Source organism: Tiliqua scincoides, chromosome 7, assembly GCF_035046505.1.
Source record: "Tiliqua scincoides isolate rTilSci1 chromosome 7, rTilSci1.hap2, whole genome shotgun sequence".
Taxonomy (NCBI): Eukaryota; Metazoa; Chordata; class Lepidosauria; order Squamata; family Scincidae; genus Tiliqua; species Tiliqua scincoides.
In genome coordinates, this window is record NC_089827.1 from 64315424 (window position 1) to 64387512 (window position 72089).

Genomic DNA, 72089 nt, shown 5'->3' on the forward strand with positions numbered 1-72089 from the left:
ATTTTTACTATTTCAAAAGCCTGGGCATGACGTCACTTCCGGTTATATCACTTCCGGGGCAACATTTTGAGCTTGGCACTGGGCTACATGATCATTAGCTACGCCAGTAGCTACGCCACTGTGCAGTCAAATTAGGCTGCAGCTTTTCAGTGCAGAAAATGTATGAAATTTCACATTTGTGATATTCCATCTTACTGTACCACTGTACCAATGGTGTTCCCAGGTGGAGAGGTGAACCAGAGGTGGGAACAGTGGCACTGATATAGTGCGCCTATATACTAGAGAGAGAGAGTGCCGTGTGCAGAGCCAGTACAAGCATGAGATCAGTTGAAAACTTCACCTCAAGTGGTGAATTGGGCCAGCAGCAAGCTGATGAGGTGCGTACAGTACCCTGTGCCTGCCTTTCACCTGCCGCAGCCAGGCACCTACCTGCTGGCAAGCCCCATTCTCTGCTTGTCCCCTAACACATGAGAGGAGGATGTCCATCCATCCTTCCAATTAGGGCAGCTTCATCCATCCATCCAGTTAGGGCATCCAGCTTTGCTTTCACTTCTTCTCTAGCAGACCATTGGTACTAGATGAAGCAGTGATGGAGCTGAGCATCCTCATCAGAGGAGGCACATGGTGATCAAGTAAGAGTGGTGGCAGCGGCTTACCTCAGACAATGACAAATAATTCAGACAATGACAATGTTCAGCTCTGCCACTGCCACCACTACATCTAGTGGCCAGCTGTGGCAATGGATGTTATTGTCATTGAAGGTAAGTTCTGCTGCCGCCAGCATCCCCACCTGATATTCTCTTCTCTGGCCACTGCTAAAAGAAGTAGTGGTAGATGTAGACTCTCATCATGGATGGTGTGTCAGGCATGCATGCACAAACCCACCCACCCTTCCCAGGGTGCACCATTAATGGTGTGCACTTGAAAGGGATATGCTGTGAGATTTGCCATGCACTTGGGGGCTGCGCATGCACACTAGTGCATGTGTGTATGTGTGCATGCTTGCAGGATTGAGGGATGAGTGAGAGAATTGGAGGGGCAGCAAAATGGGGGAGTGGGTTCAGGCAGTGGCTGCGCAGGAAGAAGAGCTGTGGTTGAGTGATGATCAGTGCCTATGGGAAGCGAACATAAAAACATAAGAAGAGCCCTGCTGGATCAGATCAAAGGCCCATCTAGTCCAGCTTCCTGTATCTCCCAGCGGCCCACCAGATACCTTAGGGAGCACACAAGACAACAAGAGACCTGCATCCTGGTGCCCTCCCTTGCATCTGGGATTTTGAGGTAGCCTACTTCTAAAATCAGATTGCACATACCCATTGTGACTTGTAACCTATGATGAACTTTTCCACCAGAAATCTGTCCAATCCCCTTTGAAAGGCATCCAGGCCAGATGCCATCACCACATCCTGTGGCAGGGTCTTCTACTGACTAATCACATGCTGGGTCAAGAAGTATTTTCTTTTGTCTGTCCTAACTCTCTGAACACTCAGTTTCAGCAGATGCCCCCCTGGTTCTGGTGCTGTGTGAGAGAAAAAAGAACATCCCTCTATCAACTCTCTTCATCCCCTACATAATTTTGTATGTCTCAGGGCCCAATCCTATCCAACTTTCCAGCTCTGGTACAGCCCGGAGGTAATGGAACAAATGTTCCCATACCTTGAGGAGACATATGTGATTGCCCCCCTCCCCACTGCAGGATGCAGCGCATGCCCCATTGCTACAGCTACACCGGCCCTGGAAAATTGGATAGAATTTGGGCCTCAATCATACCCTCCCCTTTCTAGACTGAAGAGCCCCAAGGGCATCTTTATTGTGCTTTGACCCCCGTCATATATGCGGTCCGTCGTTCAGCGCCCATACATCCTTTTAGAGGTGCGGCCACCCAGAGCAGACGCAATGCTCCAGGCTGGGCTGAGATGGAAGAAAGGACGCTGGAGAGGGCTGGAAAGGGAGAGGGGGAGGCCGGCCAGCCCAGGTGTGCTCAGTGCTGGGCCACCTGGCTGGAGGGGCGGAGAGGGGTGGGTCACCTGGGGACCCAGGAGGGCTCTGCAGGCTGAAGGGGGTGCGGGCCATCCTGCCAGCGTCTCAGCGCCCGCCTGTCAGGCCGAGGCCCCTTGCAGCGCTGTGGTAGCAGGGAGAAGGCCGCGGTTCCCAGGAGTGCTGCGAGGTGGGGCTGCTCCTCCCCCGCCCGCCGGGCTCTCCAGCCTCCTCCCCCCTCCCGCGGGGCTCCTCCCCGCCTCCGCCACGCCCCTCGCAGGGCTGTCAGCGCGGGGACGAGACACGCGCGCCGCGCACTGCACCTGGCCGGCCCCTGCAGGAGGAGGAGATGCCCGCAGCAGCAGCAGCAGCTCGGCTGGTTTCGGAGGCGCCCCGGGCAGCGCCGCCCCAGGGGATGGAGCCTCCCCGCCGCCCTTAGCGCAGCCCCATCCATGCCCTGCGCCCGGGCGCTCCACCATGGGGAGCCCCTCCCGGCCCCTGGCGCCGCTGCTGCTGGTGGGCTGCGCCGTCCTGGCTGCAGGTGGGTCCGGCGGAGGCGGGGGTGCGGGGGGGTCCTTGGCCTCGCTCCCCTTCTCCGGTGGGCAGCGAAGGGGGGAGTTTGGGTTCCTCCCCCTCCCCAGGCCTGCCCACACTTACCTGGGAGTAAGCCCCACTGGCTCTAATGGGACTAACTTCTGAGTAGACATGCATAGGATGGGGCTGTAAGGTTGCAGTCCTGTCCACACTTACCTGGGAGTAAGCCCCACTGACTAAGGGAACTTACTTCTGAGTAGACATGCATAGGATGGGGCTGTAAGGTTGCAGTCCTGTCCACACTTACTTGGGAGTAAGCCCCACTGACTAAGGGAACTTACTTCTGAATAGACATGTATAGGATGGGGCTGTAAGGCAGCAATCCTATCCACGCTTTCGGGGAGTTGTCTCTAATGGGCTTACTTCTGAGTAGACATGCCTAAGCTTGGGCTCTAAAGGCTGCAATCCTATCTACACTTACTGGGGAGTAAGCCCCATTGGCTCTAATGGGACTTACTTCTGAGTAAACACGCATAGGATTGGGCTCAACGCTGCCGGGATGGTCCTGGCTGGTCCTGTGCGAGGAAGCCTGGCTGATCCAGCGCGGTGCCTCCTTCCTTCCCAAGGCAGCTCAGGAGCGCGCCTCCCTCTCCCTCACATGCCTCCCAGGCGCAGGAGATAATAACATTCGCTTTCCAAGCAGTTGCAGGCTCTCCATGCGGTGGGTGGGGAGGCAGGTGAGGCAGAGCCTCCCTACCGGAGCACTTCAAAAAGCAGCGCCACCCTACAGGCACTTGCAACCCATGTGGGTTGCGTCTGCGTTGTTTTCCAAGGACTCCCGTAGGGAGGCTCTGCCTCAACTGCCTCCCCACCCAGCACAAGTCCCTGCTCAACCTGGACTTCAGGAGAAAGTGGTCTAAAAAGTCAAGGGCAGCACAAGGGAGACAAAGACACACATCCAAATGGTGCAGGGAGGGATGAAGAGGCAGCAGCTGCAGCTGCCTCCTTGTCCCATTTGGAGCTAAGCAGGCACCCCACCAAAACCCTTTCTGCATGTGACTCAATACCCAATGCTATGCATGTCTACTCAGAAGTAAGTTCCATTATAACTGGTGGGGCTTACTCCCATGGAAGTGTTGATTGGATTGTGCTCTCAAAGCGAAGAATCTCTGGAGAAAAGGGAAATTTAAAAGCATCAAACTTCAGGGTGACCTGTAAGGTCCTTGACCATGCACTATTTCCCACCTTGAGGGATATTCTTTTCCCTCTCACACAACACCAGAATCAGGAGTCGTCCACTAAAATTGGGAGAGTTAGGACAGACTAAAGGAAATATTTCTTGACCCTGTGTGTAATTGGTCTGTGGAACTCCTTGCCACAGGATGTGGTGATGGTGTCTGGCCTAGAAGCCTTTAAAAGGGGACTAGACAAATTTCTGTAGGAAAAGTCCATCACAGTTTACAAGCCGTGATGGGTATGTGCAACCTCCTGGTTTTTGGAAGTAGGTTACCTTAGAATGCCAGATGCAAGGGAGGGCACCAGGACGCAGGTCTCTTGTTGTCTTGTGTGCTCCCTGGGGCATCTGGTGGACCACTGTGAGATACAGGAAGCTGGACTAGATGGGCCTTTGATCTGCTCCAGCAGGGCTATTCTTATGTCCTTCCCCACTGGCAAAATGGTGAACTCTGGCTATTCACCTTATACAGGACCTTATTGGCGCAATCTCATGTCACCCAAGTTATGAGTGGGGTGGTATGAGCACCACCTACTTGCTGATATCTTTGTGAAACTATTACTCAGACTGAAATCCTATGTACACTTAGATGGGATTGTAAGGGCGCAATCCTATCCAACTTTCCAGCAGCCCTGAGGTAACAACCCCTTACCTTAAGGAGGCCTTCCTGTCTGCTTCCCCACCACAGGATGCAGCACACACCTTGTTGGCACAACTGCATTGGCACTGGAAAGTTGGATAGGATTGAGCCCTAAGTCCCACTGAAGGACTTACTTCTAAGTCCTTCTCAGTAGGACTTCTGAGTATTGCACTGTCTGTTTAGTATAATCAGCTGCCCAAGGTAAGCATCTACTGTACAGTAAACTTTCAATGGGTATGGGCTTACTGGCAGTTTTAAAAAGAACTAAATAAAGAACTAAAGAACTGTCTTAAAAATGTAGAGACGGGGCAATTTACCGACTGCAAGCAGTCTGAGCAGGCAGACTCTTAATTATTCCGCAGAAGGAAGCTGCTTGTGGCCAGTTCACAGTCTGTGTTACCTTGAGGTGGAATGTTTGCAACTCTTGCAAATGATTTCTGTGAATGGGTCAGAGAAATCTGATCTTCTGTCTTGTGAATCAGAACACAATATCGACAGACACCTTGTGATGTACCTCTGTTCCTTTCACATGCAGGGAGTTTGCCCTTAAAAATTGGGTGAATCTTAGAAGTTTGGGGAATTAAACAACTATAACAAGCAATTTCCATGCAGTCACATTTTTTTGAACTGTTCCCCCCCCCCCCTTCTGTGAGAACTAGACAGCACAAGGAGCAGATAACATGCGTAGAGAAGAATTATGTCCTGGCATGGAGTGAAGTAATTTCCACCTGCATTTCATAAATTATCATGTTATCAGTCTTGCTCAGAGGGAAAATTAGACACCTACATTATTTTTGAATTGACTGCTAGTATTGTTTATGCAAAGGAAAAGAGTTGCTAGAACTGTAATGAGTGAGTTTGACACCTGGGCTGGACTGACCCTTACAATCCCTAATCCTGTAGTGTCTCCATCATAGTCCTTCAAAAGATAGTAGAAAAAGAAAATATTCCCTAGTGTAAATTGACCTAAAGCAAAGAATAGATGAGATCTGAGCTAGCAAGATAACATTTATTTATACTGTCATGGTGACTTGTTAGCCTCTAGGTAGCCTAGTGTGCAACAGCACTATCCATTCAGCTGTATTACCCATTAGCAGTGCAATCCTATGCATGTCTCCTCCAAAGTAAGTCCCATTATACTCAATGCGGCTTACTCCCAGGAAAGTGTGTATAGGATTGCAGCCTCAATCATTCAGTTTTAGCGATTGTCAGTGCAATGTGAGGCTAATACTGGTGAAAGGATAGGGATGATAATTGTACTGTGTATTGGTGAGTAGAATTTTCGTTGTCTGGTAAAACAACTTAATTAATACTAGTAAGTGAGGGGAAAAGGAGTCTCATCACTGAGACATTTTAAAACACTTTGGTGGTGTTTAGATATGTCTGCCTAGTTTTTATTTTTTTAAAACCCTGTTAATAGAAACAGTGAAATTGTATAGTGTGACCTTCGTGTACTTTCAGTGACTAACTTTTTTCCTTTTAAAACAAATATAATTATTAGTTTTTAATATAAATGTCATACAGGCAATTTGTAAAATGATTAATGAAATATTGCAAAGGCAGTCATATTTTGGCTGCAAACTGCTTCTACAGGAAGCATATGATTTACCCTGAGTGTTTTACAGGTGAGTCATGCTGTACCTTGTGCGCTCTTGCCCATTCCTACAAATTTCTGTTCAGTGGCATGCATACAAGCTAGAAGCTAGTGTGCAGTTAACCATAAATATTAAGGGAGGGGGGAAGAGCACCTCTCCAAGAACAGAAAATGCCTTTTGTGTTTGCTGATCCTGTGGTTGACAGTGTAAAAAATACTTATTTTCCAAGCTTTGTGGCATTCTTATAGTAGATAATATAGTGCTAGAAAAAAAGCCATATCGTATAAATGGGAGCTGTCTACTCTGTTTTCCCCATTTGTATTTCTTTCTAAAAACAACTTTGCACTGTCAGTTTGCATCGCTGAGCAGATGGAGACTATCCCTATTGAAGTGCATTTACCTGGGAATGCATGAAAGTGAAACCTACCACTAGCTAAGAAGAGAGATAGAAAAGCCTAATCTAACATAAAGTCCACTGAAGTAAGTGAGAAAACACTACAAGATCAAAATAAGAAAAACACTAAACTGTCCTGATTCTGTAAGAAGATGATTCTGTATCTTTTGGGAGATTTCAGTATCTTAAAAGTAGAGTTCAAGATCAACCACTCATTTTCCAGCTTTGATTTGCTACCCTAATTAAATGAGTTCTTTGCATCTGTCTTCACAGCAGAAGACCTCGGGCAAATACCACTGCCCGAACAGCCGCTCCTGACCAAGGAATTAACTCAGACAGAGGTTGAAAGACAAGATGTTTCAGACCTCATTGATAAATTAAAGATCAATAAGTCACCGGGCCCTGATGGCATCCACCCAAGAGTTATTAAGGAATTGAAGAATGAAGTTGCTGATCTCTTGACTAAAATATGCAACTTGTCCCTCAAAACGGCCACAGTGCCAGAGGATTAGAGGATAGCAAATGTCATGCCTATCTTTAAAAAGGGAAAGACGGGGGACCCGGGAAACTATAGGCTGGTCAGCCTAACATCTATACTGGGTAAGATGGTGGAATGCCTCATCAAAGATAGAATCTTAGAGCATTCATGCTCACGAGATTTAATATCTTCCCCATAGCTGTTCACTCTGGTAGATTCTCCAATATCCTGTGCGATTGTAGATTATGTCCTTTCTGTACCCTAGAACCGGGCACAGTGGGCCATATATTACTCTGTTGCCCGGTCCACCAATCTCTTCAAGATACTCACTTGAAACCTTTGCTGTCCTCCTTCTCTGGTACTTTTTCCCATCTCTTATTGTTCCGCCTGAGTGATAACTTGGTGGCCACTACTAATGCAGTAGCAGAATTTCTTTCCGCGGTTCTTAAGCTAAAACCCCATCCTGATTCTATATCCCCCTTTTGTTTCCCTCTCTTCCTCCCTCTCCAGTCCCCTCTTGCGATTTTCTCCCTCAGCAATACAGCCAATTATCTACTAATTTTCAATTATTGTTTTAATGCCAATAAAGGTCTATGGTATGGTATGGTATGGATAGAATCTCAAAACACATAGACGAACAAGCCTTACTGAGGGAGAATCAGCATGAGTGGGTGTCAGTGGGCAATTTTCACAATGGAGAGAGGTGAAAAGCGGTGTGCCCCAAGGATCTGTCCTGGGATCCTTTTCAACCTCTTCATAAATGACCTTGAGACAGGGATGAGCAGTGAGGTGGCTAAGTTTGCAGATGACAGCAAACTTTTCCAAGTGGTGAAGACCAGAAGTGATTGTGAGGAGCTCCAGAAGGATCTCTCCAGACTGGCAGAATGGGCAGCAAAATGGCAGATGCATTTCAATGTAAAAAAGTGTAAAGTAATGCACATTGGGGCAAAAAATCAAAACTTTATATATAGGCTAATGGGTTCTGAGCTGTCTGTGACAGATCAGGAGAGAGATCTTGGGGTGGTGGTGGTGGACAGGTCGATGAAAGTGTCGACCCAATGTGTGGCGACAGTGAAGAAGGCCAATTCTATGCTTGGGATCATTAGAAAAGGTATTGAGAACAAAACGGCTAATATTATAATGCCGTTGTACAAATCTATGGTAAGGCTACACCTGGAGTATTGTGTCCAGTTCTGGTCGCCGCATCTCAAAAAGGACATAGTGGAAATGGAAAAGGTGCAAAAGAGAGCGACTAAGATGATTATGGGGCTGGGGCACCTTCCTTATGAGGGAAGGCTACGGCGTTTGGACCTCTTCAGCCTAGAAAAGAGATACCTGAGGGGGGACATGATTGAGACATACAAAATTATGCATGGGAAGGATAAAGTGGATAGAGAGATGCTCTTTACGCTCTCACATAACACCAGAACCAGGGGACATCAACTAAAATTGAGTGTTGGGAGGGTTAGGATAGACAAAAGAAAATATTTATTTACTCAGTGTGTGGTTGGTCTGTGGAACTCCTTGCCACAGGATGTGGTGACAGCATCTGGCCTGGACGCCTTTAAAAGGGGATTGGACAAGTTTCTGGAGGAAAAATCCATTACGGGTTACAAGCCATAATGTGTATGTGCAACCTCCTGATTTTAGAAATGGGCTATGTCAGAATGCCATATGCAAGGGAGGGCACCAGGATGAGGTCTCTTGTTATCTGGTGCGCTCCCTGGGGCATTTGGTGGGCCGCTGTGAGATACAGGAAGCTGGACTAGATGGGCCTATGACCTGATCCAGTGGGGCTGTTCTTATGTTCTTATGCGTTTTTAAGAAGGCAGTTTTTTCCTTCCTTAGATTTTTGTTTTAAAAGTATTCCGTGAAACATCATGGAGAAAGCTACTGAGGTAAATATTCAGCTGTTTATTTAGCAGTTAGCTTGACTACTTGGCATAATGCAAGTGAAGAATCTCAGATTGCCACCAGCATGTAAATTAAGCCAATCCACAGCAAGCCTTGCTGATAAGACATGTGATACTAACACTGACTTCCTTATGTCTCAGGAGGGTTGTGCAGATTAGTAAATGTTTGTATAGCACTTTGAAAGGGCTGAACACTATGTGACTTTTACAGTTGTATTTATTTACTTTTGGTGACATAATATGATAATGTTATACTGATACAATACTGGCCTACACAACACAGCCCGCTCCTAGGCTGCCCTACTGCCCTACAGTCCCAGTGCCAGTGGTGGATGTTGCAAACGTGCCATACATTTGCTACAACTGGAGAGGAAGCAGTGCCAGTGGGGAGGTCTACACCACTCCACAGATTGACCCCCGGCTGCTGGTGGCAAGAGAGTGTGCGGAGGGAGGGATCAGCTTGGGAGGGGGGTGGGACCAACTGAGGCCTCCTCCGCTGACTCCTATTCCCTGTGTTGGGCTCAAAAGCCCCACATGGTTCTTTAGAATCTGTGCCAGCTATTTATTTATTTATTTATTTATTTATTTATTTATTTATTTATTTATTTATACCCTGCCTTTCTAACCCACAAAGGGCACTCAAGGTGGCGTACAAATAAAACAATACTAAAAACATTGATATATATTATAAACCATTTAAAACAAGAAAACACAATGTTTAGCTATTGGAGCTTGATACTTTAAGGCTGAATACCACTATCCCACACCAGACTATTTAAATGTGAAAAGATTTAAAATTAGGTTATTTCCCACCATTATGTAGCATCACGAATGCGGTTACAGTCACTTTTCTTTAGATAAGTGTTTTTAATTTTCATATTTCAGTTTACACTCTCACATAACACCAGAACCAGGGGACATCCACTAAAATTGAGTGTTGGGAGGGTTAGGACAGACAAAAGAAAATATTTCTTTACTCAGCGTGTGGTTGGTCTGCGAAACTCCTTGCCACAGGATGTGGTGATGGCGACTGGCCTGGATGCCTTTAAAAGGGGATTGGACAAGTTTTTGGAGGAAAAATCCATTACGGGGTACAAGCCATGATGTGCATGTACAACCTCCTGATTTTAGAAATGGGCTATGTCAGAATGCCAATGCAAGGGAGGGCACCAGGATGAGGTCTCTTGTTGGATCTGGATCTGGTGATGAGGATGAGGATCTGGTGCGCTCCCTGGGGCATTTGGTGGGCCGCTGTGAGATACAGGAAGCTGGACTAGATGGGCCTATGGCCTGATCCATGTTCTTATATCAGCCATATAAAATATTCCATGAGCCTGGTTACTAGGACATATGTCCATCTTTCATATAACAGGATTTTTGAAAAGCGTTCTCTTTCCAGGCATTCTTAGCTTATTTTTTAAACTCACATCCTATACTTTTGGGCACAGCATCCTGAACAGTGCATTTCAATCGAGAGGCAACCTGACATAAGGAGACCATCTCATTATTGTAACCATCCCACTGCCATCATTTTCTTTTCTGTGGTAAACAATAAGGGCTGCTGTTGAATACTGCAAAAAGAATGTCTAAAGCTCAGTTCTGCTTCATCAGTTCTGTGTACCTACAGAGTAACACTAGTGCATGAGGCCAACTTATACAATAAAGGGCCCAATCATATCCAGCTTTCCAGTGCTGATAGAGCTGTGCCAATGGGGCATGCACTGCATCCTGCAATGGGGGGGGGGCAGTCAGGGAGACCTCCTCAAGGAATTGTTTGCTCCCTTACCCACAGGGCTGCATTGCAGCTGTATTGGCACTGGAAAGTTGGATAGGATTGGGCCCAAAAGCCTTAAGGTGTATACAGTGGCATATACATTAAAAATAATGTATTCCGTTAAAAATTACAGAAAATAATGTGCATTTAAGTTTGCACCAGCCATGAACTCCTAAATATATATTCTTTATATATTTGATGTAATTCAAGTTGAAATTCAATTTTTCCTTATTTTCAAAGTCAGAATTTATATTATGGATTTTGTACAGTAAGTGGATAATAATGTACGCTAACTCAGTTTTAATTTTTCTTACTTAGGGGTGAACACGGATGGGTCTCATTGTGAGAAAGCATGTAATCCTCGAATGGGGAACCTCGGGTATGGACGTAAGTTGTGGACAGATACAACATGTGGGGGCAACTCCACAGAATTTTACTGTTCCTACAGTGAGAATGAAAACCTCATCTGCAGGTCACCCAAGTGTAGCAAATGTAATGCAATGCATTCCCACCTGGCTCACCTGCCCTCTGCCATGATTGACTCTTCGTTCCGATTGCCACACACGTGGTGGCAGTCAGCAGAAGGGGTGAACAGGGAGAAGATCCAACTGAACTTCGAAGCGGAGTTTTATTTCACTCACTTGATCATGGTGTTCAAGTCACCAAGACCTGTAGCCATGGTCTTGGAGCGATCTCAGGATTTTGGGAAAACATGGAAGCCTTACAAATACTTTTCCACTAACTGCTCAGCAACTTTTGGGCTGGATGATGATATATCCAAGAAAGGGGCAATTTGCACTTCTAGATACTCCAGTCATTTCCCCTGCACTGGAGGAGAGGTGAGTTAGAAAGCGCATACAAATATCTAAAAGGATGGTTCAGATCTATCTTGGCACTTGACTTTTCTTTTTTCACAATAACTGTAATGCTTTCTTCCTAAGTTTTAAGAAACATGTTTAAAGTAAGATCAGGTGCAACCGTTTTTATGTTTCTATAGTTTACCGTATTTTTCGCTCCATAAGACGCACCTGACCATAAGACGCACCTATTTTTTAGAGGAGGAAAACAGGAAAAAAAATATTCTGAACCAAATAGTGTAATAAAATATTTAATAAACTATAACAGAATAACATTTGTACCATCCCCCCCTTCTTAGGGTGAATGGGATCATAAACTGGCATGAAGATCCCTCCCTTTATTAGGGTGAATGGGATCATAAACTGGCATGAAGATCCCCCCTTCATTAAGGTCCCCAGCGTGCACTCTTTTTTGCAGTATTCGCTCCATAAGATGCACACACTTTTCCCCCCACTTTTGGGGAGGGGGGAAAAGTGCGTCTTATGGAGCAAAAAATACAGTAATTATTGTGTTTTCCTATATTTTGTTGTGTCCCTTGTCATAATTCAAAGAAAATGAATGGGTAAAGTTTCATTAACATGTTACATTTCAGGGTACAACACTTCTTTGTTTGGAATTCTTGGAGGCAATATTCCTGTTTGTTCTCAGTTTAAGTCTAGCTACTCAAGAAGGCATGGTTAGCTGTGCATTTTATTACAGGTCTTTGCTAAGGATACGCATTTGCCTTTTCTGAGGTTTCCCATTATATGAGGAGAATAATATAGATAAAGAGACTGTGTTGCCTGCTAAGATGTCATTGTTAGGTCAGGTCAGGTATGGTATGTGGGAGACAGGTGTGACGTTCTACTTACCACATCCATGATACCACAAGCTTTGCCTTGTCACTTCTGCTTATACTATTTTCCATTGTCAGAATGGTGGTATAAGTGCCTTTCTTGCAGCAGATAGAGGCAGCCATGCTGAGATCAGCAATCTGATTCAGCAACCACTAATCCATGCTGCCAGTCTGTCAGTGCTATGCCACTACTGCTATGTTGCCACAGTGTGGCAACTGTGGACTCTTTCAGTACAACGGACTTAGGAGCAATCCTGTCCTGCCCAGTGAGTATAAATCAGGGATAGAATCATTCCACGAACTTCTGCAAGAAATGTCGCCTTCAAACATGTCAACATTATTTCAAGTTTTCAACAAGTGTTGGATGTAGGGACTGAGAAATTAGGCAGATGGCATATTAAGGTTCACTGCATTTTAACACTACTTATATTTATTTGCAAAGTAATACCAGAAACTTTGTGGTGACCAGATGGCAGGACTGCAGGGCTTAGAAACATCCCATTTAATTTATTACAGCATGCTATACTCAAGCAATTACTCCTTACTGCCAATAGCAACATGCATCTCACATTAAGCAACACCAGAGGTTAGTGAGCTGTTTTGAATTATGGAGGCCTTACTCCTACTCACAGTAATACCTAATGTCAGACATCTGGAAACAGTCATTTTGGTTGAAACAGCAGTTTGAAATGCTCAGTTATCAAAGAGTATGGTCTTATGTACTAGTTACTATATTGTATTCTGTACTTCATTTAGGTCAGGATTGGCAGTAAAAAGCATTCAGCTATGGTAGCAGTAGGAACAACAATATCGTTTCATTGCATTGCATATTACTGTATTAACTGCTCACTGTTTTCTAAAAGTTTAATTTAAAAAAGTTTTCTACAGATTGAACATTGCTTTTAAAAAGACTCATTTCCTGCTTCTCCAGATGACTTTTGTGCATTTCGCTGTCTGTATTGCTACTTCGCTATATATTGATCATTGCATCCTGATAGCAATTAGGTTGTTTGGATACCAGCTTGTCAAGAACCATGCTTAATCTAATTTATGTCTTGTTAATTTCACTCCCTCCAGCAATTTCTCTTTAACAACTTTGGTTCCAGGCAACCAGCTTGTATGTGGCAGTTGTGACAAATGTAACTATTACACTGTTGTGATTGTAATTATTTCTGGAGGACTTCTTAGTGCAAAGAGTATTTGATTTACATCCCAATCCTAACTAGCACTGGCACAGCCAGGCCTCATGGGTTGTGCTGTATCCAGCTCTAGTTGGCAGCCAGCGGGAGGTCTCCTGCTCAGCTCTCTGCCAGGTATTTAGCAGGCAGAAGTCCAAGCAGCCCAGTGTAAGGCTGCCCGGTCTGGAAAGAGGTTAGGATACACTGGAGGCCTCAGCCGATCCTGCCCCCTCCTGGCCCAATCCATCCCTGTTTTGTCCTGGAATACCCCCTCCCCACCTTTTGACCACCCACCTGCCAACCTGTTCGAAGCCCTGCGCTGCTTGTATTTATCTCTGCCAGCAGCTGGGCCTTTGGATACAGTGCAGCAGGGCAACACAGACCTCTCCACCGGCACTGCTTGCTCGCATGGTGTCAAGAATGTGCTTTACAGCATGTTTGCGATACCTTAGGCTGGTGCGGCGGCTGCTGTGTTGACCAAAGGCACAGATAGGATTGCATTCTCAATCTGATGCCATTTATGTTCTCCTTTAAGAAACTAACAGCCCGATCCTATGGCACCTCTATGACAGCAGATCTTGCATTCCTGTATCATAAAGGCTGCCATGGCCCCATAAATGCTGTAGCTTATATGCATAAGAGCTGCTGATGCAAATGGCCAGCAACTCTATGTGCCCACCACTCATGGAACTGGCCCACACCAGAGCAGGTAAGGAAGTGGCAAGGAAAGGTCATGTTTGGTTTGGGAGGTTTGGGATGGGGAGGGATGGATCTCAGCGACAGCAGCATGTGCCAGAATCCTATTGCCATTTTTCCAGCCACACCTGCCACCTTCCTCTCCTCAGACTTATTTCAAGAAAATTATTCGAACTTCTATTATTGAGAAATAAAAAATAAAAATTAGAAAATTGGTGCCAGATCCTCCATGGGAGTTCACAATTCTTTTACCTTGCCTGCTTTGTAATTCTACTGTCTTGCGCTTTGATCATAAGCATTTTACTTAGAAATTCAAGTCTTATTGATTTAAGTGAAACTACATTCCATGGATGTTTGTTTAGAGTTCCAGTTTTATCTTACTAAGTATAAAGTTACACAGATTTTTTTTTTTTAAAGAGTAAGATACACTTCTAAATAAAAGTAAAGGGCTTGATTACTTGCCTGTGGGCAATGTCTAGTAGTCTGGGAGCAGAATATAGTAGCATGTTTGAAATAGAAATGTCATTTGATTAGGAGAAATATATGGAACAGACACTGGGATTGTGTCATCCTCTCTAGAATGCAGGTTGGATAATGTAAATTTGTGGTTTAATCCCCCCACTTTTGCTACTGTTAAATTGATCAAGCATTTGTTTGGTGAAGACTGTTCTGTGTTCTACAAAAATGAGGAGTCAAATGATCCTGTGACTGTTGTCGTCTGTTGAATTGATTGACTGATTGAGACCTGTGCAAAGCAATCCCAACTTCACATTAGGCTGCCACAAGTCCCTTGCGCCAGCCTAGGAGGGTTGCAAACGTGCCATAAAGCACGTTTGTGCCTCTTCAGGAGGAAGCTGCACTACGGAGGCTGCATCCAGCCTCCATGGCAGCTTCCCCCAGGTAAGTTGCATCGGCCAAGTTCAGCCAACACAGGGGTCTAGGGGAGCAGGCAGGGGGAGGGCGGGTGGTGGGCACTCCCAGGGGCTGGTGGGTGGGGAGCGGGAGGCAGGGCTGGGATCTGGCTGTTATGCCGGATCCCAACCCCCGTTCCCAAGCAGTGCGGAGTGGCTTCAAGCTGTTCCGCTCTCCTCGGACCTGCACCACCTCAAGAGGTGGTGCAAGTCCAAAGAGATCCATAGGGGCTGCAGTGGCTTGCCCAGAGGTAAGGGGAAGAGTTTCCCCTTCCCTTTGGCTGAGCCACTTTGGGCCCCTGTCCTGCACTGGATACAGCACAAGCCTCTTGGCCAGTCTGTTCCAGCACAAAATAGTATTGCATCCTCATTTGCATAAAACAAATTCCAGGAAATAGAGACAATGGACAATATAGAAGGCACACAATAAAAAACAAGCATGAGCAATATTAAAAAATAAAGTCAAAGAAGACAAGTAAAATAGCCTGTCTCAAAAGCCACTCAACATATAGGGGAGAAAAATTTATGCCTGGTCAACACAGAATATAAACATCTCATTACACCAGGGGTCTCCAAACCCCGTCCCGTGGCCAGCCTCTGATCCCCTGAGAGCCTCTGACCCAGTTGACCAAACACAACCAGAGTTCTGATTTTGGGGTGGGGAAATGGGGACCCATTTAAGTGTGTGCTTTATTTCTTGGGCTGTGTTGGTGCTTGGAGAAATCCTGGACATCTGAGCTCATTCATTCCATCTAAGATCTATCTCCAATGTATTTATATTTTAAATTTAATTTTTTTTCTGGCCTTCAACACTGTGTGAGATATTTGATGTGGCCCTTTGGCCAAAAGGTTTAGAGGCCCCTGCACTACACTAAGCAAGCAGGACTCATTTCTCCCATCCAGCAAATAATGAACAGTGTCAGTATCAGTTTTGTGAGAATGTTGCAGAAATGGGGTTAGAAATTAGTGACATAGATCAGTATAGTGAGGGCAGCAGGGTAGCATATGAGTCAAGGTTTCGATTGTGGCTAGATCACAAGAAAAGTCTGAGAGCTGTTATTGAATTTGGCGCTCAAAACATTCGTAGGCATGACATTGTTGAATTTAGCTTTGCACAGGTGTTGATAACATTTACCTGTATGGTTATATCTAAGGCATGGAAGGGCTCATGCACAGAGTTAAAGAATGAGAGGGTGTTTACGGTCTGAGGGAAATCACACATTAAGTGTAAGTGGCTTTTTTTCCAGTCAGGTTTGTAAAGAAAAACCTGGTCAGCAATACCCATTTGCATTACAAACACATCTCCTTTGTTTTCTCTTCAACATGAACAGTTATCAGATGTTGTCAAAAGTAGAGCCAGGCTAGCTCAAAAGAGATAGAAGCTTCATGAGTTAAAACAGTCTTAGCTATTACGCTACAACAGCTCTTTCCAGAGCTAGTATGGAGTCTGCCGCTCAGTGTTCACAGATTCTCTGGCACGTTTAGCTTTGTAGCAATCAGATCATAATCCTTTATTTTACTAACCACATTATAGACTCCCACTTAATTGAAAAGCAGTCCTTTCCAGACTATGGTGACTACATAAAACTTGTACGATGTTGCCGCATAGCTTAAAACCTCTAGAGAATAATGCTACATCCCAGTGAACAACTCAGGTGGGCAGAATTCAAGTCACCTCTGTGGGATTTCTGCCAAGTCATTGAGAATAATAGGTTTACTCTCGTGGAAATCGTCTTGGAATGTTTTATGGCCACAATAAATCTGGTACTTGGCTCAACATCTCATCACAAACACATTGCCTGGCAACTGGTCCAGTTCCTTGAAGAAGCATGCCATGCTTACTGACCTGCAAAGAAAAACTCCTGCAGTACCTTAATCTAGTTTTGGGAAGGCTTTTAGCCTGATCTTGCATAGGTTTGAAAGCTCTAATCCAGTAGTTCCCACTCGGACGTTGGAACCTTTGTGAATTGTTGTGGGGGGCAGAGTGGGAGCAGGGGGTGACCCCGAAGAGCGCCACAGCAATTGTGATGCTGCAGGGATCCAGGGACATTCCCCACATACTTGGGAGCATCCTGTAGCCTCCTGGGGTATGTGTGTGCGAAGGCTTTCAGCCCCCTCCACGACCCTCGTTGCGGCTCTGTTCTGCTCTCAGAGCTCACTTCCGGTTTGTGCAATCACAAACCACATGTGAGCTCTGAGGATGGTGGAGGTGGCTGCAAGCCTCTACAATCCCCCAGGAGGCTGCAGGATGCCCCCAGGTACTTGGGGATGTCCCCACAGCACCGCCATTGCTGCGATGCTGTTGTAAACCCATTTCTCGGTCACTCTCCTTAAGGGGGAATGGCCCAGTTTTCATTCCCAATACCCACACTTTCGGAGCCACTGCTCTAATCAATTTACGAATAGCCGAAACCGGCGGTTCTCAAACTGTGGGTCTGGGACCCACCGGTGGGTCATGATCCAATTTTTGGTGGTTCATGAAACTGACAGGACAGGACAGATTAGGCTATGTACATCAAGGGTTAGATAAACTACTACCTGCAGAGACCATGCAGTGCTGCCTGCCTCAGAATGGCCGAAAATACAATAAAAGCGACTTCTGGTTTTACGATAAGATCAGCAGTAACATTTATAAGGCAATTTAAAAAGGCATTATTGTAAAACCAGAAGTCACTTTTTTTGGGTATTTTTGGGCATTTTGAGGACTGTAGCGGCAGTAGTTAGTTGCATGCAGCCTCTGCAGGCCACAGGAAGCCCAGCTTCGATTGGGTTCGGAGGTTTTGGGGGATGAAAATTGCAGGCTTGAATACCTGTGGTTTTCCATATCTGCAGAGGTTCTGGGAATGGAACACCCATGGATAATGAGGGCCCCCTGTATAGCCACACTCCTTGGCATTTAAAATTAGGCAGCAGCCTCTACGTTCTCCCTACTCTGCTGACCTCCATAGCCCCCTTTCTTATGCAACCCCTGTCCATTGCGGCTCCTCTTCCCCTCCCTTGTCCAGGCAGAGCCAAAAAAAAAAACCCTTCCCATGTAGGACCCAGTCCTATCCAACTTTCCACCACTGGTGCAGGCACAGTGCAGCCCTGAGGTAAGGGAACAAATGGTCCCATACCTTGAGGAGGCCTCTGTGATTGCCTCCCCAACACAGGAAGCAGTGCATACTCCATTGGCACAGCAGCACCAGCAGTGGAAAACTGGATAGGATTGGGCCCTCAGTCAACGATCATTCCTTTATAGATGGACAAGAAAGCCCTCCCCCTCATGTCCTAGCAAGCACGAGAGTCTTGATGCATCCATCCCCAATTCAGATATTTATCAAAAATCCAAGGAAGAACAAAATTGGAAGAATTCTAATGCATAAGTGTGTGCATTCGTATATTTTTTAAAGGCAATCCCAACATCTTTCCAAACAGCAAAATAGGGACAACGTTTCAGCAGAGGCATATTATCAGAAAATAGGAACTGTCTCTGATAAGCAGGCGTAGTTGAAACACTTGAAATATTAGTTAGCAGTTCAAAATACGTTGAGACTTTGTAGGTTGTAGAAGATGAAAGCTCTTGCTACAACAAACGTATTAGCCTTTAGGGTGCCACTGAATATTTTTCTGTGGTTTGGGTTTGTTTGTTTGGCTGCTACTCTACATAACTTGCTATCTGAATACCCCCATTTTGCAGGTCTTTACTGTCATGCTCAGAGATAGGGGGCTGGCCTGCGGTTCTGGGGAGTCAGCCAGTTTTTTTCTACTGACTTTGCCTCTGAACAAGAAACCAAAGCAGTCACTCACTCTCCCTCTCCCTCACACTTTGGCTTAGTTTTGGGATGAAGTTCAAGCTTTGTTGATCTGACATACATCAACAGGTAGTGAAGGCATGCCAAATCCAAGGACATAAATCTTTGGGGAAGGGGGAAACTTGCCTGAGGGGAGAGTATTTAAATATCATCTTTCTTGCTGATGGACCAAAAGGCTTTTCCACAGTTCAGGCTAGAGTGTGTTTATTGTTTCCCCACCAGGACACAGTGCAGCTTCTTTGAAAAGAAAGGCAGAGCTAGTTGAAATTGAAAATTTTCCTTTTGCACATGGGTATTTTGTCTCTGTCTTCAGAGAACTGTGATCAGGAAACACTGATTGCATTTATATATGCCTGTCCTTGTATTCCCAAGAAAAGAGATTCAAAATACAGGTGGCAAGTTGGTATCCATGAGGGATCCTTTCTTGGATCTCCCCACAGGTACTGAAAACTGCAGATAACTAAATCTATGGTTTCAGTGCCTTTGAACCCTTCAGAGGTGACTTGAGCACACCAGGTTACCAGGACTGGCCTCATGTTTATTCCCTGGCATCTCCAGAAAGGGCAGAGAAAAATTTCTGTCTAAAATCTTGGTCAGTGTTGACAATATTGAGCTAGATTAGTGGTTCCCACCCTGTGGTCCATGGACTACAGGTGGTCTGTGAGACCCATAGAAGTGGTCTGCAAGATCTCAGGGGGGGAAAAGATCATCTTCCATCACTTCCAGTGCCTCTCAGAGCAAGTGCTCCCCCACAGACCACTAAAATGTTGGCTGTGGCTGTGGGTGGTCCACTAACCTCTCTGGTAGGGGAATGCTTGCTCAGGAGATGGTTACAGGTGGAGAATGGACCACCTGTAACCACAGCTGGCACTTGCAGTGTCTCACTGTGTTCTTCCCCCATGGAATGCCAAATTTAGGCTGCAATCCTAACCCACTTTCCAGCACCAACATAAGGATAATGCAGCTCCAAGGTAAGGGAACAAACATTCCCTTACTTTGAGGAGGCCTCCGTGGCTGCCACTCAACTGTAGGGTACAGCACACGTCTCATTGGCACAGCTATGCCAGTGCTGGAAAGTTGGTCAGGTTTTGGACCATAGAGCCCAATCCTATGCATGTCTACTCAGAAGTAAGTTCCATTATAGTCAGTGGGGCTTACTCCCAGGTAAGTGTGGATAGGATTGCAGCCTTGGTTGTATTTTTAATGTGCAGGGGGTGGTTCCACATGGTCCATGACATTTGCAATTTTTGGCTTAGTGGTCCATGGGCTCCTAAAGATTGGGAACCGCTGAGCTAGATGGACCACTGGTCTGACTTGATAAAAGTCTGCTTCCAATGTTTGCTGAGCGCTGGCTTCATGTATGAGCTGTTTTTGAATCCGTAAATAGCCTCACTGAACATGAAGCAATTGTGCCAACAGGCATGGAAAAGCAGGTGAACTCAGCAGAGGGAAGAGTCAGAGTTTGCGTGCGAACTCTGAACCACAATTATCACACACACACACACCCCGCATCCAGTTGGGTGGATGTCTCATAACTTCAAGCAGGTCCTTTTGCAGAGTGTCACTAATGGGCATAGGGCAGCATTCACTTTTGATGGGGCGTTCACTGCTTGGTTTCAGGTTAAGATTGCGTCATTCCCAACAGACTGGACTTGGCTGAAGTATGACCAATGGACCCCCCCCCCGCTACAGAAAAGCTACAGATTGTGAAACATTTAAAAACCTGTGCTGTGAACCATTTAAGCATTTCAGCATCCGAAGCCATTTCATTGCAAGCTTATGTGCCTGCCTGACAAACAGCAACATGTCATTCTAATGTGATTCCGATTTGCAAGCTACGCATCACGATGGACTGGCACTTGTTGCCTTGCAGGGGAAGGCAAGTGCATGTGCATGGGGATGCACAGCTGTGAGATCAGGGTGTGCAAAAAGAAGGAGCAGTTCATCTCCCATACATATGCTGAGCTTCTACGAAGAACAGTACTACCTAAAAATAATGAATTAGGGATTTTCAAATCAGGTGGCAGGAATAAAAGGCACGTCCTGAGCAAAGACAGGTCATCTGAAAAAGGTCCACTTCTCTTAATGTTTGCTTTATAAACATTACAAAAAGGCAGAGATGGCACTGGCAGAGCACAAGTCACTGATGTATGAATGGTCTCCTTTGCCCTGCTGTGCTGAGGAGAGATCTGTCATACAAAACATATAACCTAAAAGTCAGTTTTTCAACAAATTACACTTTCTGATTGGCATTACATTATTCATTGTTAGACTATGGTGTCCCTGACTTCTCTAAAAAATGTAATGTAAAATTTTATGTAAATTATAATTTATATAAAATTTTCATACAGATGTAAAAATATAATGTGGGTCTTGTGATTTTTATTCTGTACAGGTGGGGTCGGGGATCCATATCTGCAGATTCTGTGTCCTTGGATCTGACTTAGCCCAGCTTGAGCCCTCCAGGTCTCTGGCCGCCTCTGGAAGGTTTAAAGCAGGGGTGTCCAAAGTTTTTGGCAGGAGGGCCACATCGTCTCTCTGACACTGTGTCGGGGGGGGGGGGAAGAATTAATTTACATTTGAAATTTTACATAAGTTTACATAAATAAATATATTAAAGATGAACTTAGATGAATGCATGACGGTCTTGCAAAAGCTCTTGAGCCTATAAAGCCTATAAAAGGCCTTGCACAAAGCAAGGCCGGCCTTTCATTTGCTTCTGCTACGGCATCACAGACGTGAAACAGCAAGCAGTGGAGGAAGCCTTCATCCCACAGCTTACACAAGCGGTCAAACAGTCACCCTTACGCTGAGAGCAGTTGCATCGAGCCAGTGCAGGCTCCAACAAATCTCTGGAGGGTCAGAGGTTCATTGGAGACTGGGGGCTCCCTGAGGGCCGCATTGAGAGGCCTTGAGGGCCGCATGTGGCCCCAGGGCCGGGGTTTGGGTACCCCTGGTTTAAAGAAGCTGAAACCATGGATTTCATTATCTGCAGTTTTCAGTATCCACAGAGAACTCATCCCCCGTGGACAGCGAGGCCCCACCTGTCGTTTTAAAACTCATGCAAAATGAAAGCTGAACTGCACAATAAGGCTGTATAAACAAAGATGCCGGTGTCACTTTTTACTATAAAGGTTGACGCATGTGTCACCCAGAATCTACTTCATCTGATAGCCAGACAAATACTGTGTAGTGGAAGGGGTCTCTAAGCAATAGTGGTTCACTTAATGCTTAGTAAACTCTCTGTGTCTTGTTAATCATTTATAATTTCTGCCAAGTTTCTTTTTACAAATGGCATGCTATATATATGTTTATATTTTCACTTCATTTAAGATGTAAAGGGAAATGTGCCAAGTAACTCAGATAAATCTTTGATATTTGCAAAAAAAAAAAAAAAGTTAATTGCAGTGTGTGAAGGATTTACAGGTATTTCATTGCTAACTGTTTTACTTATGTTAGCAGAAATATTTAGAGTAGACTTTTGGTAAGTCACTGAAGTTGGAAAGGCCTCAATCAACATAAATTGCAGTTGCTGAAGTCCATGTAAACTTTAATTGTTTACATACACACGCACACAGTCTTTTGAGAGTGGCAGACTGGACACCCTTCTCTGTTCCCATGTTTGAAGAAAGGCACTTACTTTGTCCTTTAAGAATAGCGAGTGTTGTGACAGGTCCACATTTAGAGAGTTCCCTGCCAAAAAAGACCCACCTGGCCCATTTTGTGTATAAATTCAAGAAAGTACTTAAGGCTTGCTTTGTGTAGCATTTGGCAGCACCAGCAGAAATTGGCTTCTTGATGCCTAGAAAGGATGTAGTAGACTGCTGACTTTTTTTTTGTCTGTTTGACTTATATTTATGCTGTTGTAATGTTAATTTTAATGCTTTAAATCTTTTATTCGCTTCCTTGAACCCGTCTGAAAGGTTGGTATAAATCATACAAATGGTTTGGAGTACTTTGCATCCCAAAACAGTAATAAACTTAGGTCAAGGGTTCATCAGCTGTACTGTAAACATTTTTTTAATTGTGAAATTATATCCCACCCTTTCACAGGGCTCCCAGGGTGGCTCACAGACATCAAACAATATGCCACCCATAGAACAGTAAACATTCAACAAAGAGCCAAATTAAAGCACCAGAACCCAGATTTTGAAGACACAGATTAGTTCCAGCCAAAGGCCTAGGTGCTGGGGGTATGTTTCTCAAATTAAGAGAGATCAGGGCTCAAATATGTATGCAAGGTGAGATCTCAGATTTGAAAACTTTATCTCTAATCCCAGATGTGAAAGTGTTTCTCAGGGTTGAGGGCAATATAATTTGAATGTACTCAGAGGCACTCTTTATTGTTGTTTCTTATGCCCAGGGCTTAACACTGACATGGAAAGCACCTGGCCTTCTGTACATGGGGCAGGTTCACAGTCAGATGCCCGGACTTGCTTGCTTTTATGGTTACTGTGATTGTGTTTCTGTTCAACATACTCAACTTCTCTGTCTTGCAGAAAGTGTAAATATAACACTGAATCAGTAACCTGAGTGAATGGCAATATGTTTGTGTTACTATGGGATACTTGTGGTAAGCATAGACACTCTTGGTACTTAGAAATCATAGCATTGGGCAAGTGACTTTAAGGTGCATTCATAGGTTCCCTGATGAAGTGTAGAATTTATTATCTAATGAAGTCACCTTCTGTGAAACTGCATTCATTAACAAAACAAAACAAAAGGTAGTAGCTCTCTTGTGGTTTCTATTTACCCTATGATCATTTTTCCTAATGCACATATAACCACAAAGGAACTTATTTCCAACAAAGTGGAACTCACCAGAGAGGGTAGTCACCAGCCAACAGGTGTGGGCCTCTCCGCCGGCATTGGGTATTTCCCGCCAGCAGCAAAGTACCTTTCTGCACTTTTGTGACACCAGCACTGGGCACCATAGGATTGGGCCCTAATCAAAGTGCAAACTGGAATAAGTAACAAAAATAGCTGTAGTATCTAACAAGAAGCTAAACTAGAAGGTTAATATTTATTTATTTTACCGAAAAGGAGTTATGCCTTTCTTCAGATGACCCGGGGCAGCCTACGATAAAAATAACAGGTAACACAAAATAACAATAGTATCAACCCGAACCAATAAAAACACAATTGAACAGCAACCAAAATATAAGTAAGGAGGATAAAAACACAACAGAGAGTCTCAACATTAATGAATATGATCCAGTACCTGTACCAAAAACCTTCTGAAATAGCTACATCTTAGCCAAACACCTGAAGGTATATAGTGTTGCTGCCTGACTGACTTGTAATGAGAGGGCATTCTGCAAAAATGGTGCTGCTACTGAAAATGCCCTTCTTCTTGTGGGTGTCCACTGACAGCTTCTGACAGCCTGGGCACCCAAAGCAGGGTGTCAGATGGTTATCTGAGTATACAGGAAGGTATATAAGGGAGAAGGTGATCTTTCAAGTATCTTATCCTGAGCTGTTTGGGGCTTTAAAGGATAAAACTAGCACCTTGAATTGAGCTCAAAAGCACATAGGAAACCAGTGCAACCCATTCAGCACAGATGTTACATGATCCCACAAGCTGTCCCAGTCAACATACAGGCAGCCACATTTTGCATCAGTTGAAACTTCTGAGCGATATTCCAGGGCAGCCCCAAGTGTTACAGTAATCTAATCCAGAGGGGTCTAGAGCTGTGGTCAGATCAGTCTTTTCCAAAATTGGTTGCAGTAGGTGCAGCAGCTGAAGGCAGTGAAAGCACTTTTTGGCACTTCTGCCCCAGGTGTGAGTATGAACATATGACTGCAGGCCTCTTGTGTGTATGTACTGAGGTTTGGGGGAAGAATCTCCCTTTGATGTGGGACTGCTTGGCTTGGACAGGTCCCATGACATTTTCCTACTGCGGTGGCAAGATGTATATTTCACTTTCAAACATTTAACTAGGCTGGCTCTTATTTGTATAATATATTTTTTTATTGTTCCCAGTTCACTTTCTTGCATAAAAGTTGAAAGGCATAGCCACTGCTGGAGCTTTTACATTATGGAAATTCTCCCTTTGGGTGCTTTTACCTCCTCCCCAATTACAGTTCCACAAATCAATGCAGTTACCAGCTGCAGATTTCCATAACACTTACCCAGGGAGGGCTTGCTTTTAACTTTTACATCCCACTATAAATGGATCTTAGTTGGCCTAATAAAACTTCCTACTTTTGCTTTTCAAACAAGGATACTAAAGGTTAAAAACTCATCACCATTCTCAGTCTCGTCTGATCTCGGAAGCAAAGCAGGGTCAGGCCTGGTTAGTACTTGGATGGGAGACCGCCTGGGAATACTGGGCGCTGTAGGCTTATACCATAGTCTTTCGAGACTGAAGGTTGCCAACCACCATTCTCAGTACTCTCTGTAGGCAAATTGAGTCTTTGTGCAGGGTTTGGGTGCAGAGAACTGACATAATGTGTGTGTGTAGGGGGGGGGCATGGTCTTTTAGATGGAAGCAGCCCTGAAAACATTTTCTTGATTCTTCTGGATTACTCCGAGACAGCCAAGGTCGTAAGTAAAATGTGACGGTGGCAGGTTCAGGGTAGCTGTAAACTGGCTTGGGATCCCTTGCATCCCACCCCAGCCTGCCACCTTTCCCCGCCTGATTGCCCCATCCTCTTCTTGCATGCTTGGAGAACATGCAAGAGGAGAATGGGGAGGGCTCACACTGGGTAGGGCAACACAATCTGAGTGTGTGGCAGCAGAATTTGGGGGTGGACTTGGGTGGAAGATAGGCTTCAAAAATGTGGGGAAAAGGTGAGCCAACTAGATTACATCTTAGCCATTTTATAGTGTCCTAAGTAGCACTTTTGTCCTCCCACACACGTTTTTGCTAGACTGTGGTCAACTCTACTTTGTACTGAAATGAACAGGCATATATGCATGTGAGCTATAACCAGGAAAGATAGGTACTCTAGTGGGATCACAGAACAAACACATGGTGCTGTTAATATAATAGTTGGTTCCCAAACCTTGAACCAACAGGACGTTGTTGATGTTATGTCCCCTCCTTTTGTGCCCACTGCCTAACATGGACATTCCTTTTGCATTTATCAGTTGGCTATACTGTCATCAAGCCTACTGCGAGATCAACTGTGTAGGAACATAATCATACCCATTTTAGATTCCTCAGACGATGGAACTGTAAAATACAGGGTGTTATTGGTTTTATTTTGTGTTGCTTGCTTACTTCTTTCTGGGATATTTCGGTTTGAAAACTCCCTGCAAAACTATAGTTTTCACCAGTATCTGATTAGGAAAAGCAGTGCCATAACCAGTCATTTCTATACATGGGGCAGGCTCCTAATTCTTCTCAACTCCCCCCCCCCCCCAAGTTCCAGTTCCATAGATTTTAAAAAGGGTAAAGTATAAAAGACAGTCACGCCCAGGTTCATTTCCATGGGGTTTCCATTGCTGAAAACTGAATTGGGACCAGAATACTTCCGTTCTTTAAAAGAGGTTGCTCCTGAGATGTGATGTTCTCACTGCTCATACAGAGGGCTGTTGCTGCTTGCTGATCTACTGTATATAGGGTCAGTTTAGATTAGAAGATGCAGGATTTTAAAAAGACCCTATCAGCTGAAACTTCTTCGGTCACTCCGATACTATGATAAGACAATACATAATAGAGATTAATTCTGGCTTCTATGCTTTCTCGCAACTAAGAAAAGGAGGACAATGAATTTTACAAACTGACTTCAACTAAATGGTCAAATTGACTGCGAAGCAGAAATTACTATGGTTGTTCAGTACAAGATTTCTCTGCAGGGCATGAGAAAGTGGCATGAAGTGGCATGGCAGCTTGTGTCAGAGGCACCTCACTTTGCTTTTCTGTGGCAGGGCAACTCTACATGCAGAGGAAAAAAGGTGTCACCCTGCTGAGAGAGACTGATAAAGTAAACTCTAGTAGAACTCAGACCTGGCCTCTTTTCCCTTCCCTCTTTCTGGGCCACGCTCCTGAGATGCGTCAGGCAATGACCTCTAGTTATAAATAAATGTTCTGATAATTTACACTTGTCTAATTTATCCTATCTTATCCTGTATCAAACACACTCTGGTGAATGGGAAGGTTTTAAAAACAACTATAAATAGGATTCACTGTTATTGTTTTAATTACTAATCCCCACACACTGAAAATCTCAGTCACCAAACAAATATCTCAGAGTATTTAAATCTGTTGAAAACTAAGCAACAAAAACACTGAACAGCAAGTGCTGGTTTGCTTACAAGTATAAATATGGTGTTTGTGTTAAACCCTAACCATAAGTTTGATTTAAAATCTGCAGGCAGGCCAGAATGATAAAAAGGTATTGACATCTCCAATATGACTTATTTCATTTCATTTCTTTCCCCTGAAGATCTGATCAAAACCAGAAAGAACAAAAAAATCTAAGGTGCTATTTTAGTTTATCTTTAATCAAAGGAAACCAGAGTGCTAGGTTTTATTGAAAAATTCTCAGTCTGCCTTTTCTGTCATCCCTACCAAAAGGAAATGAATGTCAAGAACTTGGATGCTATCCAAGCAATTTTCTTTCATATCTGAAAGACATCTCATGTTTACAAAGCCACTAAAAAGTCATTGTGCCCAGGACTGTACCACATTTGAATTTGGATAAACAGAAAAGCCTAGGGATGTACACAAGTCCTGGTGCTGAAATTTCTTTGGGTTTGCGTTCATCCCTGCCTGACACAGCCTTTTTCCTGGATAAGTATAAAAGGTTTTGTGTGTTCTAGAAAGGGAAACAAAAGCCTTTTGATATGTGTTACTAATTATTTAGACCCCCTCATCAAATGATCAACACTTTTAACTCATGGCAAACACAACTCACAAGCTTTGTCCTCTCACTGCCTTTTCTAACCAAACTTCCCCCTGCTCCTTTTTTAAGCATCCTTTGCATATATATATATATATATATATATATATATATATATATATATATATATATATATATATATATATATATATATATATATATATATATATATATATATATATATATATATATATATATATATATGTACCTAGGATATGTACCTAGCTGGTACAACTAGGAAAGATTACTGGATGAAAAAAGTGCTACCGTCTTGCGCTCCCAGAGAGTGGCTCTTTTGTTTTGTTTTGTTTAAATTTGTGCTTGTAAAAGTCATAGACTCCAATGTCCTCCTTACAGGCACTGAGACATCCAATTGTGGTTGTCTCCAGCATGTTGGCTGCTGCCACACTTGGCATGCTGACAAGGTGCACAAAGCACACTGCTTCCATTCAGCTCAGAAAATGTAAATGCTCCAAATCCTTTTCTGTTCCCTTACAATTCCTCCCCACCCTGACTGCCCCCCTGTTTCTAAGTGAAGTCTGGCAGTTCTGGAAAGGAGCCAGGTCTTGGCCAAGAGGGGAAGCTTGGCTATGAGATTTTAGAGGATGGAAAAGTGCAGAGCTCCAGACTTGATGACCCTGGAATAAACACCACAAATCTGTAGCAGCCAGAAGACACACAAGTTTTAGTCCAGCCAGGTGGTAGAATGAGACATCAAGTGATTATTTCAAAGTAACACATTCATTGCCTTTAAAAAGAGGAAGTGCTTTTGATAAATAAGCCTTGCACAGATTTCATGTCTCTTACTTTAAAAAGAGGGTATGAATAATATAACGAGGCTTTCTTTTTCTTTCTGAAATATGTTGTTCATGCATACTGAAAGTAAAACAAAATAAGGTCTTATATTAGGAACGCTGGACTACTTATTTTGCCAAAATAAAGATGCATTGCTCTCAAAGTGGAGTCATGCCATCTCACTCACGTGCCCTTTACCCTTATTATCATTGCATGACCCTTATCTATTTCACTCTCAAAAGTCCTTTGAGATGACATTTTTTTTAACATGAATAGTACTATGCTTCTCAGGCTTCACCGTATAGCCCAGGGGTGTCAAACATAAGGCCCAGGGGCCGGATGCGGCCCTTGCAAGCTTTTTATATGGACCTCAGGCTTTCAGCTGAGGGCAGCCCACATGAAAATTGGGCTCTCCCATATCTTGAAATATGATCAAGATTCATATATTTTCTCTTTTGTTATTTGTTCCTAATTATTGTTAGTGAGTTCCTAAGTGAGAAAAAAAAATGTTTATTTTTGGTTATGACCTGTTTAATGACATCACTTCTTGCCTAATGACATCACTTCCAGCCCTCAGCAGGCATCGTGAATGCTATGTAGCCCTCTGTATGAAATAAGTTTGACACCCCTGGTATAGCCCATCTTGGGGAGCTTCCTTCCACGACACCACTTCTTTAGCACCCACCCAGATGGGTATCGTCAGGAATCAGCCACGTGCACTTTTTGTACTACACAGCTGGCTTTCCAATGGACCGCCTATACCCTATTTGTGTATAATGTGGTGTTAGTGAGGCTGAGGACCCAATCCTGTACTGTGAGCCCTGTAAAGCACATCAGCGATGCTTACTGCCAGCCCAGTGCTGGCCAAACACCTGTCCATGCTGGGCCAGCGCCAGACAGAAGCTCCTTGTGCACTGCCCAGAGCTTGCCCCTTGCTCTGGATGATGGAAAGGTGAGCAGGGGCGAGGGGAGGCGTTTTGGGCAGGGAGGGCAGGGGAAGGTGGGGCAGGGCGAGGGAGTGGAACGGGAGGTGGTGGGACCAGCAGAACTCTTGTGTTGGGCCTCCTGGCCTGACACGGGACTGCTTTACTTTGCACCTGCTAAATGGCTGGCATAGAGTCAAGTTGCCCCATTGCAGCACCTCCTCCCTTACCCAGAAGAAGGGGACAAATGCCACCAAGGAACCACCAGCAGCTACCCAGCGGCCATAGGATGCAGCAGCAGCCATTTCGGCACCACTGCTCTTCTGGGCTCCGGGCAGCTCAGGTTTGGGTTGTCCATCATCTTGTGCATTTCTGCCATTCTGACCCCTGTAACCTGCATGTCACAGGAACACCTTCGCCTGAGTGAGAATCAGGGACATCAAAGTTTTGGGCTCTGGCCCACATAAAACCAGACAAAGAGCACCCTGGTGAGTTTTGCTAACCCCAGGCTTTTGGTCGAGTCTGGTCACCTGATCATGGCCAAGGGAAAGTCTAAGGAGCTGATCCCAGGTTTTCCACCTTTGGATCAGACAGAATTGCACGATCTGGAGCCATCAGAAGGCAATATAAGGTGCTGGCGAGTTTGAATCTGTGTGTGTTTTCATTCCAGCTCAGAGAAAAAGGAATTGCCTGTTGATGATAGCTAGAAGTGTTTGAAAACAGTGTTATTTATTTTATTCTGAAGTAAGTTCATTGTGTTCAGTCTTTGGCTGTAATTGTATTTTACTCGCCGAAAACAAACACATCTAGCCCCTGGAAGTGGAGGAGGAATTGTGGTTCTTTAGGTGGGGCTCATGTCCTAGGCAGACACATCAGGATTTGGTATTTTCATTTTACCTCTAAGACCTGTTTTGTCTAGTTGCAGGTGCCTGTTTTTGGTTCATTTTGTTCTTTTCCCAGCCTCCTTTTTATTTTTGCTTTATCTTAATGAATGAGATTTGCCCATTTCTTTCAGTCCAGAACAAAAAATTATTTCCTCTTGCCTCCAATGGCTGCTTAGGGCATTGGTGTACCTGGGGAGGTCAAGGGGGCAAATGCCCTGGTGCACCATGCTTACAGGGGTGGTACCACCTTCCTTGCCCTCCCAGCTGCCTTCAGATGCCTGTGGGGGGGGGGGGCTTTAAACCCCACTTCTGATTTTTGGACAGAAACCGGAAGTGATGTTTTAGGTTCTTAGAAGGCATTTTGAGAACCTAGGAAGCCTCCCCAGTCTGCAAAAGGCCTTCTAAGAGCCTAAAATGTCCCTTCTGGTTTTCATCCAAAAACTGAAAGTGGGGTTTAAAGGCTCCCCCAGAGGTCCTATGGGGGCATTCTGTGGTCCTGGCCCCAGGTGGCACAGGGGCCAGGATTGCCAGTGGCTCATGGCTATTGTTATCCAGAGCAAGTTGGGTATTCACTGGAGTGGGGAGGGGATAATCTAGTCCAGGGATGCCCAAACCCCGGCCCTGGGGCCACATGCGGCCCTCAGGGAGCCCCCAGTCCCCAGTGAGCCTCTGGCCCTCCAGAGATTTGTTGCAGCCCACACTGGCCCGACACAACTGCTCTTAGCATGAAGGCAACTGTTTGATCTCTTTGCGTGAGCTGTGGGATGAGGGCTTCCTTCACTGCTTGCTGTTTCACGTCTGTGATGCAGCAGTGGCAGCAAAGGAAAGGCCAGGCTTGCTTTGTGCAAGGCCTTTTATAGGCCTTGAGCTATTGCAAGACCTTCATTCATTCATATAAGTTCATCTTTAATATATTCATTTATGTAAACTTATGTAAATTTATTCAAATTTTAAATGTAAATTAATTCTTTCTTTCTCCAGCCCCCGACACAGTGTCAGAGAGATGATGTGGCCCTCCAGCCAAAAACTTTGGACACCCCTGGTCTAGTCAACTGTCTTCTCAGAAGTCACTGATCTCGGTGCTGAGGGAACTCAGGACTTACCCTAGGCAGGAGATGGGATGAGAAAGGGCACCCCAATTTACATTGGTTTTGAAGTAACTCCCTTTCCTGGTGGCGGAAAATCTTACTAGTTTTGTTTTTAAATAATCTCGAGGGTGTATGGGAAAATCAGGTTCCCAGGCTGTCCTTCTTGCTCCCCTCTCTGCCCTTCCTCTTATGGGGCTGGAGCACCTGCCCTGAATAGCCACAGAGGAATCATGCATTTTCAGAGGCAGGTCAGCCTTTTGTGCCTGTACATAACTCAGGAACCGATAAAAAGAAGTCAAACAAAAGCAACAGTTTAAACATTTGTTTAAAACTTGCTATCGCATTCTTCTTCAAAAATAAACCACCGCAGCAGCTTACAAATAGAACATAATTTAGGAAAACATAACATTTTCAAGTCTATAAAAAGGAAAATAAAGCAACCGTCTATCAAATCAATACTGTAACTCTTCTAATTCCATGTGGGTGGTATACTGGAATTGACATTTAATACCTAAAAAAGCTAAAGCTATACAGTAATTACCTATTCCTGTTGTATAAAACAAAACCCAGCTTTGCAGATGTCCCAGATTTTGCAGATCATTATAAGCAGGATGTCTGTTTTTATACTCAATTTGTAAGCTGTCTTTCCCGCACTCAAGATGGCACACAGTAATCTAACACATAATGGTATTAATAAAATGCAGCAGATTACCCCAGAGAGCTATCACTTTAGTCTTTGGTCTGAGAAAACTTGCTTACTATCCTGGGAGTACTACTTTTGAAAGTGAGGTAATATAATAACTAGTGGCATTACTAGGGTTTGATGCCTATGCAGGAGGCCAGCGCATCACCCCCATGTTGGACCTTTTCCCGTGCAATGGGTGGGGTAATGCCCTAAGCAGTGATGTACCAAGACCCTACCCTGCAGGATTTTTGGCTATAACTTTTGATAGGACATTTAATGCTGTTTGTTTCATTGCATTCTGCATGAAATTACACATTGATTGATATATAGCTGGGGTGCCCAAACCCCAGCCCTGGGGCCATTTGTGTCCCTCGGGGACTCCCAACCCAGCCTACGTAGAGCTCCTATTTTCCAATGAACCTCTGGCGCTCCAGAGACTTGCTGGAGCCTGTGCTGGCCAGACGCAACTGCTCTCAGCATGAGGAAGACTGTTCGACCTCTTGCGTGAGCTGCAGGCCAAGGGTTCGCTCCACTACTTGCTGTTTCACATACATGAAGCAGCAGTGGCAGCAAAGGAAAGGCCGGCCTTGCTTTGTGCAAGGCCTTTTATAAGCCTTGAGCTATTGCAAGACTTTCATTCATATAAGCTCCATCTCGAATATATTCATTTATGTAAATTTATTCAAATTTTAAATGTAAATTAATTCTTTTTTTCCTGGCCCCTGACACATTTATCAGAGAGATAATGTGGCTCTCCTGCCAAAAAGTTTGGACACCGCTTATATATAGCATGATGGTATTATTCAAAAATACCAAGATTTTAAAAAATTTGGTTAAGTAGTGATGTCGACCCCACCGTGCGCTTCACCCTGTGCAGCTCACACCCACCACACTCCCACACTGTACCACAAAGGGAAAAAAATTGTGGTAAGTAAACATCTTGCAAACATCGTCAGGGATGCTGCCATGATTATAGACTCGAGATGTTTCTGAAAGCCTTTTCAGAAGTCCTGTGAGGTCAAAGAGACGGGTGACAGACAAATCACAAACAGGAACAAGAGAAGCAGAATGGTCTGATGATTTAGGCCCAACTAGCAGACCTTTCCAAGTTTCACAGTGAGATTCATTGCAAAATTGAATACACAGGGCATGCATCTTCAGGTAAATGTGACATGTTCCGGAGCTTCATCAGCACGCACTCTTATCTGGGGTGATAACCGCTTGTTAGCAAGACAACTAATGTTGCTCAGCAGCCTTGTACACTAGTCGCACGTTCCACCTCCTTGAGCCTCATCTGCTCTGCACTGCACAACTCAGCAGAACAGTAAAGTGGGTGGTTATTGTCTCTCTTTCTTGATCTACAGCCTTGTGGTTTCGGGCTTTGCAGAGAAAGAAGGCTGCCTTTTTTCCCCTATCAGGATTGTGCAGTGGAGTCAACATTAATGAAATGTTTGCCTTCCCTTGAAATTATACTCCACAGTCTGAAAGACAGGATAGTAGACACTGGGAGTCTTATTACACAGAGCGCTACCTATTTCATTTGTACATGTTTCCACAATTGTGCTAGCAGCCCCAGGTGCTATCAGAATCTGATCCTTGCCATGTCATGCCAATTCCAGAGGTCACAGCTTCAGGAACCAGAACTTGATGCCGTTGTGTTTTTTGGTGATGTGATGTTAGCAAACTTCTGCCAGCGTTTTTTTTCATCCAGTTTGCATTCTTCTTTCTCATTCACTTACTCTGTTTTGTATCTTTTATTCCAGGTTATATACCGAGCCTTGTCACCACCTTATTCAGCTGATGACCCTTACAGCCCTGAAGCTCAGGAACAGCTGAAGATCACCAATCTCCGAGTACAGCTGCTGAAACCGCAGTCCTGCCCTTGCCTTAGTAATGACCTGAATGCAAAACCTCCACAGCTAACCTACTATGCCATCTATGATTTCATTGTAAAAGGGAGTTGCTTTTGCAATGGCCATGCAGATCACTGTGTGCCTGTCAAAGGATTTAGGCCTGTCAAAGCAGCAGGAATTTTCCACGTGGTAAGTTGCTGTTAGATAAGCAGTATTCTAAATTTCAGATCAACCTTTCAAAAACAAAAATACGGCATTGTCCGTATGTGATGTCTGTTCTATTGAGCATTCACATCCTGAAGCAAGTTGCACACAGCACCGTGCAAGCACACAGTTGTTGAGTGGATGGGTACCCCTTCTGACACCAGCAGCCTGTGCCCGGCCTGAACTACCCATCCCATCAGCAATGGTGCATTTACATAATGCTGTTTGTAGCCCCCTGTACCAGCTGAATGTAAAAGGAAGGATTCCCCCCCACCACCATGTATGTTCCACAATGGCAGACATTTTTGCTGCTGCAGGATTTATTTTCAGCACACTAGGTAGGGGCAGGAAGGCTGCTATGGCCCGAGTAGGAGGAGTCACAACTGTCCTTTCTCTCGATGATATTTTCATTCATAATTATTTGAAAATTGTGTTATTTATCTTACTCAGAAGTAAACCCCACTGTGCTCAGTAAGACTTGAGCTGTAATCCTATCTTACTCACCAGAAACAAACCCCGCTATTATAAAACAGGGTTGAATTGAAGGACTTTTCATACCATGATTAACAGAAATGCCCAGTAAACTCTCCCCATAAGTCCTTTGGTATAATCTACTGTTATATTAACAGTAGAACTCGTTAGGAATATTGATATATTGATATTATTCTGAGTATTTATATAAAATGTTTTGAATTAAAAAAGTTGGGAAATGAGCTAGTTTCAAGGCGAAATATATATTTTAAAAGTTCTGCTGGCTAGAAGATCTGGCACCAAGATGGAAAACATTTTGTCTGAGTTAAATTTTAGCTCCTACTTGAAAAAGATGGAGACTTTCTTCTCCAATAAACTTCGGTACATGTGTGAAAATAAGCAACTTTGAAAGTCTGCAATGATTTGATGGATGAGTAGCAAACCTGTAGTTTTCACAGATGTGAAATACATGATTTCAAAGTAGCTGTTCAGTTATTTCAACCAACAGTGTTCAATGAGTGTGTCCAGGACCACTGTGGATTGTAAAATAAGTCATCACCGTCTGTGTTTTTCATAAGAATTTGCTCTGCGAAAGTGACAGTACAACTATGGAAATAAGCATCAAACAGCATAACAAAGTCAAAAAGAGCCCAGAGGCTCAGGCCAAAACCAACTGTCAGTGTAATATAATTGGGGATTGCCAGTAGTATAACAAGAGTCCAGCCAGGGCACTTCAGGGGGAGAGAAAGCCTCATCATTTATATTGTGGCATTCATTGTCTCAGTTCTGTAAAAGTATATAGCAAGAGGTATCCTTTCGCCAAAGTGCTTTCACTCACAATATAACAATACAGTGTTTAGAGAACAGACCAACAGTGAGAAGACTGAAGCATAACAAACAATGGGATGCAATTGAAACACAAGAGGAACAGATGAAGATCTTTTACCTAGTAAAAAGATGAAATATTTCTTGAATGTTTGCTTTTAGGTACTCCCAGTAATCAGCTATATGATTTTGGTGATAAGCAATGGGCAGCACAATCCTAACTTGCATTGGAACAGGCAGGCTGGTGGGCTTGCACTGTATCCAGTGCAATTTTGGGGCTGGCTGAAGCTTGACCCTAGGTAAGGGGAAACTTTTCCGTTTACCCCAGGGAGAGCTGCAGCAGTTCCAGTGGGTCTTCTCGGATCTGCGCTGTGCCGAGGTGTCAGAAAGGCACTTCTGGTTTTCATAAAAACCAGAAGTGCCTTTCTGACATATGTGGGGAGCATTCTAAGGCCCTGAGAAAGCATTCTAAGGCCATGTGCAGCCTCCACAGGTCTGTAGAACAGACAGGTATAAGAGTTACAATTTAAAAACAATTCTTCTCCCATCCTTTGGATATCTTTGGATTGTGAAAACTTCATCCCATCACATGTGTTCCTATAACACAATAAAGCTACAATTGTAGTAGGGGATTCAAGACATTCCACAATATAAAATAGCAGTAATCAGAAGGGGGAAAATGGACAACTAGACCACAAGCTGCAAGTTATTTTTCTCTTAGAGGAACATAAGTCATGAAGTCTTCTGTAAGATACACAAAAAGCCCAAGACAATTTGAAAAGAAGTCACTGAATATATTAATTCAGTAACAAAAAGGCAATGGAAAGAAACATGCCCTAGCAACTGTCTTCATGTGTGAAAATCAGTCACTCATTTATCTTATACAAGTCAACTTTTGTAACACTGTTTGCCTTGTATAGCATAATGAGTGACATTACCAGAGAGCTGTCAAGCAAAGAAGGAAAGCAGTCTGGAGGCAAAGTAAAATGGAAACGCCTCATGACAGAATGAAAAATAGTGTGGAAAAAAATTCTGATTAAATGAACTCACTTGTGTCAATTCACTAAACGGGGAACATCCTGGGAAATGCGCCTCTTTAGTGTTGCCTCATAAAGATTCAAAATGGCAACACATCAGTAGTAGGACATGGAAGTTGCTAGAACACTCTCTCATTTTCCAGTTGCTCTATTTCACTCAGACTGAGGTCATGCAAATGAGCATTCATGTGCTAAACTGTGCCCTACTCTAACAGCAGCTACTCCATATTCATTCTAGAATTTCTTCTGTTCTTCCTTATTTTCAATGGCTGTTTTTTTTCAGTTTGTAGATAAGTGACATCAGTTGTGCACCCTGCCAGTCATACTGTATGCTCAACACTAGTATTTACAAAACATGACTGACCAAACAACCATTAAAAAGTTGGGTTTTTTTTTACAACTTTTAAAAAGTGGGTCCTGGTGCTAAAAAGTTTGAGAACCACTGGGTCAGAGAATGCTTCAGCAAACATTAAACCTGCAACCGATGCTTGACTGAACTGAGAACTGTGCCCAGGCTGGGAGCAGTCTGCCCAGAAACAGTTCCCCTCAAGAACCTTGGAGCACAAGCCTATTCATGTTTACTCACATGTAAGCCCCACTGAGTTCAGTGGGACTTCCTACCGTATCGGGTTATGTAAGATTGTATCCTTGGTCTCCTTAACATATGTTTCATTCATCATGCTACAATAACCAAATCTGTCTAGCTCAGCGGTTCCCGGACTATGGGTCCGGGACCCACCAGAGGGTCATGACCCAATTTTTGGTTAGTCATAAATCTGACAGTGCAGATTAAGGTATGTGCATCAAGGGTTAAAGAAGCTGCTGTTTGAGGGGGAGTGCTGCTGCCCAATCACCATTATAGCCATACCCTTTGGCATTTATAAATCAGGTAGCAGCCTCTAGGCCTCTAAAAAGTTTGGGAACCACTGATCTAGCTGTTCCCTGAACCACTGATCCCTGCTTGAAAAGTAATTTCCAGAAAGACCTAAGTCGCATTCTTGTCCCTGGGTAGGACGTTTTTCCACTCTTCCCTTGTCAAATCTGTATTATTTCCAGAAACTTTTGGTCTCTTGTCTACTATTCAACTGCATGACTATCAAGACCTGTTTCTAGAGCCCTAGCTAGGATAGCTAGCGTTCCAGTATTGGCCTGAAGTCAGCTTCAATTGCCAGGTGTCTACTGAAAGCAACCCTGGAGATTTTAACAAGGAATTTCCTTGGAATTTCCAACATTACATCATGTTGGGGAAAAAAGATATCCAGGAGTAACTTCAGTCAGAACTGACAACCCTAGCCTTAACTCCAGTATAATTTTATGTCCTTCTTACCTTTTTTTAATTGGAAACAATCTTCTGTGTTTCAGTCTCAGTGCGCTTGTTGAGGTTACTTCTTATAATTCCACACTCATTACTTGCTTCTCTACGGCACAGTTGTAAATAAGTTCCTGCCAGAGGCTTACTTTCCCCTCCCCTAAATATTTTATTTAAGAAGAGCCACAATAACCCCACTGTGATAGTACAATCAGAGAGCAAGGAGGGATCAAAAGCCAACTCCCCACAAGTTCACTTATGAAATATATCACAAGGAAAGAGAGGATGTGGACAGAACCAAAAGCTTCAAGTAACTGAGCCAAACCAGATGCAGCGTTCAGAGGGAATCAAAAAGCCCCTAGTGTCACTACTCAATCTGACCTGGAGAAAATTCTTTCTGGACATTAAATATGGTGGGCAGTCAGACCCCAAATTCTCTGCATCATTGTGTTTCACATGACATTTCACCAGTAATTTAGACTTGGTTCTTCTTTAAAAGCCATTGTAAATATACAGGGTGTCTCTCATTATCTGCTGGGGTTCCATTCCCAGAACCCCCTCAGATACCAAAATCCACAGATGTTGGAATCTGCAGATTTCAGGGGAGGAGGCCCCAAGCCCCCCCAAACCCAAAAAGTCTGGAGACCCTTCTGAGGCCTTCAAAGGGCCAAAAACTACGATTTCTGGTTTTCAGCTGCCAAGGAAAAGGTGGCTGTGCAGGTGTGACAAGCACCTATTGGATAGTGTCCATAGTGTGAATAATGACTGTCAACACAACTGCCACCTCCCCTGCCTGTTGGGACTAGATCCTATAACATGTTTTAATTCGTGGCTTAAAGACTCACGCAACGTGTTAATTTATGTTTTTAAAAAAATTTCTTTCCCAGGTTAGCAATTGCCTGTGTTACAGCTCAGACAGGACTTATTCACTGTATAAGCTGTAGTAGCCTTTGCATGTCCCAATTTAGTGCAGAGAGTGTAAATTTTATTTTTTTTCTGTGACCCAACACGTAGCCCTGTAAGCACAGCAAACAGCATCAAGGGGTTTGATATTTCATCAGGGGATATATCATCTCCCTAAAAGTGGTTATTAGGAAATGAAAGGGTAGGGGAATCATTATGCTAGTAAAATTCAATTTGTGTTTGGCATTTTTTCCAGATAGCTTAGATAAATCCATTTAGGGTGCAATCCTATCTTGCGCCTGGAACAAGCAAGCCAGGAGTCTTACGCAGTATCCAGTGCAAGATACGGCACCACAGTGGCTCAGCTGAAGGGGAACTCTTCTCCTTACCCCTAGGTAAGCCACTGCAGCCCCTATGGATCTTCTCAGACTTGCGCCACCTCCTGAGGTGGCAGAAATCAGAGGAGAACGGACTGACTTGAAGCCGCTTTGTGCTACTCGGGAACAGGGTTGGGATCCAGCATAACTGCTGGGATCCAGCCCCACCTCCCGCTCCCCACCTGCCTGTCCCTGGAACGCCTCCTCCCTGCCTCCTCCCCAGAGCCTTGGCGTTGGCCAAGCGCAGCTGACGCAAGGTTCAATCCCTCTGTTGGCGCAGAATTCAGCCTCTGCAGGCTGGTGTGCTGGCCTAACCGACTCACGAGGAGGCACTTGCGCCTGCCCAACGGCACCTCAGGATTACAGCCTTAGTTGGTTTCAGTTGCTACTGGCTCTAGCAGTGGATTCTGTGATCAGATTACTGCATACATTTTGGGAAATCATTTATGTGCATTTACACCTTGAAATTTCTGGAGATGCCACTGCAGCCATAGCGGTCATAGTTTGTTTCCCTTTGTTAGGTCCACGGAAGGTGTATGTGCAAGCATAACACTGCAGGAACTCATTGTCAACACTGTGCTCCCCTCTACAATGACCAGCCCTGGCAACCTGCAAATGGCAAAACAGGAGCTCCAAATGAATGCAGATGTAAGTAGCAAATGTCTGGAAGGGTGTTGAGGCTAATGGAAATCCTTGCTGCACACTTTCCTCTTCTAAAATGCAACTGGAAAATAACTGTGTGAAACAAAGCAGTAAGATAAAATAAATGCCACCATCCACCTCATGTTTCAAAAGTGGTAATGGCTGAGTCGCAAACATATATATTTTATCAGGAACGTGGCACTTGCTTGGTACCCTTATGGAATCCAAGACCATCTATGGAATCCAAGACCAAGATGGAATCCAAGACCATCTATTCAGGAAGTTTTGCACAGAGCACCTAAATAAATTGTGACAGACATTTCCGTTTTGCAGGTTTAATTTCAATACAGAAACAAAGAAAGTGAATCCTAACTAAGCATCATTGAAATCAATGTGTAGTAGTGATAAAGGGTGCAACTCTTAACTTGCTTACCTGGGAGTAAGTGCCACTGAACAAAGTGGGACTTGTTTCTGATGTATAAGATAGAGCTCTAACTCGAGTCTCATTGATTTCAATGCAGTGGCGTCACTAGGGTTCGTGTCACCCGGTGCGGAAGGCCAGCGCATCACCCCCATGCAGTGGGTGGGGCAACACTCCAGGTGGTGGGCGTGGTGATCTACCATTGCCCCGCCCCCACTGGTTTTATGGCTGTACCTTTTGATAGAATAGATATTTCAATGCAGTTTGTTTCATTGCATTCTGCGTGAAATTCCACATCGATTGATATATAACATGATGGTATTATTTTTACAAACTGTGATTTTAGTGATTTTGGTCACTAGTGGTGTCACCTCCCCCCAGGGTGTCAACTTACTAACACCTTATTGGAATAGTTCTCAAACTTTTAGCATTGGGACCAACTTTTTAGAATGACGATCAGTCCAGGACCCATCATAAAGCAAATTAAAATAAATAATTATAAATAATTAAAGTAAAATAAATAAATAAGGGAAAGCCAGCCCTGTTCCACCAAGTGAATTTTCTCTGTAGCCTGCCTGCAATAACACCCCCCCCCCCAAAAAAAAAGAATCAGTAAGATTTTCACCCCTACCTAGTACCCAGTTCAATTTAAGTTCTTATATTTCAAGCATATCACTATCAGGACCCACTTGGCTTTACAAATCTGAGAGCCCAATCCTATGCCTGTCTACTGAGAAGTAAGTCCCATTATAGTTAGTGGGGCTTACTCCCAGGAAAGTGTGGATAGGATTGCAGCCTAAAACAGAAAACATTTCACCTTACCCTGTCAAGCCTCTGTTTCATTCTTTTTATTGGGGGACAGCTGCCTTCTGGAGCATTTGTTGAGCTCCAGTTGCATCAAATCAGGACCATTCTGGTGGCCTCACATTTCCCTTTGGCTGACCTGCCCAGGAGCCAAGGCACGTTTGCTTACTCACGAGTAAACACAACCATGTGGCTTAGTTTTGCTTTCCATAGGGCTCAATACATTTGCCAGCTTGGAGGGAGGGACCGCCTTCTCGGGTCTTTTTTGGCGGCTACATTCATTGGATCAGGACCATTCTGGTGTTGTTGGATTCCTCTCAGCCTACCCTTTCAGATGGACTAAGGCAAGTTCGCCTACTCGCGAGTAAATGCGTGATACGGCTAGCTTTCACTTTCTATTGGGCTCCGTGCATTTTTTGTTTTCCGGGTATTTGTCAATAACTTTTGATAGAAAGGAGATATTTCACTCCCATTTTTTGCATTGCATTCTGCTGAAAATTCCGCATACAACGGTATATAACATGATGGTATTACTCCTAACCACTGCGATGTTAGCACATCACCCTCCCAGTGTGCGTCACCCCCCCTTGCGCGTGACCGGGTGTGGCCCACACCCCCGTAGCAAGGCCACTGTTTCAATGGTCAGGATTCATTTTCTTTGGATTCAACCCAATACAGATATGTGGCTCTTAATGAGGGGGATACGTTCTTCAATCCCCGTTGTTATGCGATTAGGTTGTTAAGCGAACATTCAGCCCAATCTAGTGCCTTTGTTGTGTAAACAGACACTCTGCTGCAGGCTATGAGAGTCCTGACTGCTTCATTAAGAGTCTCTGTTACATTTTGACCACCATCGTATATGCAGTCCGTCGTTAAGAGAATGGCTGTTAAGCGGCACACTCCTGTATATGCTGCTTTTCGATCCATTTTGTGGTAACATGATAGTTTCACCTTTGACATTAAATACATCAGAAGAACCAGATACCAATATAACAGTTTGCATGTTTTAGAAATGCTAAGTCTGGTATATGCATTTGATTTCATTATTTTCAGCTACCATCACACGCCTCTCTCTCCGTCTTTTTCCTACATTACTCTTTTAAAAACTAAAGCATCTTTAATTTGTCTATTTGTTTGTTTTGGCTATTTTAGCCTGTAAGTGCAATGGGCATTCTGACACTTGTCACTTTGATATGGACACCTGGCTGACATCAGGGAATCACAGCGGTGGAGTATGTGATAATTGCCGACACAATACTGAAGGACAGCATTGCCAACATTGCAAGCCAGGCTTCTTCCGAGACCTCAGAAAGCCTTTTTCTGCCCCAGATGCCTGCAAATGTAAGATGATGTCATTGTCTGAGTGGAGGGTACTTAAAAACCATATCTTTCTGTTGTTCATTCTCATGTTTTGGTGACGAACATTGAGTGCCCTATCCCATCCAACTTCCCAGCACCAATGCAGCCACAATACAACTCGTAGGTAAGGGAACAAATGTTCCCCCACCTTGAAGAGGCCTCCGTGACTGCTGCACCACCACAAAATGCAGTGCACACCCTGTTGGCACAGCTGCATCAGCGTTAGAAAGTTGGATAGGTTTGGGCTAAGGTTGTCAACTTCATACTTGTAAATGCTAAAGCAGTCTAATATTTTGTTTCCCACATCATTTTACCCATTTATCCACCAGTGTGAATTCACAGAAAGTGACTGCAGACTTCCGCTATAGACCATGGATACTGATGCCACCATCAGTGTGGTGGTGATGATTTCAAAGGACATTTCATAGGACATAGGACTGGGGCATTTGGTGGGCCGCTGTGAGATACAGGAAGCTGGACTAGATGGGCCTATGGCCTGATCCAGTGGGGCTGTTCTTATGTTCTTATGACATACATTCAAACTTCAAATATTTGGGGTTTTTTAAAGCCATTTTTTTTAAGCAGTTCATTAATACCATGCAAATTTGGGGTTTTTCAATCACTTTTCAGTCCTTCAGCAGCTCCCCCTAACAGACAAAAACTTGGAGAACTTTAAAAGCAGTTTGCAGGGAACATGCTAAAAAAGAAATACAGGTCCAGCCTATTTATACACAGATTTTTTATACACAGATTTGACTCAACACGAATAGCCCCTGCAAATGAGAAGGAATGAGCTGATCCCTGGAGAAGGGGAAAATGCATGCCTTTAAAATCAGTTTAAAAACAGTCCTGTGAGAACAGCCTCCTTAATGAGAGAGGGGGGGCAGCTGGCTGACAATCCATTAATCCTTCTCTCCCCAGTGGACCCCTCCCTTCCCCCTGAGCACCTGAAAGAAAGGTGATCCCTTTGCATTGGTGAAGGGAGGGGCTGAATGTAAGCTCTCAGCTCTTTGTAAGCTCTTGGAGGAGGACTGATTAATGGATTGTCTTGTTAATGACTCTTATCTTACATCACAAAGGTCAGCAAGGCTGTTTTTAAATCACCAGAACAAACTTTGTTTTTTTAAATGGATTTGCTATAGTGGGTTTTTGCCATCCACATGAGTGCTTAGAACCCACATGAATAATTAGCCTCAACCTGTATATAGAAAAAATGTGTGTGTGCTTTCACTTGCATGGATAATACAAAAGACCTGGCTCTATTTACAGGCATTTTCTGAGTTTTTATAATTTGCTTTGCTCTCTGATTTATTTTTTGTCTTTTACTTATGCCCTTGAGTTTGTTTTAATTGCTGCTGCTTTTTTTTTTTAATGATGTTTTCTATTTGTTTTTATCAAGTTGAAAGCTGTCTTGCATCCTGACAGCAGTGGTTCCCAAACTGGGTGCCATGGCAAACATACAGAGTATGTGGTACGGGGTGCCATGAGATGTCCCCAGTGGCCCTTCCAACCAGCTCTCCTGGGCACTGCCACCTTGTATCACATGAAATCTCACATGAGCCAAGATGGCGATACCCAAATATTGCAAGATCTGGGCATTGCCATCTTGAATCATGTGAGATTTGGATTGCACAAGATCTTGTGAGATTTGGGCACTGCCATCTTGGATCACACAAGATTTTGCACGATTCAAGATGGTGGCACTTGGCTAAACTGGAAAGAAGAGGCTGTGGGGGCACCAGGACTCTGGTAAGTTTGGGAACCACTGCCCTAAAGGGAGAAAGTCGAGATATAATTTTTTTAAATGAATTATTTATAGTAGTATTAGTCACCTCTTTGGATAGCAGCTCAAGAACTGGAAAAATGCTAACCTGTCCAAAAATATTTTTAAAGCAGCAGACCAGTGTTAATCTTTATTTCATGGAATTAACTGTGTGTAAATATCATCATAATCAAGAGTCTTTGGGGACTACTGAGAACCAGATTGAAAAGCTTAACAATCTTGGCAAGATGTGGACATGTGCAGATGGAATGATTAATGAATATTTTTTTATGGACATAATGATGGTTATAAACACTGGGGCAGCCATATAATTTTCCCACTTTGTTGTTTTAAAAGGGAAAGTCATAACCTCCCATTTTAATGTATTTCTTTTCAGAAATGGAACATGCTATGGGCTTCAACAAAAGCTAGAATTTCACATCCCAACAATATGTTCTTTATATTTAAGTAGCAAAATTTCCTGTTCTTAGGAAGACTTCTCTAACATACACATTTGAAAATAAATTTTTAAAAAAGTTTGTCAGAAAGATAGTTTTACAATAATTTAACTCATGAACTTACATTTAGTAGAATATTAATTTATTTTTTTATTGTAGCTCCTCAACATTTATACTTGTTCAGCTCCAACACTGTGTCTATGATCCTATACACAATTACCTGGGAGTAAACCCCATTTTTGCAATGGGACTTATTCTTGAGTAAACCCGCATAGGATCATGTTATAACATACTTTGTGAAGGGATCTGGAATTTGATATTACACAGCAAGTTCCAACAAAGTTTATCACACAAGAATAGTACTACTGGACAAGAACTGTGCTTTAACCAGCTCAAGGCCCTGTCTCTGACAATGATCAGCTCCAGATGTCTGAGGAGGCACATAATAGAGTGCTCTGTTCCCTGACATTTCTAGCTTGAGGTTTGGAGGTTCAGAGACAACCACCACATGAAGATGGATTTGACTCCCTTTCATTATTGTTTTTCTGCCAATGACCTTCTGAATACCTTCTGTGCAGTCTTTCTAACATCTCGTTCTGGATCTCCCAGCAACCAAAGTTTGATTCCCACTGAAACATGGAAAGATACAGCTCCACTCAGAGCAACCAACATTTCAGAAGTCTGGGACTGTGAAATACATTCTCTGGCCAAAGGAGAACCGGTCATCCTGCAGCAGCAAAGAGTCTTGTGGCACTTTACTGGGGCCCTGAGCTGCCACAACTAGTGGAAGGTCCTTTAGCAGCACAAAAGCTGGATTGGTCTTGTGCACTGCCAGGTCGCTGCTGCAAACAGAGAGAGGATCTGTGCGCACAGCAGCAGCAGCAGCAGCAGCAGCTCTGAGAGACTCCACAGGTGCCATTAAACAGGTGGCAGGGGCAGGCCATGCTCAGGGAGGGGGAGTAATGGGGTATTTCATGGGACAGTTGGATCTGGTGGCAGTTGTACGTGATGGCTCTCATTCCCTATTTTTCTGCCCACCAGCTCTCATCAGACTTGCCCAGCGATGAGACCCATAGGTGATTGTACTGCCTGTGGGGTAAATTAAAAAAAAACCTCCTACAGGCTGACCAATCCCCCCCCCCCACAGCATGCAGCACAGCCTCCATTGGCGTAGCTGCATGCTGTAACATAGCAAAGGATAGGATCAGGCAGTAACACGTTTACATATTACTTTAGCCAGCAGATTGGTGGGGGACACTCACCTCTGTCTGTCCACTCAACTTCACTGCCCTCCTCTCCTTGAATTGGAAAAGGAAGGAGGAGATGGAGTGGAAGTGTGGAGGAGAAGATAATGGCGGGCTAGAGTGTCCGTGAGTGACAGACTAAAACGTTAGAGGATGCTCTAGCCCAGTGGTTCCCAAACTGTAAGCCATGGCTCCTCGGGAAGCCACTGAAACCAACCAGGGGAGCCATGGAATCCTTGTGATAACCCCACTGCCCTACAAAATGTACAGAGTTGTAGCCCTTATGGGGAGCTGTGGCCAATGGTCCAGTAGGTCAAGGGAGCTGCCAGTTGAAAGTTTGGGAACCACTGCTCTAGCCCATCAGTCTCCCCCACACTATTTCTTCTGCTGTGTCCCCTTCTTCCTTTACAATCCAGGGAGTGGGAGGAGCAGGGACTGGCACATCACCAGGTATGGTGAGCAGCATTTGGCATGCCATTTCATCGAGAGGTCTCACCCCTGAAGCCAATCCACACTCCTCCTGCAAATCCCTTCTTCAAATCCACTTGTACTACAAAATCTTTTGGGGGAGGGGGACTACCTTTCTACCCATGGTGAAAAATACACAATGAACACAGAAATTAATGATAAATTCATTTCCCAAAATAAGGTTTCAATCCTAACCACAGTTTCCTGAGAGTAAGCCCCATTGAAAAAAAAAGACTTACTTCTAAGTAGACCTGGTTAGGAGTGTGCCCTAAGACTACTTATTTTCCTTTCTGTAGTTCATCTTCCTGATCAACTTACTTTTTCTGCAGGATCTATTGATACAAAGCAAATTCTTCTCAGCTGTGGCCTCTGAGCTGTAAAGAAATTCATTCCTGCGAAACTGGCCCAGTTTTATCTTCATCATCCTTGCTATCCTCTTTGACAAATCCATAAAAATAGAGTCAGGGTGACACATTATAGTGCCAACAGAGGAGACATATATTTCCTGTACACTAAATGCTTCAGTCACAGCTTTTCAGTTACCGTGTAAAGTGCGAAGAGCTTTTTGGACAACTCCAACTGAACAGAAAGTCTGTGCTTTGCGGAGATCAAGGGGAGATTACAGTCTCAGCAGAAAAATAGCCCTTGTGTCATGCTTTGTTTGTGTTGATAAGAACATGCCTGATAACCTCTTATTTATATATGGTGGACAACAGAATTCTGCAGCTATTACCAGCTCAAGTCAACATTATTGCTCAACCGCTGGGGAGCAATGAAAATCAAAAGCTCCAAGGTCAAAGCAAATGAAAGAGCTGTTAAGCTGCAACCCATGGGTTACATTAAGCGTTTTTCTTCAGTGAACAATGTGTAATATTTGCTCAGGAGTGGGTGTGTACTAGATAAAACAGGGCATTCTCCTATTTAACATAATAAACTGGCAATCTGCTTGAAGGTTACAGAGGCTGTTTCCCTTCTCGTATTTTTAACCACCTTAATGAATTTCAGTGACTGCTATAATGTAATTGGGGATCATAAAACAAACTTCATAACCTTTCAAAATGACTACATTTAAAACATTTGTACTTCCAGCAATATATTTTTGTAGGATATGGGTCCTGGTATCCAAATCTGTATTGACAGTTTTAGAATCTGGATCAACTGTATTTAAATTCAATTTATTCTCTAAATATTGAGCTACATGTACAGAAACAGTTATGTTTTATTGAGAGTTCACAGCTGTTTATTTTGAGATCCCAGTTCCACTGAATTTGAGAAGTTTGTTGGTTTCCTTGTCATCCTAGCGGTGTACTGACCTAAATAAGCAAATTTTTGGCTTCCCCCCTTATTATTTTGTTATTTATTGTGTCAACAACAACACAGGCATCCTACATGTAGAATTATTAGGGGGAAAGAGCCTTGCTTAATTATCTCCTTCCTGCTGTTCTAGTTTCTGATGTTCTGGGTGTGGGATAGGTGAGAAAACATTAAAAAATATTATTTTGGAGTCTGAAGTGTTACAGTCTAGGAAGGATTGTACAATCTGATTTTGGCGTGGTTATTTATTACCTTTTAATCTCCCACTTGTTGTCCTCATAAAACTGTGTGAGCTAGGTTAGGTTGCGAGATAGTGGCTGTCACTAAGTGTACGTCATGGCTGAGTGTGGTTCAAATCCACTAACCCGGATCCTGATCATACAAGCAAGACTTGTCAGATAACACAAACGTTTACTGCTTAATACTTAAGTATCAGTCTAACATGCCTGATATTTTATCTCTATGTGTGGGCTCAGATGCTTAAGAAGTGATGGGGGGAAGATAATGGTTTTGGAGGAATAAATGCATATATACTTCTTGAAACCTTGAATCCAAAAGCACAAGACAAGAATACTACATTTCAGTGATGACACAGCTGTGGTGGTTGGTTGGCAACCTTCAGTCTCAAAAGACTATGGTGTAAGCCTACAGCATTCGGTATTCCCAGGCGGTCTCCCATCCAAGTACTAACCAGACCTGACCCTACCTAGCTTCCAAGATCAGACATGTGCAGGGTAACAGTTGCTAACACAGCTATATAGTACTAATCAGTATACTGCAGCATATATTGCCATCAAATGCTGCAAATAAATAAATGAATTCTGTCTTGTTTATCTCACCAATAGTAATGCCATATGTATGCTCTCCTACTTCAGTGTGCTCCTGCCATCCAGTTGGGTCAGCTGTGCTTCCCTTCACCAACAGCAGCTTCTGCGATCCCAGCAACGGTGATTGTCCCTGCAAAGCTGGAGTGGCTGGTCCTCAGTGTGACAGGTGCATGGTAGGATACTGGGGCTTCGGAGACTATGGCTGCCGACCATGTGATTGTGCAGGAAGCTGCGACCCACTGACTGGTGACTGCATCAACAGGTGATCCGACAAACGTATTACTTAAACATGGGGACAGGAAACATATCTGTACTAGTCAATGTGTCAGAAATGAAAGATGTCAGATGAAAAGGACAGAGTTCTAGAGCAGTTATATATTTTGAAAAATCTTAGAACTTCTCAGCGGCTGTTTTATTTTACTAGTCACTTATGTAAATGTTCCTTATTAAGTGTTCCTTATGTACATACATCATTCCTTATTGCATGAACAGAAGTAGGAAGTGCTGAACCAGCTTGACTGAGAGGAATTAATCATCAAAGGTGGCTAACAGTCACTGTTCTACCTACCATTCACCTTGGAATAGTTAAGGCTTGGAAATCAGAAGAAAGGTGACAAGGATGGTGCCCGACTTCACCTGGAATCACTGAAAAATTTGGTGTGCGACTGGAACACCATTGGAAGCATAGAAAAAGAATGTACAAGTCACTAATATCCTCCTTCAGGGCAACCTTCAAAGCTTTCCTGAATACCTCTGACAAACTGAACATATCACTGATGTACTTAATGTGTATCCTGACCAACAGTTGGGAAATCACTGGTTTAGGAATTCACAAGCATTTATGTGAATTGACAGTGATAATTCAGATCTATTCAGCATTGACTTGAACAACTGATTTGCCAGAGATCTCAATAGTTTTGTTTGCATTTCTTAAAACCTGCTATTAGGTGGATAGAAGTATATTGCAGTAAAAACCCTGGAGGACATCTCTATTCAGAGATGATTGCTTGATTTCTATAGTCCAAATGTTTTCCTTCTGAACTACTCAGCCAGTCTATATTACAGGTGATGAAAAGCTGCTTGGTCTAATTACGAAGACAATGGTGAAGGAAGACCTTAACCCATTTCTGCCCACCTCACAGGTGTACAGGTTTGATCCCTGTTGCATATATGCAACATAGGGCAGAAATGGCTTAAGGGCTCAATGGCAAAGCTTCCATTTACATATCTGGGAGCAACATCAAGCTGCAACCTCTGAGATGCCAATGAAGAACAGGCCATATAAGGAAAGACCTAGAATGCTAAATTCTGTGCCTAGCTGGAATGATGCAAATAGATCTTTTTATAGATCTTCTGCATTCCACACCACATAGACAAATTATATATATCACAGAACGTTTCCACAAGGCATTTTATACCATTAACCATGAAATGCACACATTTATGTATGAAATGATAAATTTTGCACAATTATTCCTTTCTGGCATGTTTCTCAGTATAACATACTGGGGATAATAATAATAATTCATTCACTGTTGTTCACTTAAATCCAGAATGAAGTAGATGCACTGTAATTCTTCAAGGAATGGGTCAACGTGCACTCATACTTCTCACTTTGAAATTTTTTTAGTTTTCCAGAGGTAAGAAACGCTGAACATTGGGGGCATGGACATCTTGTCCCTCTCCTTCTTCGCCCAGAGGAGATGTTCTACATTGAACATTGTGGGGAATGACATCTCATAGGATGACAAGAGACATGGAGGCTTAGAACTGATGCCAATAAAGGGGTTTACCAGGATTTGCAGGAAGGAAACAGAGAAGGAATGTGTTTGTATTATAGGAAGGTCCAGCAGTAGCTGTTTAGTAGCTGTTTAGTCTCACTGTTGTTAGCCTTCACATAGTGAGACAAGGGAAGGATTTCTTTATTTTGGATTAAAGGGATGCCCATTGCATCTCCCTAGGGTGACCTCCTTCTGGCTTTCTTGTCTTTCCCACCTAGGGGATAAAGTCCAGGTGGGGGCTGGCCCAGGGTATTTGGCTAACCACCCTATAGGTGTGGCCTATGATAGCTCTGGGTACCCTGGTCCTTCCCCAGCTTGTTCAGACCTTCTTTCTTTCTGTAGCTCCAGCCCTTCACCATCTGTCTTTCCTTCCCCTCCGGCATCTTTCCCCTTGTTTACCTTGCCTCCTGTCTATCCACTGCAGGCTCTCCTTCTTGCCACTTCCCCAGGTGTACTTTTTTGTTTCTCTGCCTCCAGCCCTATGTCCTCCTCAGTCCTCTCTGTCTTTCTGGCACTTGTCTCCAAATCCTTCTATATTTGCATCCTTTTCCTCCTCTGTCTCTTAGACTCACTTGCCTGAGTCCTTCCCGACCCCTTTTAAACTTTCCCACTCTCTGTCTTTCCCCCAATCAGCAAGACCACTGCTGCCTGTGCTGCTGGTGTATCTTGTAAGGCATCATTACCAGGTAAAGAATGCAGAAGCCTCATCTGGCCATAGCTCCATGTGGCAGCTTCCTGTGTCATAGGGTCTTCATATAAGCCATATAGGACTATCCCTAGTGGAAGAACTTAGCTATGTGTGCCTGGGTATAGTATAATGTTCAAGACTCTGCTAAGCAGTGCTAGAAAGTTGTGCTACTGTGTGAAACTTGGGCTGCAATCTTATACACACTTACCTGGGAGTCAACTCCCTTGAACAGAGTGGAACATTCTTCTGAGGAAACATGGGGTAGAACTGTGCTGTTACTAAGGTAAGCACGTCCCTTTTCTAATAACAGTCACACAAATCTGAAATATGAGTAATAACAAAATATTTACTTATTTTCTGGACTGTTTCTGATTACAATTCCTAATTGCTGTAAAGGCAAAAGTGCTGTCAAAATAAAGTTGAGCAGAACTGTTTTCATATGAAACATTATACAACGTTCCTTTCATTTCAGCAGTGCAGACAGAGACTGGTTCCAAGAAATTCCTAGTTTTTCTGCATACAATGAAAGTGAAACAGCATGGGGCTGGGAAGATGAACAAGGGTACTCTGCCCTTCGACATTCAGGTAAGTAGTAAGTAACTCAGATTATCAAATGAGGAAATGATGCTTGAAGATACATCAGATATTTTTGTGTTTATGTTTCCACAGGAAAATGTGAATGTAAAGACCAAATTTTAGGAAATTCTAAGGTCTTCTGTGGCATGAAATACACTTATGGTGAGTCAAAAAATGGCGTAATAACCGTGTCATAATATGAATAACAGCCTCAGGAATGTACATTAGGTGAACACTGTCAACGGAACTGCTTCATAATATGATTCAGGGTCCATTGTGAAGCTCAGCTACCTCAGGGCTACATGGCCCAGAAGTATTACCCAATGGGTTGGTTGACCATGGTTAGATATGGTCACTTATCACCTCAATATATATTTAAAAACAAAAACAAAAAACACTGGAAGTAGCCCAGTGTACCTTTCAGGGTGTAGATTTATAGCCCAATCCATCCTAACTCCTTGTACAGAAATGCAGCAGTTCCAGTGCAGTACCTGCCATATTCCACAGGTGAGTTTTGGCAGGTTGAAGCCTCCTTGGAGTAAAGGAACTTTTGTTAATAACATTTGTTATTAAGAATATCTATATTCCTCTTTTCAACATTCCTAAATTTATAGGAAACTAATTTAGAATGGATAAATTATTTTACATCAATGACTCTGTCTTGCCAAAATATATGTACTTGAATTGTATGATGGGATGAGGTCGCCAGGTTCCAGGAAGGAAAGCACTGTTACATTTTGTAGTTTGTACAAGTAGTTAAAATGATGAGTAAGCCACAGTTTCCATAACTTCACTGGGAAGGAGGCAGCTGTGTGCTCAGCACTTCCCAAAAATCAGGTCACTGAGCATCTCCCTGCACCCTGTCTTTGGCAGAGTCTGAACAAGCTCATCAAGTAGAGAATCTGGAACGCATTCTGTTCGACTAAATCAATATCTGTTGTTTTTGCATACTATGCAAGCAGATATACAGACTTGCATTATACAAGTCTTATCTATAACGACAACTGCGCACACCCTGAAAATGCAAACAGGCTATTCTGTAATGCACACACTGGTATGCAACGTTAAAGTGCACAACTACATTAGAATGAAAACAAGCTAATACATACTGCAATTGTCTCTCCACAGTGCTGAAGGCCAAGATTTTATCAGCTCACGATAAAGGCTCCCATGCTGAGGTCAATGTGAAAATCCAGAAAGTATTGAAATCTACAAAACTTAAAATTTTACGAGGGAAACGACTTCTTTACCCAGAGTCATGGACCAACAGAGGCTGCACTTGCCCAATTCTTAACCCTGGTATGTATTTTTTTTTAATGAAAATCAGTATATTTCCATCAGAATTTTTTTATTCTTTGTTACTCTTCTCCAGCCCCAGCATCACTGATGCTAGAGTTCATATGTAGTTGATGAAATTAGGTTCATCCCATCATATAGATATACCAGCTGAAACTGTTGCCTTTTATGCACAAATTCTATTTTTGTTCCACATTCTGAAAGTACAATAGAAGAACATATGCCCTAGATGCTTCAAAAAACTAAAGTGCCAATCACTATTCTTACTGATTAAAGTAATTTAATGTGATGCTAGACATTCCTTTCAATTTTGCCCTCGCTTTGGATTTATTATACCATGCACTAATTATGTCTAGAGCCTGCCACAGAATTTTTCAATTTGAATCTCCTCTCCAAGTTGCACACTTGCAAAATTCCCTCTCTAACCCGAGTACTGAGTTTAATTGGGACATACCAAATAGCCTGGTTCTGGTCAACTCCAGAGCCCTTCTGCTCATAGAGGCTGTGTGCAGCCTCTTCAGGCCTCAGAATGCCCTCCGGAAGTGTTGGAAGGCCACTTCCAGTTTTCGTTATGTCTGGGAGGTCTCTGGTGGGCCCAGCCACAGGTTTGAAAGCCACAGTTAGTCAAAACCACAAGTCTCAGCAAATAAACAGGCTGGATTGGTATTTTCATAATCTAGAATGTGGATGGGGGTGCGCATCTGAAAATATATTGTATGTGCATCCACTGAAAATAATGAGGTGAGGATAGCCACCATCTGCTTTTGGATTTGCATTTGGCCACACACTGAATATATATTCACAGTTCCTGATCCAGCAAATTAAGTGAGCATGGAAGCCTGTTTCTGCTCCTCCTTTCCTTGATCTGGCAAAGGCATTTAAAACAGAGGTTGTAGGGTTAGGTACTTACACCCTTTTGAGGGGTCAAAATCATTTTACAGCTTTACCAAATTATCTTTGCATGGTGAGATATCTGAAATTGTCTTCTAATGGAGAAAAAAATGTTACTAGATAAGTGAAAACACAAGTTTGCAAGCATTTTCTTAGATGAGGTCACTTTTGCAAGTTGCACAATAGTGGCTATTTCACCTCACAAAAATTTTGTGTAAAGTTCCACCAGCATCTGCACTTGTAGGACATTAAACACAAAAGAGGGCCAGTCTTGTGTTACTGCATAAGCTGGTCTTGGACTGTGTTCAAGTCCCTGCTCAGTCACAAAACATGCTAGGTGATCAACGGCCAAACTTTGTTGTGAGGTTAAACCCCAAGAACACCACTCAGAGCTTCGGGATATATCTGCAGGGAGAAAGGGAGGGATACAAATGTCATTAATAAAATATGTCTGAATAGGACATTGACTGGCAGTGCAATGCCTTATGCATGCCTATTGAGTTTAATGGGACTTATGCCCATTGGGTAGGATTGCAGCCTGAGTTTCCTGACAGCCACTCTCTCAAACATTAAAGGAAAACAGAGAATTTTTCTCAACTCGTGAACATGAAAGATAGGTTTCCAGGAATTCTGGAAAATGTTTGCAACTTTGGAAAACAGGATAAAACATTTCAGTTAATTTTTATTTTTTAGACTCCCCAAAAGAGCAACCATGAATACTTAAAACAATAAAGATCTGCATGTTTTATTTATAGGTTTGAAATACCTTGTAGCTGGATATGAAGATGTCCAAGCAGGCCGACTGATAGTCAACATGAAAAGTTTTGTCCAGCAGTGGAAACCAACCCTTGGGAAAAAAGTCTTGGAGATTTTAAGAGACTGTCGATGAAAATGCCGAATGGGGCATTGGTTTATGTACAAAATGCAGACTTCATGGAGAGAAGACCTCTGAAATGAAAACTGGAATGTAAGGGAATAGTGCCAAATGTGTAGAGAGGTATTTCAGTTCATAGTTCAGTCTTTCATCCTGATCCTAAACACATTGGCCCTAACTGCAACACGTATGCAGAAAATGTGTGTGTGTGTGTGAGAGAGAGAGAGAGAGAGAGAGAGAGACAAATAAACTCTCATAGAAAAAGGGGAATCCCATACAACAGCCCCTGCTGAATATGTGTGCAGTGGAAACCCACATCCAACAGTCAGGGAGTGTTTCAGCGGGTTGAGCTGCATTCTCAGAACCCTTCATTCATTCCATCTCCCCACCAGTTGTTTCTTTGGTAGGAAAAAGGAGTCTCCATGAGCAAAACTACAGTCCAGATTGGGCCAAACCTTTTTGAAAGTAAGCCCCTTTGATTCAACTGGAAAAGGCTTATGATTACAACCTTCACAGTCAAAATTAACTTGGTGCCCAGGTTTACAAGTCCTTTGTTGGCACAAACCCCACTGATGTCAGTGGGACTGGCACTAACTGAGTGCTCTGAAAACTGAAACCTCATTTTCAGGTTTACCTTTAGAAGGCCATGTGCTAGTGATGAACAAAATGGCTACCACCAGCTGTATCAATGTAAATCTTAGAGTGCATCAGTGAAGACAACAGAATTCTTTTGATTTACCCTAGCGTATTAAAACTAAGAACTAAATTTTGATTAGATATCTACTGCAAGTTTTTAGAGTTTAAATGCATATGAAAGCTACACATAAATCAGTAACCAAATTCTACTGGAAAACATAGTCAATAAAGTCTGTACACAATACCTAATTAGGACATGCCTTTATTCAACAGAGCTCTGTGGGACATTCTTAAAAGGCAATTCAGAAGATTGTCATTTGGGGTTGTTGAAAAGTTGGGTCAAACTTGCCACTCAGTTAAAGAAGTGGGAATCTTCTGCATCCCTCAGAGTCTCTGTCCGAGACAACAAATGAAAACAGCTGCTATTCTTTCATTGGAAATTTGGTTTTAAGACAAAACTGGTTCCATAAGGTATGAATGGGAACTTTTTTGCTTATGAGGCATTATACATATGTAAGTATTTGATTATATAAAGCACTTTATTGTCCGCCCCCCCCTTCAGTGTGAAAATTCTAGTATTGCTGGGGAACAGAGATGGCAGAAGAGAAAGTGTGTTGGAAGAGACGTACTCTGAGACTAGATAAGTAGATTTATAAGTATTGTTTTCTTTTGTGCCTGGCAGCAACCACTCAGAAAAGCTTAAAGAAACATTTTGAAAAACTAATATATTTGCACTGGTCCCAACTTCAGACTAATGGTTTGATTCTATAGGTATCAGCTATGATGTGACTATACATGCTACAAAAAGAGTATGTATAATGCTCAAAGATCCACTAGCTGAAATGTGATGGACTTGTTCATTATTCATGTTGGTCTTTGTTTTATAGTATTTAAACTTGAACCATAAATTCACTTTTGATTTGTAAAGTTCATACTTTGACAACAGCATCAATTTAAGGGATATAACGATTGCCATTTTCATCACTAGATTCTGCACTTCTCTGTTAACATATCTATAAGTCAGCACAAAAAATATCCTGTTTATACATAAAAACAAAACAACAAAGGAAGAGCTACAATGCCATCTTTTTAAAAAAAGTCATACTGGTTCATGTTTCATATGTGTGTTTTCGCTTGTGGTCCTATGGATTCACAAAAATGATACATGTTTTGAAATTTTGTTTTTATATTGTATATGTATAATAAATATACTATGATTTCAATGGATTTGCATTTCAGATTTTATAGTATTCTGTTCAAGTGGAAAGATAAATAGGCAAAAATGTAGATTTCTTTTCTCAGCACTCAAAATTCCATTTTTTTTTCCACAGGGAAAGTTTATTGTTTACACATACAAAACCCTCCCTCCATGGGCACACATGCAGACACACAATGGTTAGCTCAGTACAGCAGTGCCTTGGCATCCACCGGGGTTCCGTTCCCGGAACCCCTGCAGATGCTGAAACACGCAGATAAACAAATCCATGAGTCAGGGCACCCAGACTTCCGAATGTGACCAGAACTGTACTCTGGTTGCATCTGGGGGGTGTTCTGAGGCCTGAGGAAGCTGCATGCAGCCTCTCCAGCCCTCAGAACGCCCTCTAAGGCCTCTGGAAGGCCTTAGAAAGGCACTTCATGTATTTTTTCAAAATACCGCATACAGCCTCCCCAGGCCTCAGAACACCATCTGAACATGACTGGAGCAGTCATGTTCAGAAGGGGCAGGGGAGATCTCAGTGTGGGTTGGGGCACCTGCGTTGCGTCAAATCCACAGGTGCAAAATCCACAGATGACAAGGTCCAAGCTGTAATTTCTACCATGGAACGTGGCTGCATGAGTGTGATGGCCACCTGCAGGATAAGTAAGTTGGCAACCTTCAGTCTCGAAAGACTATGGTACTTGCAGGATAGTACCTGTGACATCATGACTGACCAATGACAGAGCACCTCTCCCCTGTAAGTACTATTTTATAACAGTTAAACATCATGTTCATATAATTTGAAGGCCCTGTGCTCTTTTCTGTAAGCTTCTTCTGAAGAGCTCCCTTCTGTGTGCTCCTCTAGCCCTACTGCCAACAAGAAAAGCTGCAGCAATGATTCTCCATTCTCTGTGTTTCCATTTGGAGGCTGTACTTTCCCCTTCTCTTGCAGTAGTGTGAATGAGTTCTGCAATTGCCCTTCATTTGTGAAAAACCCTTACTGAGGCTGATTCACATGAGTGACCCACCTATGTAAGCAGTGTAACAAAGGAGAGAAAACTCACAGGAGACTACCAGCCCAATCCTGAGCTGCCTGGAGCATGGGGATGCCGTGGTGCCGAAAATTGCTGCCTTGGCATCCAGTGCACAACCAGGCAGTTGCTGCTGGCTCCTCAGGAGAAGGGGATGTTTGTTCCATTGTTTGCACAATGGGGCTACTCAATTCTCTGACAACCCTTGGGCTGGTGCAGAATCAGAGAGCTCTGTGTCAGGCCATGTGGCCCTACATGGAGCTCAGGTTCCAGAGAAGCTGAGCTCCAGCAGTCCTGTCCTCCACCTGCACGCTCCCTCCCTGCCACACCTCTTCCCCACCCTCTGCACACCCTCCATCTGCCTACCCCCACCCTGGAATGCCTCCTTCCCGCCTGCCCCCCACCCTCCTACCTATCTCTCCACCACCTGGTGGTTCAGGCAAATGCCAAGCAGTGGAGCACTGGCTATTCCCTGGCGCTAGTCCAGCACCTGCTGGCAATGGGCTAGCTCCAGTGCTCGGCCGGCACTAAGCCCCACAAATGTGCCTCACAGCACATTTGCAACAGTGCATGCCTGCCAGTGAGACAGCACGCACTGCATAGGATTGGGCCCTACATGGTTAATTCTGCAAAAAAGGAATGCCCACATTTTCAGTGTGACTTATCAATCAGCCCTTAAAGTTCACACTGATACACGCTTTCCACTGCAGAAATATCTAATTTGCAGTGCTATGAGGATCCCGTTGGGACAGCAAATAAAATAAATGCTCCCCTTTCCAGGACTGGAGCACACAAAAGTCTGGCAGACCCTCTTTTGGAAAATGGGGTGCCCTGCAACAGCTATCCCCTTGAAGCAATTCTGCCTGCAACAAGGCATTTCCATCTGTGCCTTTATATGAGGACTGGATACAGCTGTATTGTCAAAGGTGCTCCGGCAAGAGCAAAATGTGGCTGGGGCATATCAGCTTTCTATGAATAAACCCTAAGGGAACATGCTCAATCAAATTTGAACTAGACTTGGAGAAACAGGAGCAGAAACAGCCCGGCCTCAAACCTGCTATGTTAGCAGTTTAGGTGGGATATTGCAACTATACATTGTGGAATTCACAAACAGCTATTCAAGTTTTAACACCAGGTTTTCAGCTGTATCACAATTATCAACTCACACAAAAAGTATAGGCACCTGAAGGACAAGTGATTTAAGCTAGAATGGGAATCCTAGTCTCACAAATGACCTTGTCCATAAGTTCACTACATCAGTAGATAGATCCATCCCTTGCCTCAAGTAGTAAACCTCTTTGGAACTTTTTATACATTCGTTTATACCTGAGGTATTCAATCTGTGCATCTCGCCTCCCTAGTGAGGCATGGCTAGCCTCCAGGGGCATCACCAGGCATCTAGGTGCTGCACCGGCTGCCTCCTGACTTGCTGCTTTTCTGAGGCTGAGAACAAGGTGGGTGGGGCAGTGTGAAACATGGTGGGGGGAGGTGGGAGAGAAGGCTGGCTTGGCAGGCAGAGGTGCTGCATCTCATGGAGCTCTCTCCATGTGCAACCTCGCCCCAAGGACTACATTTCCCAGTGTGCCCCTCACCCTGGGCATCCTGGGATTGGTCAAAGCTGGAGGAGAGAAGAGTGCAGGTGCTGCCTCTTATCAGCACAGGGGCGCTCCTGGCAGGCTTCGAACTGGGAGGGAAGAGTAAGTATAGGCAGTGCGGTGCTTTCCTGGGGGGGGGGGGATGTCCCAGCCTGCATCCCTCTGTCTTGCCTGGGGGAACAGGGGTGACATCTGTGTGCTGGGTGTATGTGTGTGAGCAGCCCCCATCTACTTTGGGGTGAGTTGTAATCTTGCTGTATGTGGCTGCAATCCTTTCCACACTTTCCTGGGGGTAAGCCCCATTGACTCAAATGGGACTTACTTCTGAGTAGACCTACATAGGCTTGGGGTCTGTGTCAGCTTAACCCAGGATCCTCACCTTTCTCTTCCCCCCCCTTCAAAAAAGAAAAAAAACCCACTCTTGATGGCTTTGTCTCCAAAAATTGATTAAAAATAAAAATTCACATTCCTTTTTAGCCATTCCCCTTTTTCCTCCTGCCTCCTTTGGGGGGGGGGGGTTACTCTGTTGGCTGCTATTGTAAGACAAAAGGCACAATCCTAGCTAGGTCTACTCAGAAGTAAGTCCTATTGTGTTCAATGGGACATACTGCCAAGAAAGTGGGGTTAGGATTCCAGCCAAACAGTCTCCGGATCTCAGTTTGCATCAGTTTGCAATTAGCAGATACACACAAAACAAAGTCTTCCCCTCCCCCAGCAGATTCATCACTTCCCCCCTCCCTTTCCAAACCCCTCCAGGTGTGCTGCTAACAAACTCAGGGCACAATCCTAACCAGAAGAAAGTTCTATTGTGTTCATTGGGGCTTACTCTCAGGTAAGTGTGGTTAGGATTGCAGCCTCAGAGTGCTGGCAGCCTTGTTTCTAGTGTATAATTATAACACCTTCATTCCCATTTTGGGGGTAACTGAGGTGAGGTGTTGTAATGGGGAGCCGTGGCCAATGGCTACAAGGATCAGGGGAGGCGCGAGCATTATACAATGTTCCCCAATAGATAAAGTATGAGCTCACCGTCTCACCCTTGTGCAGACATGAATAGCAAGTTGGGAAAAACCAAGAAGAAAGATGTGCAGTGTCCGTTGTTGGTTTTGGGGTCACATAAAGTTCCACTCTCAAGGCCTGGCAATGTTGCAGAAGCATGAATAGCCATGGGAAACAAGACCCTTTTTGATATTCTATCATAGTTTGTCATCAAATTGGATTTGCAGATTTTGGGTGCAGTCCCATCCAACTTTCCAGCACTGATGCAGCCATGCAAATGGAGAGTGTGCTACATTCTGCAGTGGCGGGGTAGTCATAAAGGCCTCTTCAAGGTAAGGAACCATTTGTTCCCTTACCTTGAGGCTGTATTACAGTTACATTGGTGCTGGAAAGTTGGATAAGATTGGGCCCTTCCTCACTAATTTTCCCCCTAGTAATTAGCCCTAGAAGTGTAACCAGTACCAGTGGCATAGCTAGAGGGGGTGCAAAGCACTCGGTTTTCCAGGGACCACAGCATGTAAACGGCCCCTCTCCCTCCCCTTCATTTGCCTCCATTTTGCTCCCCCACCCAGAATTACTCCAAAGGGGAGAGGCTCTTTGCACAGTGCAGTGAGACTCCCTGCAAAACTTGGTGTTTTACACCCCCTCTAGCTACGCCACTGACCAGCACTGCTGAATAACGCATGTGCATATAAGTACAGTCATTGCAGTTACCTCTGAGACTGTACCCACTATAAACAACGAATACATTTATTATGTAAAATATTTATATTATGCTTTGACATGCTTGCTCAAGGCCATTCAAAGTATTATACCTCCCCTAACCACCACTACCACCATCCAAACCTGGACTGGCTCCTCCAAGGGCAAGCACCTTGATATCCATAATTTATGTGGGAAATTGCTTCCATTCTAATTCCACATAATTGTCTCTACACATTCCAGTAAATATATACCTGGATGGCTCAAAATAGAAACAATAGAATATTTATTTATGTGATTTATAACCGACCTTTCTCCCCAAAGAGCATGACTTACTATATTAGAATACATATATCAATTAAAAAATGCATAAAAATATAAAATGCATACACAAGCCAATATTAAGTCCCAATTTGCAAGTGAATCTTTCACATGGCAGCAGGTGAACTTGATTTACTCTGTAAACCACTTTGTGAACTTTTTTTATTGGAAAGCAGTATGTAAATTAATATTGTTGTTGTCCCCCCTGAAATAGAACTTGAGTGGAATGTATTATTTCCACTAGGAAATATTTCATCCATGCAGTATGTCATTGACAATGAAGAGAGCTGTTGACTACCATCGAAAATACACAAAGATTTATTTTAATATAATTACTTCCATAAGCTAAATCTTCAGGGATATGACTGTGTTGCTGAAAATGACAGAACATCTGGTACTATCTACATGTCTAAATAGAGATTCAGCCTTGGCAACTTTGGAACAAATATGCAGTATATATTTTTAGTTATGTTCAATTTCATATCAACAGTGAAGCGTCAAAAAAAAGTTAACCTTCCTAGCAGGCACTTCCTAACAGGCTGAATAGATAACCCACTGATAAGCTACTGAAGTTGCTGGTCCCCAAGGTTTCTGTATGTTCTTGTGGATTTTTCAATGACAGTGAGTTCCAAATCTAACCTTGCTCAAAGGTCAAAGTAGCTCACAGCTCCTTTCCCACAGTTCAGTACAAAAATATTTGTGAATGCCTCTCACTAATCTGCAGAGGGCAGGGCCACAGGGGAAAAAAACAAACAGGAAAAAAATATTTCTGGAAGTATTCTCTATATGGAAAAACTTCAAGGCATGCTGAAATATTAGCATAACCTAGTGCTCAGAACAAAAGATTAGGCATAAAAATATCTCTAAGAAGCCCTGATTCTGGAGTTCATTTTGGTGCCCTTGGAGAAATATTAACTCTCTCACTACACATACCAATTTCCTGGCAGCTCTGCATCCCAAGCTGACCCAAAGTTTGGAGCTAGTTTTCCAAAGGGCATCTGTTACCCTTATTACCTCAACTGCTACTATCTCCTGCTAGTATTTCTCATCTTCACCCTTTTACTCTCTATTAAGCCAGGGACCATGAAAGCCCAAGGCCATGATGGGCTTTCATGTCACCCATCTTCCTTATGTCCCTATGATGTAATGCCCAAGACGGACTCCCTTCTGTGAGTTGGGTACTGCAGGACATGTTTGCTAAGGTTAAGAATGTCAGGCTAGGGAGAGTTAGAATGGTAAGGGTAGAGAGTGCAGATCCCTACAGCAGCTACCAATTCACTGGCTTGGTTTGATTATGATGATGATGATGACTGAATTGACAAGCTGGTGCATGCCTTGTTTTTCCTTGTCCTTTTGCACCTGACTGAATCAAACACTTCTTGGTTTCTTAAACCACAGTTTTGTGTGACTAGAGAACTGTCACCCCTTCCCCACCTCTATTCTGCCCTACCACCCTCTGCACTGCTTGGTGCTGTAGTCATCACCTCCAGCAGCCATTTAGAGCTGACATGACAGAGCAGTTCTTCCCGCTGGCACTCCTTGCTCCATAAAGTTGGCGCAAATGTGCTTTATGGCACATTTGCAAGGGTTAGTGACAGTGCAAGCCCTCAATAGGATTGCACTGTGAGGCTTATAAAATGATGTATGAAGTAGAGAAAGTGGATACAGAGACTTTTTTCCCCTTTCTCCTAAGGACAGAACCAGAAAGACTGCCAATGAAACTGACTAGTGAGAGTATTACCAACTACAAAAGAAATTCTTCAAACTGCACTCACGTATAATCAACTGTATCACAGTGAACCTGACTTTCATCTGGTACAGGACTCTATTTTTCCATTTTCCCATGTTCTCTGTATTTGGTCAAGTCAACAAATATTTGAAATATCTGTTGATTGTACAGCTTGACACATTTCACAGAAAATGGATTCTGCTAGCTTTAGCTGTGATTTGATTTAACTCCAGTAATTACCTAACTACTAAGCAGTGACTTGAGGTTGAAGTTACTGAAGAATGTCTCTTGCATAAACACCATATAATAACTACCATTAAAGGTACACTGAGGATAATTCACTTTTGTTCTAGTCCAGGGAATGAACTGGATGACTACCATATCAGTGCTAAAGAGTCATGCCATGGAATTCACCTTAATACATCATTATTGTGAACTAAAAAACAAACATAAAATAAAAACCTACTACCCAGAAAAGGCAGGTTTGTGTTTGTATTCATTTTGTTTTGGAGAATAAACATTTCTATAATGATGCTGCTTTTTCATTATAATTAAAACAACATTTTATTAGTTCTGTACTATTCATAATTGTTTCTTTTGTTTAGGAAAAGTATACACCATGACACACCACTTATTATTTAATGATAGCTTTCTTTGGTGTTCTCATGGTAAAATAATCACTTTGTAAATACTGTACTAAGAAAAATGAGAGCTGGAATCCAGTGTCAGTGGTTCGACACTGGTCCAGCACTGGTTAAGGGTTCATGCCCACTAGGGGGCCCACCTGGCAGGGCCAACTCCTGAACCCCCAATAGTACTGGCAGATACAGTGACCAAGGTGCCATCAGGGAATAGAGAAAGGGCACCATGGAGATCCAGGGCAGGAGCTTGCCCCAGGCCCCTCCCCATCAAGCTGGCACTAATATGGGTTACAGAGCTCAGTCTTCAATAACAAAGTTAGAAGAAAGGATCCCATATATTTTAGGGAATTTGCTACAACTCTATGGCACAGTACATGTCTTGGTTCAGCCCATCATCTCTGGTTCAAATGCTAGAGGTGAGAAAGACCATTGCTTGAGATGTGCAACTAGTCATCTAGCTGCCCAGCAGACATGTTGGGCTGGATGGACTCAGCCCAAGGCACATCCTTAACGGAACAAACATATAAGGCAAGAGAAAAGTTGTCAATATTTGGAACAATTTTATTTTTTGTCTTGTTTTTGAGGAGGGGAATTGGCTCCCTGCACCTCTTTTACCCCCCAAAAATCATTCCCCACCCTTCCTTTATACATGACTGGGGCAGACCAGGATTTAAAGAAATGAATCTGTGGCTCTGGGCTAAAATGGGTCTTCTGTTCCTTTGCGGTTCTCCGAGGTGGTCCTCATCTTTGAAGGACTTTGGGGATAAATTTGCATCACGTAAAAGAAGAATTTGGCTTCTCAGAACCATATTTTCAGTCTGGAAGGCAAACTGTAATTTTCCACCAGCTGCTCTGCGGGAGGTATGGAACTTGTCCACAGTGCCCTCAGTATTTGCATTTAAAGAATTAATAAAAATTCCTGGCTGGTCAGAAAGCGTCCATGAACGTTATGACCTTGACATTTTTATCACCTCCTACCTTATTTATCTGTAGTTGACCAAACAGACGAAATACAAAACTGTTTTCCAAAGTATGCAAGAACCAGTCCTCTCTCATAACTATGCCGTCCCCTGGCCACAGAGCGTCATAATGGCGAAACGAACAATAATGAACAAAGGCAAGAATGCACAGCCCCCATTTTAACCCCCCCCCCAAGCTGGGACACTCATGCAAATTACTGCTATTTCAAGCAGAACGTTTATACCTTAAGCAGATAGTTGGCTGGTGATTATAAAGGTCAGCACTGAGCATTAGTGTGCACCATTTACTTTAGTTAGTTAGTCCACCACCCCTTCCCATGGGCTCGGGGCAGATAGCAACAGTTTCACAGCATGCGCTTGTTGTCGGAAGGTCCTCTCAGGCCTGAATTAGATGTGAACTGAATCATGTCATTGGCCCTTACTCTTTCTTGTGTAAATAGTACGTGTGGTGGGAAGGAGCATGATCGCGATCAGGATCATGGGAGGGGAAAGCCTTTTAGCACTTTATTCTCCATGCTCCATTTACTTTCTTGGATCACCTCAGTGGTTTCCCCCCAATGATTTCCTCCTCAATGGTTCCCCCACCCCTTTTTGGTGCCAGTGTCACCACAGCCACAATTGGGAGATCTGGTGATGCTGCTTTTCCTCCTCCTCCTCGTACCTACTTTCAACCTCCCTCTTTCAGCTCTGCCAGCAATGGAATGAGAGGAGCTTTTTGTTTTATTAAAAATGTGACTAGGGGTAGACAGAGATGATAGTGGCTTATAAAATTGCACATTATGTGGAGAAAGTGGATATAGACCTCTCTCTCTCTCTCTCTCTCTCTCTCTCATGCATACCTAAACTTGGGGTCAGTCAGGTAAACAGATTGGCAGGAGATTCTGAACAGACAAAAGAAAGCTCTTCTTCATTTAGCAGCAGGCTGACAAGATGTCCTCTTTTTCCAGGACACGTCCTCCTTTTAGCCTCTTTATCCTGGAAAAGAACTTCAGTGTCCTCCTTTTCCCTGTGAGTGGGTCCCTGCAGGCAGCACATAGCCCTCTTGTAATTAATAAATTATATGTGATAAATTATATGCAATATAGTTTTAAGTTCAATAATAAGTGATATAGTGTTTAAATTAGCCACATGAAATCAATGTATGAGTGTTTTTAGCTTTTATTTTTGTCATGTCCTACATTTTTCTTGGATGCCCTACATTTTGGGGTGCCTTGTCCTCTTTTGTAGTTATATCATCTGGTCACCCTGTATAGCACCAACTTCATGCATGGGATTTGCTTCCACCAGAAATGGCTATGGCTACCAGTTTAGATAGCTCTACCCAGAGGTGGGTCTGGGAGGCAGGGAGCCAGAAGCCCCAGGCACTGCACCTGCCACGCCCCCTACTCCTGCCACCTCCACCTGCCACTCTGCCTCCATTTAGTCGTTGGAGCCATTTTGCAGGCAGGCAAAGCCCCACACAGTGCTCCAAAGCACTCAAAAAGCCTTCTGAGGCTTCTGGTATGATCTTAAAGAGTACTTCTGGTTTCACCAGGAAACCAGAATAACTCTTTAAGATCAAGCCAGAAGCCTCAGAAGGATTTTCAAGCACTTTGAAGCATCATGTGAGGTTTGTGCACCTAGGTAACTATCCCCTTGGGGGGACGGTGTAATGTGGGGAAGGTGCTATGTTGCGGACCTGTGCTCAGAGACAGCATGGGGGCCAGATCCATTACTAATTCTACCAGGAAATTAGAAAATAAAACTCATATAGGAGAAGAGGTCTATCAATAGAGATAACTAAATGGAATCTCCAGTCTGATCCAGCAGACCTTTTGTATGCCAGATGAGACTATAGTATTAGAAGCGGTTTTGGGAGTCACAGAGCGCAGATACTATTTGGGGGACTAGCCCTGCATACCTGTATATTTATCCATGTATACCTACTCACCTTGAGTAATACCTACTCACCTTGTACATCTGAAAATAAACAGAAATGGTTACATAGACACTGCAGTGTGTTCTCTCTCCTGAAGCACATTTAAAAGTGCCTGTGCTAACTGCTTGGGAAACATTCCACTGTCACTGGAATGAAAAGAATGAGGTCAGGAGGGATTTAGTGCGATTTTAATTGGAAGCCTTTTAAACTGCATACTTACCCAGCAATTGCAAGATGGAATATGATAATGGTGCTATCTATGGTGCTTTATATGGGCAATGGTGCTTCTTTGGCTTGGCATAATGATCTGATATAAACGATTCATGCTCAAAATCAGGGTTGTCAAACATAAGACCTGTAGGTCTGATCAAGCCCTTGGAAGCTCCTTATCCAGCCTACATGATAATTGGGCTTGTGATAATTGAGCTGCAAACTGACTCCTTGGCAGCAGGCAGTTGTAACAGGAGCTGAAGGATGGAAAATGTTGCCACCAATGTATCTCTTGCACAGGCAAGGTGTATCTCTTGAACTGCACAGGCAAGGTGTGCAGTTCACTGGCAGAAGTGATGCTTCTAAGTAAGTCAGAAACTTGGGACCAGGGTGTGGGGACCAAGGGAGGCAGCATTGGAGGGTGAGTGCTGGTCAAGGGAGGATTGGAGGATGTGGGTCACATGTAGTTTGGTCCTCAATGCTGTTGCATTCAAGAAAGGAAGGAAACCGCCTCTTCTCCTGGTAGTCTCCTTTTAAATTCTCAGAGGAGGAGCTTGAAATAGCCCCAAATCTGTCAGATGTTTAAAGAGAGATTACATCAAAGTTTACAGGCACATTTGAGAGTTTCCCTTTTGTTTCTTTTATAACAAGGAGCACTTGAGAGGTGGGGAGAACTTTGGACAGTGGCCAGAATTCCAAATGATCATACCCACTTAATCAAAGTTAGAGCCACAGAAAAACTGGGTGGCGGAGCGGGAGGAATCCTATTAAATAACTATATAACAGAAAAGAGTGTGTCAGATTCCTACATGTCTTGACATTTTTCAGGTTGGAACTTCCAGTTGAAATTGGAACAGTAATAGGAACGTTTCTGAATCACCTTCCTGTCAAAATTAACAAACAGATGTCCCAACAGAACAGATACTACAATGTCTAAAACCATAAACATGTTCACATTAAAATCACTTACGCAGGTCATCTTCTACACCCTGGAAGCTCTATAAGAAACTGCAATGGTACTTTACCTCTTTATGTCAGCAGATAATTCATTGTCAATATCTTTTATTTGTATACATATTTGTATATATACTGTATACATATAATCCTACCCATCCTCTCAGGTCATCTGAAGGCGCCCTTCTGACTGTGCTTCCACCTGCAGAGGTGAGGGGGGTGGCAGCTAGGATAAGGGCCTTCTTGGTGGTGACACCCCATTTATGGAATTCCCTTCCCTTGGAATTAAGAACAGCTCCCTCTCAGGAGATCTTTCAGCAGAGCCTCAAGATCTTCTTATTCATGAAAGCTTTTAACCAATTCTGGGTGCTGGTGCTTTTTAATGATTTATAATTTAATTGTTCTGATCTAGGGTGTTTGTTTTAATGTTTAGATTGTTTTAATGTTAATTGTTTTTCTGTACTGTATTGATTTTATGTTTACATTGTTAGCCGCCTTGAGTTCCCTTTGGTGTGGGAGAAAGGAGGGAAAAAAATACATGAAATAAATAAATATTTGCACTGTTGTATTTCAGTATTCAGTATTGTCAAATTATGTTATTAAACTATACTGTAAAAAATAGCCTGAACTATTGATTAAACATGCAAACTACATATGGTTTGCAGTACATGACTCTTAAGTGATGAGATGCCAAGTGCATAATTTCATCCTACAGGCACAAGTTCACTGCAAGATCTTCACAGCGTAATGCACTGAAAACAAGTCTGTCTCTCATTCCTCTATAAATGTAATTGGACTATTGAGTTTTGGTCAACAAATCCTACTGTGATAGAATGGCAACATTCTTTATTGCCATTATATTGCGCATGCTGCTGCTTTAATGTGCTAGCTGTATTTTATGATGTTTTTGCCTCTGCTTTTAATTGTTGCTTTCTTGTGCGCTGGGGATCTTTTTCACTGTGTGGACCATGCTGAATTAGTTAGTTAGTTAGTTAGTTAGTTAGTTAGTTAGTTAGTTAGTTAGTTAGTTAGTTAGTTAGTTAGTTAGTTACACTGTTGTGAGGAAAAGACGGAAAATGCATTAAATAAATAAATAAATAAATACTGCACAGAAGAGTGGCTAGTTCTGAATAATTAGTACAATTTGCCTAAGCAGAATATTAAAATGATAGATTCTGAAAATCTTTTTACTCCTGTGGGAATGCTTCACAGTTGATCCTCTTTCTCTGGGATTTATGCCACTGAAGGGAAAAAGTCAGAGGATAAAAGCTCCATCCATCTCTAATTACACCAATCAGGAGGCTTCATTCCATCAGTGGCAAGACTTCATGTTGTATGTCTGGGAAAGACCCTTCTGTTGTTGGAACATAACAGAGAGTCTAGTTTTAACACACCCACAAAATAGTGCTCTTTCAGCAAATTATTTACAGAGTTTGCGCCAAGCAACTTGAGCAGCAGTAAGTGATAGGGTACAAGTGAAAAGGCTGAGTTTAGTTGGTTTAGCAAAGATCTTTAAATTAAGGGTCCACAAAAATAATAAGGCCTTTTCTTTATTTATCTATTCAACTGTGGGGCAGAAAGGGCAGAGAAGCTTAAAAGGCCTATTCATGAGAACTGAGCTGGTGCTTTGAGTCAACTAGTTACACATTGCAAATGTATTTCATTCACATTAACACAATACTCACCAAGTAAAATAGATGCAAATGAAGCATCCCCATCTCTCTGGCCCAGCAGTTCAAAAGTAAGACAACTAAAAATGGTTTTAACTTTTGCCTTCTTAGAAAGAAACATGAATTCCCACAAATGTTCTAAACAGCTTTTCCAAAATGTAATAAAATGGAGGACCGATTTTAATATAAGCCATGTTACGCAATCTTTTTCTAGAAGAGAAAGAAGTAAACATTATGCTATTAAAATATGCAAATATAACAATATCTTTTCTGGGTCAAATCAATTGTTAACCTAGATCGGCATTTTGACCCCAACAATGACCCCAAAGAAATTCACAAGCTGGAAAATATAGAAGAACATCTGAACTCGTAACATATATTTTTCAACACATCTGCATTTGACTTTTGGAAATTTTGCCATAGCATCTAGGAAGATAAACAGATTATTACACTCTCCAGAATGAGAAAGCTCACTCAGAGGTAGCTGTATGACTTCTTTGCCTCTTGTTGTCAGTCTTCAGGATCTGGGTCTGATCAGTTCAACAGTAATGTTCTGGTTCTCTATGAATAACATGCCTCTCCATTAATATCTCTATACAGAAAAGACTTCCATGATAAAATTAAAACAGTTTGGACTGACATGTTATTTATAACTACAAGGATTCTTCAGAAATCTGTTCATAAAAAGTATATTTTCTCAGGCTGTTAAAAGATTCAGTGTACTAATTGTTAGTAAAATTTGTTTCCAACAAGAAACAAATTATGAAAAAATTTCACATCCAACAATTACGAAAAAAATATTCATACTAACATAGTTTAATAATATAATATACATTTCAGCAAGATAGAAGTTGAATTCTTCCATTATGCTTTTTCCTGGTAATTTTATGAAACTAGATGGGTAGATGCTCTGCAGATATTGCATAAAATATTTTCACTATATGTTAGAAATGTTCATATATTATGCCAAGTGACTGGAATTTCTCCCTTCAAGTATGATGCCCTAAGGTTATTTACATTTCACGTACGAATGATAACACGCTCATCTCAAAAAGAGGGTTATTCAATGGAGCCATCTAGCCACTGGACACTTTCTATTTTTCACTGATGGTCATTTTCTTCATCTGAATCAGAATAACCTTTATGGGCATACATCATAATTTTATCATGTCATATCTAAAATATTAGTTTATTTAAACAACAATGCTACAGGTGACATCCTGCTAAATAATAAATTTCAAATGCTAAGAAATTCCATTTCATTGTTCAGAGACAAACAATATGATCCAACTAAGGGCCCAATCCTCAGCCTGGTCAGTGCCAGCACTGAGCCCTAGCACCAGTCATGAGTGCCATAAATGTGCTGTAAAGCACGTATACGGCACCTGGCAAGAAAGGAGTACCAGCACTGGACTGGCCTACGCCACTCAGAAACTGGGCCCAGCACCAGCACCGGCAGGAAGAGGATCCGCTGCCGCTGGGGTAGATTCAACTGCCAATCAGTGATGATGCCTCTGGGGGGCAGGGGAGGGTGGAGGAGGGTGGAAAAGAAACCAGGGCAGGAGGGGCAGGACTGGTAGAACTCTGCTTCACAGTATCCTGAACTTCATGTTGGGCTGGAAGGCCCAACATGGACTCTCTCAAATCTGCCCCAGCAAAATAGCCAGTGCAGCCTTGAAAAGCCCCATTGCGGGGCTTGGGTCTTTCCTTGTGGGAAAGGGACAAAAGCCCCCTTCCCCCAAGGAGACCTCTGCCTGCTTCCCAATGCCACTGGATACAGCAGTAGCCACTTTGGCATCTCTGCTCCAGCAGGCGCCAGGAAGCTCAGGACTGGGCCGCAAGAAGATTCATTCAGGTAAACCGGCTTCAACATGTGGATTACTTGCTGGATCAGGATCTACAGCTGTAAACTGGACACAGCACATCAGAATTCCTGCCCACATTCTGGCACAGCCAGTCACACTTAAATGGGCTACTTAAACTGCAGCTGGAACTGCATTGGATCAGTTATGCTGGAATTTTAAATCTGTCACAGTTAAGTACATGTTTATATTTAACAAGAGAAAAGTAAAATTGGGGAAGATTTCCGTGTGCCATCTCTCCTGGGTGGTAGTGGGGGGGGGGGGGAGAGAAACAGGCACTGGCTCTTTAAAAATCTTTTCAGTCCACACCAGTCATGGTCTGAGATTGAGACAACAGTAATTAACCCCCACCTCTGACAAGGTAGTTTAAAAAAAAAGGGAGCATGCCAACATTATTCTTATCTTTTAAAGAACATATTTAAAAGTTGCAAAGTCATCTAGAGTCCTATAATAAGAAGCTGATCTGAATTACAGGGTAGATGGAGGGCAAACAGTCATAGCTGGGTCCAAATGAAAACTCCCCACAGACTTTTGGCAGTCTTCTGAGCCAGACACAGCTGCTCAAGCCAATCCCTAAATTTTATACACCAAAAACACGCAGAGCTTAAACAAATGCCACTTCTTCAGCATCAGGCTTTGGAAACAAAGGCAGCATTGTCAAGGTCATATTTTTGCAAACATGCCCCACTGCGACTTCAGTGTCAGAAAAGACGGCAAAAGTGGCTCATATTCAAAGAGCAGACCCCACCTTTTCCACATCCTTTGGAGAGCAGCCCAGTTCAAGGGTCAAAACAGCAGCACACACAGTCTAATTTTATTGCTCCCCCACACCAAGAAACTAAGATTGACCAACTGGGCCTGATTTGCACCTACCAGAGGGAAGTAGTTCTCACACTGCTTAGAACATGAATAGGCTCTATTATATGCTAATATTACTGCATTACTTATTACAAGAAAAAGGTAACTCCCACTAAGCTCAATCTTTCTAAACAGTGTTTTCTTAAGGTTTGTCCTCCATCATACCACTTCATGTTATTATTATTTATTTGATTTGTACTCTGCCTTTTTCCCCAAAGGGCACCCAAGACGGTACCCAACACACATGGTCCATCTGTTCAAAGTACCACTGGAAGTAACTGGCAATGACATCATTGCCAGTTACTTCTGGGTTGGGAGACCAGATGCAACGTGCAATAGGACCCAATCCTATCCTATTTTCCAGTTAC

At 43.3% G+C, this 72089-nt stretch overlaps 1 protein-coding gene across 2 annotated transcripts; it reads left to right on the plus strand.

Moving 5' to 3' along the window:
- Positions 1 to 2454: 2454 nt before the first annotated feature.
- NTN4 (netrin 4) lies at positions 2455 to 54435 on the plus strand. 2 transcript variants are annotated; one of them, XM_066634140.1, is made up of 10 exons: positions 2455 to 2527; positions 10858 to 11378; positions 33800 to 34078; positions 39537 to 39663; positions 42035 to 42223; positions 48363 to 48576; positions 51256 to 51368; positions 51453 to 51521; positions 52488 to 52658; positions 54302 to 54435. In XM_066634140.1, exons 1-10 carry the CDS (start codon positions 2455 to 2457, stop codon positions 54433 to 54435), a joined length of 1890 nt encoding a protein of 629 aa, XP_066490237.1. The 2 variants fall into 2 exon arrangements, with proteins under 2 accessions (XP_066490237.1, XP_066490239.1); XM_066634142.1 differs by lacking the exon at positions 51453 to 51521.
- Positions 54436 to 72089: the final 17654 nt, after the last annotated feature.

Excerpts from the sequence above, each read along its gene's own strand:
- NTN4 (XM_066634140.1), top strand. The coding sequence starts at position 2,455 with ATGGGGAGCCCCTCCCGGCCCCTGGCGCCGCTGCTGCTGGTGGGCTGC. Across the intron at positions 34,079-39,536 it reads CAGCAGGAATTTTCCACGTG|GTCCACGGAAGGTGTATGTG; the intron begins GTAAGTTGCTGT and ends TCCCTTTGTTAG. Across the intron at positions 51,522-52,487 it reads TGGCATGAAATACACTTATG|TGCTGAAGGCCAAGATTTTA; the intron begins GTGAGTCAAAAA and ends GTCTCTCCACAG.